Consider the following 69,532-nt stretch of genomic DNA (forward strand, 5'->3'; position numbering starts at 1 on the left):
ATTTCACTGCTCCTCTGCCAGCCCACTGTGTTGCCAGCAGGTCCATCTCAGCTGCTTCTTTGTCCTCTTCCTGCAGCTCAGTGGGAGTCTGTGTGTTCTGTGATGTTAAAAACCTTGTTTCACGTTTTCAGCAAATATTGACAGCAGGTTGGAAAGTTTAAGGTTCTGAACTTCTGGCTTAGTGTTCTTTATGTTATTAAGTGTACATTGCAGGACTGCTCCATTTTGTGATTCTAAAGGATATATATTGTCAGACTGTCTGCTCAGAGTATTTTCTCTGACTGCAATAAGGTTTGACCTGGTGCCCTAAATATATCAATTTTCTTGCAGCCAGGTGACTTACTGTACTTCCCAAGAGGCACCATCCACCAAGCTGACACTCCTCTTGGGACCTCCCATTCAACACACGTGACCATCAGTACCTACCAAAACAAGTAATTATTCTTTATCTTTTGTTTTGTGTGGCTTTCCTCTGCCAAGTGATGTGTGTGAGTAGTACAGACCTGAGATGTGGTGAAGTTCTGGGGCTTGGGGGAAGGAGGGGAGCAAGAAGACTGTTGTTGTTTGAAGCAGCCTGTTGGAGAGGGTTTCATGCAGCAAGCTTGATTGCTTTTTAATTGCTTATTTTATTATTTACCAGCTGTAGGCTTTAATGTGGAAAATGCTACAACTGCAAACTCACTTCTGTATTTAAAAAAATCTCTCATCAGTGGCTGAAGTTACTGTTCATTTCATAGCTCAGATAAAGAGTCATGAGTTACTCCTTTCATCATGTTTTCTCCTGTATTTGATAGTCACCTGCACTAATCTTCTGACAGATTTGCTGCCAATTCTTCCTTGCAAGCAAACATTTTCTGCTTATCTGTGGGTTTTTTTATCTCCTACCCCATGTATGCAAGTCAGATTTCTTATGACACACTCCCAGTCCTTGTGCCCACACTGTTATCACACAGGGAAATGTTCTTGCCAACCTAATCAGCCTCCCAGATGCTGGGTTTGGAGCCATTGGTCTGAGTTAGGAATTAGGAAGGGCAGAACAAGTTTGGGCATATTCTAGATAACTGTGAGATGAATCTCTAACCACCAGCTGTGTCATTCTGGAAGCCAGGATGGGCTGGTAACTCTTCATCTGGCCACTCCTCCAACATGGAGAGAGGGTTAAGAGGAAGCTGCTCAAAGGTGTCAGTCTTCTGAAAAGTTGGGTTCAGATTATTTCAATTTACACACGTGTTCTTTTATTCAGAAGGTAAAAAAAAAACTAACCCCAAAAAACAGGAGAGGAAAAGGAAAAGCTGCTCTTCTTCCAAGGTTAAAAAGTGGAGTCATCCCTCATTAAGGCTGTTGGTGATGAAGTGCTGACATCCTGCCTCTGCACCTCCTGTCAGCAAGTGCAGGGAAAACAAGCAGGAGTCCTGGTGCAGGCTGGTGTTCTGACTTGTAGATGGGAGTATGATCTGGAAACATTTCCTTGGCAAATTGAAGAGAAATCCTTGAAAGCAGCTGTGGAGGAAGTGCTGGTGGAGGTGGCACTTCCAGGTATTTTCAGGTTTGTCTGGGCCAGATCCCAGCAGGAGAGAAGTGTGCACATGTGGGATAAGCAGGGCAGTTTGGAAAAGCAGCCCCTTCAAAGCCCGGCTCCCCCCAGCTCCCTTTGGGGTGACCCCCCGCCCCTCGCGCTCCCTTTGGGGTCCCCCCGCTCTTTCCCCCCCGCCGCTTTCCCGCCGTGCCCGCCCCGCTCACCCGACAGGGCGGGACCGGCAGGGACGGGGCGGGGACGGGCCGAGCGCTGATTGGCTGCGGCGGGGGCTCGACAGGCGGGGCGTGCGCAGAGCGCCATGTTGTCTGCGGGGCAGCGGTAGCGGTGGAGGTGCGGCTGCGCTCGGAGAGCGCGATTCTGGGGATCCGCTCGGGGCTGCGGGGAGCGCGGGTGTGGGTGGGAAGGCTGGAGGGCTCGGGAGGGTTTAGCAGAGGGGTTCGGGGGTTCCCGAGGGTCAGAGCGCGGGGCCTGGAACCCGCGCAGGGGGAGGTGGGGCTGTCCCAGCGCCCTGGCTGCACTGCGCAGGCGCGCCGGCGTTACCCGCCGGCATTACCCGCGACCTGCCATTACCCCTCCCGTCACAGCGCCCCCTGCCGGCCCGGCGGACCGACCCCAGGGAAAGGGGATCCCAATGCCCCCCCCGAACCCCAGAGACCCCAAAGGGAGGGGGGCCCGGGGGTCCCATAAAGCCCAGCAGTGGGGTTCAGGGGATCTCCCAGCCCCAAGGGGAAGGAGTCCTGGGGGTGCCCCCCAAAGTCCGGGGGGGAGATGTACCACATCCAGGTAAGGGGCTCCCAGTGCCCCTCAGTACGGCCCAGTAACCCCCTCAGTGACCAGCCAGTGTGTCCCAGTGACCTCCCACTGCCCCCCAGTATGGCTCAGTGATGTTCCAGTGAGCGCCCAGTAACCTGCCAGTGTCTCTCCCTGTGTCCTGATAATCCCCCAGTAACTCCCCAGTCCCTCCCAGTGCCCTCCCAGGATCCCTCAGTAACCCTCTAGTCCCTCCCAGTGCCCTCTGGTTCCCCCCAGTGTGTCCCAGTATCCTCCAGTAATCACCCAGTGCCCTGCAAAGCCCTCCAGCTGTCCCCAACGTGTCCCCAGATGTCCTTGGCCTTTCTGTGAGCGTGTGGGGGGGCATTTTTGGGGTCAAAGGGTCCAGGGGGGGCTCCTGGGGTGAGATGGAGGGTTGGGGACATCAGGGATGGGCTTGGGGCCAGTGGAATTGGGGGTGTCAAGGGGGGAATAATGGCAATGGGGAGGCCCTGGGGACACTGGAGACACCAGGGTTGTCTTGGAGTGTCAAGGGGGAATTAGGAAAACCAAGAGGTTCTTGGGGAAACCGGGGAGGTCTCAGGACTCAGCTGCTCTTGGTGCAGCCCCTCATCTCCCCCCCAGACCTCTTTAACCTCCCCATATGTCCCTTAACCTTCATTTTCCCTTTAGTCCCCTCCCCCCACAGATCCCTTTGATGCCCCAATGCCCCGAAAACCTGTTTTAACTCCCCCAAATACACCCAAAGACCCCTAAACGCCCCCAAATCCCCATCCAAACCCCCAGATCCCTTCAAATCTCCCCCAGCCCCCCCCTCAAATCCATTCCAACCCCCCCCCAAAGAGGGGGGCACCCTGGCACCCTGGGACAGGAACACAGTGGGCTGTACTGGGGGCACTGGGCTGTACTGGGAGGGCACTGGGGGGGCTCAGGTGTCCCAGGACAACGTGGCCCAGCTCCTGGAGAGATGTGGGGAGCAGTGAGGAGGTACTGGTCTGTCCTGGTCTGTGCTGGTCTGTACTGATCTGTCCTGGTTTGTACCCCCAATCCCCAAAGCCCCTCCCCAGCTCCCCCAGGACCCTCCCGCACCCCAGTTCCCTCCAGGCCCCTGACTTGGTCCTGCTGCCCCTTGAGCATCTGCAGCTGCTGCAGAACCAGGCATTTCATCAGCAAATGTGCAGGTGACCCCAAGCTGGGGGTGTGTTGATGTGCTGGAAGGCAGGAGGGCTCTGCAGAGGGACCTGGCCCAGCTGGATCCATGGGCTGATTGCAAGGGGATGAGGTTCCAGCAGGCCAAGGGCCAGGTCCTGCCCTTTGGGCACAAGAAGCCCCGTCAGCCCCCCGGGCTGGGGCCAGAGTGTCTGGAGAGCAGGCAGGCAGAAAGGGAGCTGGGAGTGGGGATGGACAGGAAGCTGAAGAGGAGGCAGAGTGTGGCCAGGTGGCCAAGAGGGCCAAGGGCTGGTGTCCTGTGTGAGGAAGAGTGTGTCAGCAGGAGCAGGGAAGTGATTGTTGGGCTGGAGTGAGCACTGGTGAGGCCACCCCTGGAGTGCTGTGTCCAGCTCTGGGCCCCTGAGTTGAGGAAGGCCCTGGAGGGGCTGGAGCAGGTGCAGAGAAGAGCAGCGAGGCTGGGGAAGGGAGTGGAGCCCAAGTGGTGTGAGGAGAGGCTGAGGGAGCTGGGGGTGTTGAGGCTGGAGAAGAGGAGGCTCAGGGGAGACCTCCTGACTGTCTGCAAGTCCCTGCCAGGAGGTTGGAGCCAGGTGGGGGTGGGGCTGTTGTGCCAGGAAGCAGCAGTAGGACAAGAGGGCTGGGTCTGGAGCTGTGCCAGGGGAGGTTTAGGTTGGATATTGGGAAGCAATTTCTTCCCCAGAGAGTAATCAGGCTTTGGAAATTGCTGGGCAGGGAGGGGGTGGAGTCAGCGTCCCTGGAGGTGTTGAAGGTGAGAGTGGATGTGACCTCAGTGCCATGGTCTGGGAAGCACGGCGGGGTTGGATCCAGGGTTGGACTTGATGATCTCGGAGGTCTTTTCCAACGTGGCTGATTCTGTGATTCTGTGATTGCCATTCCTATGGCAGCACATGCTTGAGGCTCTATCCCCAGGGTGATAGAGATGTCTGTCCATATCTGTCTCCAAGGTTAGTCTGTAAATGTGTGGTGTTAGAAAAGCAGACTAAGTTCTGGGCTGGTTGTAGAAGGAGAAAGAAGCCCAGAGGCCAGTGCAAGCAGGCAGCCCTCAGCTTGCACCTGATGTCCCCTCCCTGCAGGTTCCTGTCCTTGAGCCCAGGCCCTGAGGTGAGGCTGAGAAGTGGCGCGGAGGTGAGCCCAGTGGTGGCTTGGTGGGCACCCAGGAACACAAACTGTGCCTGGCCACGGAGCCTGCAAGGAGGAGCAGAGACAGCGGTGTCAGTGTGGGGGTCCAGGTTGTCCCTGTGCCTTCCCCTGCAGGCCCTGTCTGTCCCTGCTGGGCCCCTGTCCATCCCCATCAGGTCCCTGCCCGTCCCCCCGGGCTGAGCTCCCCCCAGGAAGTGCCGTGGAGCTGAAGCTGCTGCCATCCCCCCCTGCAGCCGCTGCCCCAGCCAAGGGAGCAGCAAAGGCAGGGCCAGGAGCAGAGGCAGCAGCAGGGGAGCCCTGGGGGGGCCGGGAAGCTCTTGTGTGGGGCAGGAAAGAGGCGCTGGGCACGAGGCCGGGGCTGTGCTGAGCAGGCCCAGCCCTCACATCCCCCCAGCCAACGCCGGCTGCCCGGGGGGCTTGGGAGGGACCCCCAGCCCGTGTGCCCCACACTGAGCTGGCAGAGAGAGAGCCAAGGGACAGGGCCACGGGCAGGGCCCCGGGTGAGGGACAGGCAGGGCCATTGCAGGGCCACGGTGAGGGCACAGCCTGTGGCAGCAGAGCTGCCCAGGGCCGGGGGCAGCCGGGGGTGTTGGTACCAGGCAATGCTGGGGCTGAGCAGAGCACGAGGCCTCTTGCAGACCCCTGGAGCAGCCTCCCACTTGCCAGCCCCGCCCTGGTGGGGTGACACTGTCCCCTCCCTACAGGACACTCCCTCAGAACTCTTTGGGGGGGCCTTTTGTGTCTATTCCTGGTTGCTGATTCCTGCTGGGGACCTGAGGGAGCCTCTGCAATCCCATCCATGGGGCACAATCTCCTCTGCAGAGCTTGACTCACTGCAGACTTTGCAAGGAAATCTGTGCTGGCAGCCTGAGTATGTCCTGACCCCCCGTGCTCCCCCCAGGATATCTAGTACAAGTTTCCCATTCCCGGGCACCCATGGGATGGGGGGCAATTGTTTTCCTGCTGTTCCTGTTCTTGCTCCACCCCTGGGTGCTCTTGGTGGTGGGCAGGAGGTGTTTTTTGGGGGTGCCGGGCTGGGTTTGTGGCAGAGCTCCGGCGGTGGGTGGGGGGATGCGGGTCCCCCCCACGGTGGGGGTTGGTGTTGCTGGGTCAGGCCCCGCCGGCTCCATTGTCAGCCCGGTGCTGACGGGGGGGACACAGCGGGTTTGGGGCCCCCCCGGGAGTGCCGGGGGTGGGTGTGGATCCCGGGAGCTGCCGAGTGTGGAGGGCGGAGCGGGGCGATGCCAGAGCTGGGGGATCCCCGGCAGCCTGGAGGGGGGAGCACAGAGAGGGAGGAGCCCCAGGACCCAACGGAGCCTGAAACGGGGGGTGTGGAGAAGGGGAAACTTGGACAGTGGGGACCCCTGGGATCCCTGGGACAACAAAGTGGAAACCGTGGAAAGGGAGAATGTCTGGGAATATGGCACCCCGAAGGTGAGAGTCAGAGGAGAAGGAATTCTTGGGACCCCCAACACCCCAGAGGAGTCAGAGGGTCAGTCAGGGGAGACCCTCTGAACCCCAGAGGGAAGAGACCAGAGAGGAGGAATTTCTGGGAGAATTTTTTTGCGCTGCATGTTCATAGTTTGGAGTATTTTTTGGCTTAACTGTAACTTTTTGCAGTTTGGGGGGGCGAGGGTCTTCTTGATATTGTCTGAATCTTGGTATTTTGGAGATTTTTATGGTCACAGGATGCCTGGTGAGTTCTAGAGATGGACTTGGGCAGGAGGAACCCCCAAGCCAACGCGCTCAGCCCTTGTTTTCCCCCCATCAGGATTTGTCCTTCCCAAAGCTTGGTCGGATGGAGGAGGAGGCTGCGAGGAAGAGGAAGATGCCTTGGTCCCCCCAGGCAGGGGAGGAGGAAGTCAGTGTCCCTTTGGGCGGGTGTTGTGCTGGCTCTGTCAGCCGAGCATGGCCCCGGCTGCAGGACAACCCCGCTGGCGCCGCCGTCCTGCCAGGGCCGGAGTTGGGGGGATGTCCTTGGCCTTCCCTGTGGGCCGGAGGCAAATCCCCTGCCTGTCCTTCTTGCTTCCTGCCCCAGGCCCCGAGGTGCGGACGGAGAGCCCGGAGGACAAATCCCCCCGTGAGACCCTGGTGGGAGAGGCCGTTTTGAAGGGCTCCCCGGCGCAGGAAGGCAGCGGGGAGGAAAAGGGCCGGAGATCCCCCCGCAGGAGGGGCTCCAAAGCCATCCCAGGGTGCTCTGAGGAGGAAAGAGCCAGCCTGTGCCGGGAAGGCGGCCGGAGCTTGAGGGGGAGCTCTGACCTGGTGGTCCCTGAGCAGCCTTCCAGCAGGGATAAGCCCTTCAGGTGCTTGGAATGTGGGAAGAGCTTCAGGAAGAACTCCAACCTCCTCAGCCACCAGCACATCCACACTGGGGAACGGCGTTACAAATGTGGGGAATGTGAGAAGAGCTTCAGGGACAGCTTCAGCCTGATCCAACACCTGCACATCCACACTGGGGAACGGCCCTATTTGTGTGCAGAATGTGGGAAGAGCTTCAGGGACAGCGCCAATCTCCACAACCACCAGCGCATCCACACTGGGGAATGGCCCTACAAGTGTGGGCAATGTGGGAAGAGCTTCAGCAAGAGCTTCAGCCTCCACATCCACCAGCTCATCCACACCGGGGAACGGCCCTATATGTGCTTTGAATGTGGAAAGATGTTTCCAACCAACGGGAATCTCCTGCAGCACGAGCAAACGCACACGGATGAGAGGCCCTTCCGCTGCACCGACTGCGGGAAGGGCTTCAACCGAAAGTCCACCCTCGTCACCCACCAGCACATCCACACTGGGGAGAGGCCCTACAAGTGTGGGGAGTGTGGGAAGAGCTTCACCCAGAGCTCTAACTTGACCAGACACCAGCGGACCCACCAGTAAGGGAAGCCCTACCAGTGCCCCGACTGCGGGAAGAGCTTCAGCCGCTGCTTCCACCCTGAATGAAGCCCCTGATGCTGAGGCAACCCCTGGAGTCCAGTGACTGTCAGTCCATCCCTTTCGACCACAAAGGGCCAGTCCCCTTTCCCAGGGGCTGCTTCTTCCAACAGAACCCTTCTTGGAGGGAGGTGTGAAGTTTCCTGCCTTGGCTGGGGACCCCCAAGGTCACTGCTGGAGGTTGAGAGCAGAGATCTCCCCATGAGCGTTGGTCTGGGGGAGTTCCATCCATCTCTAATTAAGAATTACTGGTTTTGTGCCAGCTTCAGTAGAATTGCTTCAACAATTGCTTTAGTGTAGAGCCCTGTCCTGTCTTATCCTGTACTCCTGGTAGTTTTAGTGTTTGTATTGTGCAGTAAATAATTCTGAGGAAGATCTTTTGTCTGATCATTTGGAACCCTAAATAAATTCATTTCTATCAATAGATCTGATTTGCCATCATTAAAACCTGGAGGACAAAAGTGAATCTGTCACATTTCTGTAATTCCTCTAAACTAAAACTGTTGGCATGATCCAAAGCTGAGATTGGATCCAGAAGCCCCCAGCACCCCACAGTAAGCTGGGAGCTCAGGGGGGGAACCACCCACTGCCAACTCCCCTGTGCCCAAAGACCCCCATGGGACCGTCAGACCCTCCAGACAACCCTCCCTTTTCCACCCTTCTCCCTGTTCCTTCCATATTCCCATTGTCCCTTCAATCCCCCATTTCCCCCCTGAACACTTTTGGGGTCCCAACCAATACTTTTTGCCCCTTCTCCTGTGGGCACTGAAGGAGAAAATGAGGCTGCACACACAGAGTCCCATTGCGGGACTTGTCCACCCATCTTTCCGGCGTCCCCCTTTCATTGGGGTTCCTTTGGAAACAGTACCTGGTGTTTGTCTTTTAGTCCACTGGAATTCCCAGCATGGCCCCAAGGCAGGGCCCTGATCCCACACATTCCCCTCCCCTCATGTGCTGGCTGTGTTCAGCCACCAGAGAAAAACACAGGCTGCCATGCAGAGCATTCCAAGTGGTTTCCACTTTGGCAAACAGCCCTCTCTGGATGGAAAACACCAGTCAAGGCCAAAACACTCCTTGTTGATCCTGATTAACTGAGAGTTGCAGCTCCTGCCTTAACTTGTTCCCATAAAAATTCTCAGGGTTCCTTTGCTTCCAGGAGGCCCCACATGTCCCAATGGCCCCTGGATTCCATGAGCTTCCCCAGTCTCCAAAGGTTCCTTTAGTTCCATGAGGCCCTGCAGTCCCCAAATGCCCTTTGGATTCTCGGAGATTTCCCACTGTCCCAGGGTCCCTTGTGCTTCAGAAGGAGCTGCAGTGGGACAGTGGCCCCTTGGTTCCGTGAGCTCTGCAGTGTTCCAGGAATCCTTGGGTTCCAGGAGGGCCTGCAGTTTCACAAGGAGCACTTGAATGCAGGAGGTTCTGCAGGGTCCCAATGGCCCCTGGATTCTGGGAGGTTCAGAAATATCTCCGGGCTCCCTTGGTTCCAGGAGGACACGCATGTCAGCAGGAACCCTTGGTTCCAGGAGGCTCGACAATGTCCCGGAATTCCTTTGATTTCATGAGGCCCTGGATTGTCCCAATGGATTCCTGATTCCATCAGCCCCCTCAATGTCACAATGGTCCCTCGGTTCCATGAGTTTCTGCAGTGTCCCAGGGTTCCTTTTGTTTCATGGGGACCTGCAGTGTCACAATGGGCCTTGAATTCCAGGAGTTTTGCAAGGGTGACAGTGCTGCCTTGATTCCATGAGATTGCCCAGTGTCCCAGGGTTCCTTTGGCTCCAGAAGGCCTTGCAGTGTCACAATGGTCCTTGGTTCCAGGAGGTTCCACCATGTCCCTGCTGGAACATGCGTGGCTGTGATGCTGCCCCACCTGCAGAGCTGCCTCCAGCTCTGGGCTCCAGCACAGGAAGGACATGGACCTGTTGGAGCGAGTGCAGAGGGGAGCAGCAAGAGGATCAGAGGGATGGAGCAGCTCTGCTGTGAGGAAAGACTGAGAGAACTGGGATTGTTGAGGCTGGAGAAGAGCAGGCTTTGGGGTGACCTAATTGTGGCCTTCCAGTGCCTGAAGGGAGCCAACAAGAAAGATGGAGAGAGACTTTGGACAAGGGCCTGGAGTGACAGGACAAGGGGCAGTGGCTTCACATGGATAGAGGGAAGGGTTGGAGGAGATAGTAGGAAGGAAATCTTTAGTCTGAGGGTGCTGAGATGCTCCTGAAGGCCCCTCCCAAGCCAAAGCATTCCATGATTGTGGGACTGGTGGGTGAGGTGGTGGTTGGAGCCGTCTGGGGCACAGGGACCCAAAATGAGGGAGTTTTCCATTGTGGGGGAAGGAAGGAGGGGGCAGCAGAACTGACCCCTTGGACACCTGGCAGGCAGGCTTTGGCTGGAAGCTGGTGATGGGGAGCTGAGTGAAGCCCCCACAATGCAGGAGGAAATGGTCAGTGACCTGCTCTGCCAGTGAGACCCCCCAAGTGCCTGGGCCCACATGGGATGCAGCCAAGAGTCCTGAGGGAGCTGGAGAAGGAGCTGGCCAAGCCACTCTCACTCATTCCCCAGCAGTGCTGCACAACTGCACAAGTCCCAGCTGACTGGCAACAAGCACATGGGATGCCCATGCACAGGAAGGGCCAAAAGGGGGATCTGGGGAACTCCTGGCCTGTCCCATTGGCCTCAGGACCAGGGAAGTCCATGCAGCAGATCCTCCTCAGTGCCATCCCATGGCAGGGGCAGGACAACCAGGGGATCAGGCCCAGCCAGTGTGGGGTTGGGAAAGGCAGGTCCTGCCTGTCCAACCTCATCTCCTTCTCTGACAAAGGACCCGCTCAGCAGCTGAGGGAAAGGCTGGGGATGTGTCTCTGTGGAATTCCAGAAAGCCTTTGGCACCATCTCCCCCAGTATCTCCTGCACAAACTGGCTGCTCATGGCTTGCCCGGGGAACTGTTTGCTGGGTGACAAAGTGTCTGATGGGCCAGGGAGTGGTGGGGAATGGAAGGAAATCCAGGTGGGGCCGGTCACTAGTGGGGTTCCCAAGGGCTCAGGGTTGGGGCTGCTCCTGTTTCACATCGTTCTTGATGATCTGGGCCAGGGGATCGAGTGCCCCCTCAGTAAAGTCGTGGACAACACCACGTTGGGTGTGAGTGTGGATGTGCTGGAGGGCAGGAAGGCTCTGCAGAGGGATCTGGACAGGCTGGATCAATAAGGCCAAGTGTCAGGGCCTGCCCTTGGCTCCCAACAACCCCCTGGAACGCTCCAGGCTGGGGGCAGAGGGGCTGGAGAGCTGCTCAGCAGGAAGGGACTTGGGGGTGCTGCTTGACAGGGGCTGGGTATGAGGCAGAGTGTGCCCAGGGGGGCAAGAAGGCCAAGGGCATGGTGGCCTTTGTGGAGAAGAGTGTGGCCAGCAGGAGCAGAGAACTGATTGCCCCTCTGTGCTGGGCACTGGGGAGGCCCCACCTGGAGTGCTGTGTCCAGTTGTGGCCCCTCAGTGCCAAAAGGCCCTTGAGGGGCTGGAGCGTGTCCAGAGAAGGGAACGGAGCTGGGGAAGGCTCTGGAAAACATGTCTGCTGAGGGACAGCTGAGGGAACTGGGCTTGAGGGAATTGCCTTAAATTGCCTTGGGCAAGGTTCATACTAGATATTGAAGAACCCTTTTTCCACTGAGAGAGTGTTCAATCATTGGAACAAGTAGCCCAGGGAGGTGGTGGAGTCTCTGGAAGTGTTCAGGTGTGTGGTGGGTTGACCTTGGCTGGACACCAGGTGCCCTCCCAGCTGCTCTATCACTCCCCTTCCCAACAGGACATGGGAGAGAGTAAGGTGGAACAAAAAACAACTGGTGGGTTGAGATAAGGCAGTTTATTTAAAGCAAAAGACAGCAGGGTTTGTTCTCTGCTTCCCATGAGCAGCCATGGTCGGCCACTCCCGAGGAGCAGGGCTTGGGTCCGTGGGACGGTTCCTCAGCAGGCAGCCATCAGACAATGAATGCCCCCCTCCTGCTCCCTGCCTCAGCTTTTAGAGCTGAGCTGACCTCCCATGGGCTGCAATGTCCCTTGGCTCAGTTGGGCTCAGCTGGCCTACTTGGGTCCCCTGCCAGGCTCTTGCCCTCAGCTAAGGAAGGAATGTCCCAGTGTTGGTGCTGTGCTCAGCAGTGGCCAAAACACTGGGGTGTTCTCAACCCCCTTCCAGCTGCCAATGCCAAGCTCAGCCCTGGGAGGGCTGCTGTGGGGAACTGAACTGCAGCTCAGCCAGACTCAACCCAAATATCTATGGCACATATTCTATAGAATCCATCCTTAGGTGTTGTGTGATAGATCTATAAGAGATTACAAATAATAAGCAAGAATAAGGCAAGTGTCCTCCTTAGGGACAACCCCCCCCAAAACTACTCGCTGGGTTTGTTCCTTGGGGGTCTCTGCAGCAGCAAGCACAGCCCCACACTGACTGCTCTGGGCTGTGCAGGCATTTGTGCTTCTGCCTGTCTCACACACACCCCCAACCTTGGGATGGATCTGGATGTCACTGGATGTGATGTCACAGGGGAGATGTGATGTCACAGGAAGGATGTGATGTCACAGGGGAGGACATGATGTCACAAGGATGATATGATGTCACAGGAGAGATGTGATATATGATGGATGTGACGTCAGCTGTTGTGACACTTCAGGGTCTCATGGAACCAAAGGAACCCTGGGACAGTGAGGAACCTCATGGAGTCAAGGGCCTATTGAGACACTGCAAAGCTCATGGAACCAGAGGAATTCTGGGAGTGTGTGGAACTTCATGGAATCAAAGGGCCATTCTGACACTGGAGGGCCTCCTGGATCTGAAGGAAACCTGGGAGACTGCAGAATCTCATGGAATCAAGTGGCCAGTGTGACATGGGGGACCTCCCAGAAGCAAAGAAACCCTGGGACATTTTGGAACTTCATGGAATCGCTGGGCCATTGTGACACTGGGGAACCCCATGGAATTGTGTGGCCATTGTGACATTGCAGGGTCTCATGGAATAAAATGAAACTTGGGACACTGTGAAACCACATGGGATCAAGGGGTACCTGTGACCCTGCAGGACCTCATGGAACCAAGGGAAGCCTGGGACACTGAGGAAACTCGTGGAACCAAGTGGCCTTTGTGACCCTGCAGAATTGCACGGAATCAACAACCCATTGTGACACTGCAGGGCTTCATGGAACCGAAGGAATCCCTGGACACTGTGGAACCTCATAGAAACAAAGGGCCATTGTGACACTCCTGGGCCTTGTGGATCCAAAGGAATCTTGGGATGCTGTGGAACCTCCCAGAATCAAGGGGCCATTTTGACACCGTGGAACCTCATGGAATCAACAGTCCATTCTGAGTCTGCAGGGCCCAGGGAAGCAAAGGAATCCTGGGACACTGTGGAATCTCACAGAATCAAGGGACCATTGTGACCCTGCGGAGTCTCGAGGAGATGAAGAAGCCCTGGGAGACTGGAACTTCACGGAATCAAGGGACCGTTGTGACAGTGCAGGTCCTCATGGAACCAAGGGAAAATGGGGACACTGTGAAAACTCATGGCATCAAGGGGCCATTTTGACATGCAGGGCTTCCTAGAACCAAAGGAAGCCTGGGACGTTTGGGATCCTCATGGAATTGAGAGGCCATCGGGACACTGTGGAACCTTATGAAAGGAGAGGAACCCTGAGACTGTGCAGAACCTGAGGGCAGAAAGGAGCCATCGGGACACTGCAAAACCTCGTGGAATCAAGGGGCCACGGCTTCACATCTGGGTCTCATGGAACCAAAGGAAACCTGGGACACTGAGGAAACTCATGGAAGCAGGGAGACCCTGGGACACAGTGGAGCCTCACGGAATCAAGGGGCCATCGGGACACTGCAGGACCTTCTGGGGCCAAAGGAACCCTGGGCTGCTGCAGAACCTCACGGAGGTGGGAAGCTGCTGTGTGGGGCCCCCACGACGAGTGGCTGGGGCTGCTGCAGGAGAAGGTGAGTGAAGCCAATTTGCACAAGTGGAAGCTGTGGGCAACACCACTGAGCCCCCTTGCCAGGGTCAGTTACCATGGCAACCATCAGACATTCCCATTGTGTGCTGGGTTAAAAGTAAACCGGAGGGAGAAATGAACCCACCCGAGGGATTGCAAGTCAGAGTTACAATTTACTAAGAAGATTACAATAAATACAGTGATACAGAGAAAAATGGTTTTAACCCACAAAAATAGCTGTATAAGCCAGCACCCTGGGACAAGAACAGAACAGTGCTGAGCACCACGTGGCCCCCCAGAGTGCAAAGTAAAAGGAAAGGAAAACCTGTTGGTCCAGATGATGGTGGCAGTTCTGTTGAGGCAGTGATGGCAGTCCTGTCAAGAGTGGCAGTGGCAGTCCTGTTGGAGTTCTGGTCCTCCTCTCGATCCCACGAGTGGCACCAGAAGTCCCCAAACCCCAAGAGAATATGTGCTCAGGTTCAGGTGGGGATGTCCAGCACCTCCCCCAGGGTGGGGAGTTTCACAATGGGCAATTTAACTCTGTGAGTCATGGGGTATTTTTGGAGTGTTTGAAGGTCTGGGTGTTGCAGCTGCCTGTTCTGCCAGTCCAAGGAGGCCCATTAGCAGAGATGACCCCTCAGGCTGGGGGTGAAGGTGCTAATGCCTTTCTGGAGGGGAGTTCTCACAGCTGAGTCATGGGTGTGAAGACAAAGGAAAACTCCTTGCACAGTTCTTTCACACCCAGCTTGTAGCCTGAGGCGTCAGGTGGGCCCTGGGCAGCTGCTGAAAAAGGATCCATTCTTAAGAGTCCATCAGAAATGACACAGAGGGTGTAGAATACACAGTTTTGGTTGCACTCACACAGTGATAAACTGGTCCTGGCCCCTGCAACTAGGACAGATTGCTAGGGTCGGTTACCATGGCAACCATCATACATTCCCATTACTACGGCCAGTTAGCATGGCAACCATCATACCTCGCACTGCTACGGTCAGTTACCATGGCAACCATCACACATTCCCATTGCTATGGTCAGTTACCATGGCAACCATCATACATTCCCATTGCTACAATCAGTTATGATGGCTACCATCATATGTCCCACTGGTACAGTGGGTTACCATGGCAACCATCACACATTCCCATTACTATGGTCAGTTACTATGGCAACCATTACACATTTCCATTGCTACAATCAGTAACCATGGAAACCATCATACATTCCCATTTCTACAGTCAGTTACCATGGCAACCCTCATACATTCACGTTGCTACTGTCAGTTACCATGGCAACCATCATACCTCGCACTGCTACGGTCAGTTACCGTGGTAAACCTCATACATTGTATTACTACGGTTGGTTACCATGGCAACCAGAATACATTCCCATTGCTACCATCAGTTACCATGGCAACCAGCATACATTCCCACTGTTATAGTTGGTGACCATAGCAACCATCATACAGTCCCATTTCTATGGTCAGTTACCATGGCAACCACCATGCATTCTCGTTGCTATGGTTAGTTACCGTGGCAACCACCATACATTCTCTTTGCTATGGTCAGTTACCATGGCAACCACCATACTTCCAATGGTACAGTCGGTTACCATGGCAACAATCATACATTCCCATTGGTACGGTAAGTTACCATGGCAACCATAATTTATTCCCATAGCTATTGTTGGTTACCATGGCAACCATCATACATTCCCATTGGTACGGTCAGTTACCATGGTAACCACTGTACATTCTCATTGCTAAGGTCAGTTACCATGGCAACCATCATTTATTCCCATAGATATGGTCAGTTACCATGGCAACCATCATACATTCTCATTGCTACGGTAAGTTACCATGGCAACCATCATTTATTCCCATAGCTATGGTCGGTTACCATGGCAACCATCATACATTCCCGTTGCTATGATAGGTTACCATGCCAACCATCATTTATTCCCATAGCTATCGTAAGTTACCATGGCAACCACCATACATTCCCATTTCTACGGTCGGTTACCATGGCAACCATCATACATTCCCATTGTTATAGTCAGTTACCATTACAACCATCATACATTCTCATTGCTATGGTCGTTTACCACGGCAATAACCATACATTCTCGTCTCTACGGTCAGTTACCATGGCAACCATCATACATTCTCTTTGCTATGGTCAGTTACCATGGCAACCACCATACATTCTCATTGCCACTGTCAGTTACCATGGCAACCATCACATATTTCTATTGCTATGGTCGGTTTTCATGGCAACCCTCATACATTCCCATTGCTACGTTCGGTTACCATGGCAACCATCACACATTCCCATTGCTACATTCAGTTACCATGGCAACCACCATACATTTCCACTGCTACAGTCAGTTACCATGGCAACCAGCATACATTCCCGATGCTACAGTCAGTTTCTATGGGAACCTCTTGGTTCCTCTTGGAGAGAAGCAGATGCAGATGAGCCTCCCTGTTGTCCACCAACCTGCCAGCTGTGCTCTAAAGGCCTGTGTGCCAAGGGGTGTCTTGACCAAGACTCTGCACAAATCTCTGGGACCCTTTGCATCCTGTCGTGGTGCTTTTCCAGTGAATTCCAGGGTTATCAAACCCAACTTGAATGGGATCTTTGTCTCACTCCACAATGTCACCCAAACCACTCTCTCCTCTGACCCTCACCCACAAAAGTTCACCCAAGTTGTTCATCCCCTAGAGCAGCTCCACAGGTCCAAGAAGCTCCTTCCCGCTGAGGACACCTCTCTCCTGCTCTTTCTCTCCTGTGCCTCCTTGGCCTTCTCTCCCAACCCATCACAGCCCTGCAACCTGGGAACTGTCTCAGCAGGCCTGGGCTGTTATTGCCTGCAAGTGGAATGAAGAGAGACTTGGGGCTGCAGCTCCTCCTGCCTGTGCCCCACACGCAGGGCATTGGGGCCTGTCTGGCTGCAGCCCCTCAGCAGGGGCACCGGGGTAAGAACAGACTTGCAGTGGGGAAAGCTGCTCTGAAAGCCCCGAGAGCTGGGCTGTGCAGAGGCTTTGCTGACAATGGCCTTGGGGGTGGATGTGCTGGGACTCAGGTCCAGGGGGAAAATCCCAGGCCTGATCCCTGAGGAGATCAGCACATGCTGCTGAAATGCTGGGGGAGAGCAGAGCCAGCAGAGGGAGGGAACAAGTGTGGACAGCCTGGGCTGATGGGATTTGGACTCGTGCCTGGCCCGGCCTTGGCTGGGCAGAGAAGGGACAGCCTTTGTGTCCCTGCAGGGCTGGGATTCACTCCCTGCCCCAAAGGCCCCCAATGTGTCTGAGAAGCCCTGGGTGGTGCCTGTCCCACAACTGCTGGGAATGGGGATGGGCTTCCTGCACAGGCCCTGTGCTGTCCATGGCAGCTGCTGCACTTGTGCTGCAGAGCCCTGGCACCTCCCCTGGCACTACAGGCCCCTCTTTGGCTGTTCAGTCCAGGCTCAGCTGCCCTGAATTAGGTTCAGCAGTGAAGGGATGTCCAGGAGACAATTGCCATTGTACTCTGAGGACATGTAGAAAATACCCTGATAAAGAACAGGAGAGAGACCTCTCTCCCTGTGCCACCTGACTCCATTTGATCACGTGAACACCTCTAGGGGCTGCCCTGGACAGAAGGAACAGTGACACGTTCCCCTGTCCTACATGTGGGCCCCTTCTGCCACTGAAGTTGGCCAAAGCAATGTCCCAGCAGCCTCCAAGAAGATCCCACAGCTGCTGCCCTGTCCCTAGGAACTGCTCCATTGGAGCCTGCAGTTCCCAGCAGGAATTTCGGTCACCTCTGGCCCCTCAGAAGGAACCAGGGCTTTGTGTCCCAGCAGGTCACTCCTGGCTTTGGTCTTCATTCATTCCCATGGGAGCTGGGACAAGGAGTCACCTGCAGGGGCCTGTTTTGGGCCCACTGAAGTGGGGCAGGAGGAATCCCAGCCCATGGAGGTTGTGGTAGGAGCTGAGTGTCCTTCTGGCCCCAGCTCTGCAGAGTCACAAGGAGACAGCTCTGTTGACTCAGCTGAGTCCCTTCCCTCAGTGCAGGTGAAGGAGATCCCTCCTGGGCACTGTCTGGGTTTCCTGTCTAATGATGGGACATGAAAAGGGGACTCTTGAACTTAACTCTGTGCCTGTCTGGAGAAATGACCCTGCTGAAAGAAGTGTCTGTGCCCAGCTGAGAGAAGGCACATCATTATTTCCTTCACCTGTGTGCCAGCAGGTTCCCCTGGAGCCCCAGGGACAACTGGAGGGAGCCCAGAGGGGCAGAGAAAGGGCTGCCTGGGGCTTTTGCTGTGCTGCTGAGCTGGGCCGAGCTCCTGGCACACAGGGAGCTCCTGGCAACCCAGAAGAGCTTCAAAGAGACAGCTCTGCTGGTGAGCAGCTCCTCTGCACAGCCCAGCAGGGCTGAGGGCACTGCCTGCAGCACCCAGGGCACAGGAGAGAAGGCAGAGAGATGAGAGGCAGCCTGGGCTGGGAGGTGACTGAGCTCTCACTATGCCAGAAACCTTCCCAGGTATTGAACGAAGAATTCTCTGGCTGTAGGAAAGTTCAACTTCTCTTCCTGGAGGCATCTCCTAAAGCTGGCACATCCCACAGCTTCTAGGATCTTTCAGCAGGACTCTCCCAGTTGCTGCAGTGCAGAGGAAGTGGCCATATGGCAGAGCAGGGCAGGAGCTGCAGGCAGCAAGGGCAGAGAGGAGAAGGGAGCAGGAGGTTCAAGGGATCCTGGGGTGGGAGGACAGGGCAGAGCTGCTCAGGGCAGGAACCTTGCCAGCCCCTTGCCACGGTCAGGCTCTGGCTGCAGAGCAGTGCAGGTGAGTTCCTGCAAGTGCCTCTCCCAGCTGCCAAATGGCAGCAGTGGCAGGAGCTGTCAGGATGGCTCTGCTGGATTTGCTGGGGTGCAGCAGGAGAAGCTGCTGCAGAGCAGGACTTGCTGCTGCCCCCTCAGAGGCCCAGGGCCAGAAGGTTCCCTGTGCCAGGGCTGGCTGTGGGGTGGGAAGGTGGGGGTGCAGCCAGGGGTGCCCAGGGCTGTGGGGCAGAGCAGGGTCCTGCCCCCAGGGCTCTGTGTGCTGGGGCAGGGACTCTGCTGCCTGCCAGGGTCAGCTCTCAGCCCGGCCAAGGAGCTGCCACGGGGCTGGGGGAGAAGGGCTGTGGGGAAGGAACAACTCCTGGGAGGGCAGAGCAGGGCAGAGTCCTTCTGATCTCCAAAGTGGGCTGCAGGGATGAGGGCTGGTCACAACTTCGGATCAAAGCAGGAAATTTCCCAGAAGGTATTTGCAGGAGGCACAGACAGACAGGAGGTACCTTCAAGAGAATGAACCAGTTCTTTCAGTGTTATACTCTGGGTTGTCTGGGTGCTGACTGTGACAGAGAAATGAATCTGTGAGCACAGGAGGAGACACTGAAACTTGAACTCTGTTAGATTAGAGGGATTGAACCTGAGAGTGTCAGACATCAAAACTGTCTTACAGACAGCATCAGTGTCACTTTTTCAGCCTCCTCAGGGTTGCTCTGACATTGCCATCAGAGCCTGCCCAGGCAGAGATGCCCCTGGGCAGTGCCCTGTGCTGCTGGGAGGGCTCTGCAGTGCAGAGCTGAGCCCCCAGGGCTGGGATGGGCTCTGGCAGCACTGCCAGGGCTCAGCCCTGGGCCCAGGGAAGCAGCTGCTGGCAGGGACAGCTCCAGGCAGCAGAGCCCTGGGCAGGGAGTCCCCAAGGTCTGGGGGAGGGGGTGTTCAGGCAGCTCTGGGGGCCCTTCCCTGCAGCTCTGCTGGGCACTGTGTACTGGGTCATAGAAATGAGGATTCCTGCAGTGGAAAAGAACCTTCCTCAGGTGTGATGGTAAAAATAGAAAAACACAGGTACAATTATTCTAACTTCAGACTAAGCTTCTGCTCTGCAGCCCCAGCTCTTCTGAGTCATGGGTGTAGAGATGGAACTTTTTTATTCAAGGTCTTTTACATCTGATATTCCTTGTGTGTGAGAGCGTTGTACCAAAAAATTCCATGTCCCACTGCAGCAGAGCAAAACTGACTCCTTGGCAGTGCATTTGGTGACATTTGACACATTGATTTCTTTTAGAAATGGAGTTGCTTTTTCACAGAGGTCTGTCTTAACTGTTCCCTGTCCTTTCCTTTTTTGAACAGACCCTATGCTAAGAAACAGCAAATGTCCAACAGCAGCTCCCCCACCCAGTTCCTCCTCCTGGCATTCGCAGACAGGCGGGAGCTGCAGCTCCTGCACTTCTGGCTCTTCCTGGCCATCTCCCTGGCTGCCCTCCTGGCCAACGGCCTCATCCTCAGCGCCGTAGCCTGTGACCACCACCTGCACACCCCCATGGGCTTCTTCCTGCTCAACCTCTCCCTCACAGACCTGGGCTGCATCTGCACCACTGTCCCCAAAGCCATGCACAATTCCCTCTGGGACACCACAACCATCTCCTACATGGGATGTGCTGCACAGCTCTTTTTCTTTTTCCTCTTCATCTTAGCTGAGTATTATCTCCTCACCATCATGTGCTACGACCGCTACGTTGCCATCTGCAAACCCCTGCACTACGGGACCCTCCTGGGCAGCAGAGCTTGTGCCCACATGGCAGCAGCTGCCTGGGCCACTGGGTTTCTCTATTCTCTGCTGCACACAGCCAGTACATTTTCCCTGCCCCTGTGCCAGGGCAATGCCCTGGGCCAGTTCTTCTGTGAAATCCCACACATCCTCAAGCTCTCCTGCTCACACTCAGGCTACCTCAGGGAAATTGGGCTCATTGGGGTTACTGCCAGTTTATCATTTAGTTGTTTCATTTTCATTGTTTTCTCCTATGTGCGGATCTTCAGGGCTGTGCTGAGGATCCCCTCTCAGCAGGGACGGCACAAAGCCTTTTCCACGTGCCTCCCTCACCTGGCCGTGGTCTCCCTGTTCCTCAGTACTGCCACATTTGCCTACCTGAAGCCCCCCTCCATCTCCTCCCCATCCCTGGATCTGGTGGTTTCAGTTCTGTACTCAGTGGTGCCTCCAGCACTGAACCCCCTCATCTACAGCCTGAGGAACCAGGAACTCAGGGATGCCATAAGGAAAATGATGACTACATGTTTTTTGAGAAGCAATAAACTCCCATCTTTTCTTCTGTAGAACACTCATTGTATAACTAATTTTGGGTCCAGCCTGCCTTCTAAAGCTTTTAATAGTTGTGGTGGTGGGGGATTTTCCTGTTTTTTTACTTCTGTTGATGTCATTAAGACTGAAATTTTATTCGTCATCCCATATAGAATTCACTGTCTATCTCTTTTTTCTTTTTGACCCACAAAATATACAAATCAGGAATCATGCTTTGTGTGCATTTGAACAAAATAAAAGTTCGTGCAGAAAGATATTTGTCAAACATCCTCCCTGTGATAGTTTGTACATGAGGAATCACAATCTCTAAGTGTAAGAAAGGACACAAATTCTTTTTTCCAGATTCTTCCTCAAGACCTCCCCTGAAGCTGGAGGGCATTTCCATGTTTGCAGATCTGGAGGGGAAAAGAGTCCCAGCACTGCCAGGGAGCACCAGCACTGGGTCTGTTTAGAGCTGCTCTCTTTGCACTCCCACCCTCTCCTTTCCTGTCCGTGCCCAAGGCCTGAGTGCTCTGGCAGCTCAGTCACTGTCCTGCTGTGGGTCAGGCCTGTGAGCACAGGCAGGGACAGGCCCTGGGCACTGCTGGGACAGGGCTGGGCTCCACAACAGCAGTTCCAGCAGCAAAGGGGTTCCCCTCCAGGCTGAGGTCTTTTCCCAACACTGGTATCGAGAAGAAGTCCAAGAAACAGACTCTCCAAAGTCTTGTTGCTTTGCTTGTTTCTCATGGAGACAGTGCAGTGAGGTCAGGGACCCACTGGGACTGCAGGGACTGAGGGCTGGTTCAGATGTTGTGTGTTGGTGGCCGATGGCCAATGGAGGTGACAAATGGTCTCCAAGTCACCTGCCTGGGGCTCTGCAGCTTGTGAGGGCTCTGATGGCAGGTGAGGACTTGTCTGTAGGAACTCAGGAAGTGCAGGAGAGCACAGAGGATCTTCAGGGACAGCCCGTCCCATCCAGTCAGCAGGGAATGGAACCCTGGAGCAGAATCCTGCCCAGGGTGGAGTTACTAGAGATCAAGTACAAAATCTCCCTGTGAAGGGGCAAACAGAGCTCTGCAAGCCCAGGGGACACAGCAGGTACAGGGAAAACTCTTGCCAGTGACTTCTCTTGACCTCAGTGAACTTCCCCAGGTCAATCAAGATCAGCCCCCAAAGCCATGTCCCAGCTCTGGAACAAGGCAGGGCCCCTCTGAGCCCCCCCCATGGCCACACAGGAGGGTCTGTGGGAGGTGGTCAGTGGCAGGGAGCACCATCAGCTGGCTCTGCCTCCCAGCTGGAGCAGCACAGCCCAACAGAGTCCCCCATGGCCCCGGGCCCCAGAGAGCAGCCTCTCCAGCTCAGGGGCTGTGGGGAGCACAGGCAGGGGGTGCAGGAAGGGCTGCTCAGGCCAGCACAGATGTGTTCCCCTGGGGAAAGGCTCTGTGGAGAGATGGGATGTGCCAAGAGAAGAGCAGGACACCCTGTGTGAGCAGAGGGACATGGAAAGAGGCTGCCCTGTCCCTGGGGAAAAGAGGGGGCAAAGCAAAATGTGGGAAACTCTCTGGTCTGAGATCAGTTGTGCTGCCCAAGAACACGCTGACTCCAGAGGTGTCCAAGCGGGGCAGAGCCGGCGACTCCGGTCCGTGCGGCGGCGGGGGGGAGGCAGCGGCTCTGCTTGATTCCATGGAGTTCTGGGGAGGCACAGTGGCCCCTTGGTTCCAGGAGGCTCTGAAATGTCTCAGGGTTCCTTTGGTTCCATGAGGCCCTGCAGTGTCACAGTGGTCCCTTGTGTCAATAAGGTTCCTCAGGGTCACAATGGCCCCTTGGTTCCATGAGGTTACAAAAGGTCTCAGGGTTCCTTTTCTTCCAGGAGGCCCCACATGTCAAAATGGCCCCTTGGTTCCACCACATTTCAGTGTCCCTGTGTTGCTTTGTTTCCATGGGACCCTGCAGTGGCACAATGGACGTTTTGTTCCATGAGCTTCCAAAATGTCTCAGGGTTCCTTTTGTTCCATGAGGCCCCACGTGTGCCTTGGTTCCACGAGATTCCACAGTTTCCCTCTGTTCTTTTGGATCCATAAGGTCCTGTAGCATCACAACTGCCCCTTGATTCCATGAAGTCCCACAGTGTCCTTGGATTCCTTTTCTTCCATGAGGTTCCCCAGTGTCACAATGGCCTCTTGATTCCATGAAATTCCACTGTGGCCCAGGGTTTCTTTGTTTCCAAGAGGCCCTGCAGTGCCACAATGGCCTCCTGATTCCATGGGTTTCTGCAGTGTCACAGTGGCCCCTTTATTTCATCAAGTTGCCCACTGTCCCTGGGTTCCTTTGGCTCCACGGGGCCCTGCAGTGCCCCAGTGACCTCTTGATTCCATGGCTTTCCCCAGGGTCACGATGGCCCCGTAATTCCATGAGGTTCTGCAGTTTCACAGTGGCTCTTTGATTCCATGAGGTTGCACAGCATCATCACAAAGCTGAGCCCATCCTGATGGAAGTTCTGAGGAGGTTAGGAAGAATTGGGACAAAAGGAAGAAGAAGATTGGGGAAGGAATCAGGGGCTTGACCAAGAGAGAGGAAAGATTTTGACGAGGTAAAACCAGGTTCAGGGAATGCTGAGGGTGCTGAAACACTGACTGTGCAAACACTCCTGATGGACCTTTATGCACTTTGTAACCTCAAGCCTCAACACCACCCAAAAGTGCTGCTCCTCCCATGGAAAGGAATCCACTGCTCTAATTCCAAACCAGAAAAAGCCCAATCCCAGAACTCCAGCCCAAAAAGCTCTTCCCCTAATCATGAACTGCCAGCAGAACAACAAACCTCCCAAAGTTTTGCCTAATCCCAACTCTGAGCTCTAAACCCCAAGCCCTGACCATTCAGCACCCCCACAGCCCTTGGGAGCAGGGCAAGGACCTGGAGGGCCCAGAGCAGGCCCAGGGGGTTGGCAGAGGAACGGGAGGTGACCTGGATCTGCTCAGCTCTGCAGTGACCCCCAGGAGAAGGGCCTGGGCTCTGGCAGGGATGTCCTGTGGCACAGGGGCTCAGGATCCAAGTTCAGAAGGCCAAGTGCACATGGCAACAGCCAGAGCTGGTGCAGAGACATCAGGGAGGGTCTAGAAATGCTGCTGGGAGGGGGTGGGAAAGCAGGAGGGGTGTGTGCAGCCTGCAAGGCCAGAGCAGCAGCAGGGCCAGGGCAGGACAGCCTGCAGGAGAGATGGCCAAGGGCTCTGGCAGGGCTGCAAGGCCCAAAGGCACCCAGGCCTTTGTCCCCTTGCCTCTGGCAGCTGCCTCTGCCACTCAGGCCACCACAAGCCACTTTCCTGGCAGGTTCTGCCCTTGGGTTCTGCCTCGCCCCTCCCTCAGGAGCCTGGCAGGGGTTGCCCAGTTTTGGGCCTTTGTTGTTCCGCCCCCTCCCATCCCAGTGCCCCCCAAACAGCCCTGAGCCAGCCGGGAGGGACAGGATCTGCTGGGCCAGGGCCTGGGGCTCAGGCCTTGGCCTTTGTGCTACACAAAACCAAGGCAGGCTTTGCTCAGCATTGCAGGGGCCTGCCCAGAGCCTTTGTCTGCCTGCACTCCTGGCCTCCAAGGAGCTGCTCCAAGGAGTCCCTGGGGAGGCTTTGGCAGTGCCTGCCCTCAGTGGGGCCCAGCAATGCTTCAAGGCACTTGGACTTTGGCTTCTGACTTCTTCAGCAACTGCTTCAATCTTCTCTCAGTACCTCAGGATCATGGGCTGGGCTGCAAACACACCGTGGGGCTCATTAAAATGCAGAAATCCCTCAGGATCTCTTTGTCTTCCTTTAATTGTCTTCAAGGCAATTTCAAAACAAGTCTTCCAAGTTTGTACTTTTTTTGTTTTAATTCAATGTGGATATTTTTTAGTTCAGAGAAGAGGTGATAGAGGTGTTTTCCAAGTGATCTTGAGGCTGAGTGTCTCCTCAGGAGATCCACACTGACCCTGGATGATCAACCTTGCTCCTCACCCCCAACCTCACCAGTTCTGACATGGCCCATCTTGGACTGACAGCTGATGCAACTCCAAACACACTGTGGGACCCATTAAAACACTGACAAACAAATTATTTTTCTTTCTTTAATTGTCTTCAAGACTTCTACAGCTAATTGGAGTTGTTTTGTAGTTTAGCTAAGGAGGAAGATTTTAAAGTGGAAGTCATGAAAAATATATATTTTTTGATGAAAGAGAATGATTTACACAGAGCCTTGGGTTGCAAGAAGGTTAGGGTGCAAAAGAGTTTAATAGCACTTAATCATTGACCAGTTGAGCAGTTTTCAAGTGATTCAATAGGATTTGCCACAATTTTAACAGTGACTGAATTAGAGATTCCCAATAACAACATTCCCACCACAGTCAATTCACACCCACACCCAGGCAGAGATGTGTGGACACATCAAGAGCTGGCTGTGGAAAGGTCCCTCTCCCAAATTCTCCTTGTTGTCAGGGAAACACTCCCCCAAATCGCTTTGTGTTTACCAACAGACAAGGGTCACAGCTGGAGGAGTGTTTGTTGAGGGGGATCAGAATTGTCCTGGGCATCAGGGATGGTCTTTGGAGTGTTGGAAACTGGAGGGTTCCCGAGCTGGGAGAGGCTGCCAGAGGTGTCCCACTGAGAGGGAGGTGCTGGGGAGCTGCCAGGGCCTCCCTCAGCCCCGCTGGTTGTGGGCTCCCAAGGTGACTGGCTTTAGTGATCTGCTGAATTTCCATCCTGGTGTCAGGAATGACTGGAGTTTCCAAACTATTTGGGAATTGTATCCAAACTGTTCCATTAGGGCTGTGATTCAGTCAGGGAATTTTCCAAGGCTTTCATGGGATGACTGATTATCCTGTGTTCCCCAACTGTTCCACCTGGGATTGTTCCCACCTTTGTCATTCAGGAGCACCTGGTCCAGTCCAGGGACACTTCACCACATCCCTGGTCCAGTCCAGGGGGTCTTCATTGCTCAGCTGGTTTGGTCAAGGCTTGTCAGGAGCTCCTGAGATCATACCTATAAGAAGGATGGGGACAGACTTAGTTGTAATAAGACAAGTGATAATGGTTTTCAACTAAAAAGAGCAGATTGGAACTAGGTATAAAGAAGAAATTTTTTACACTGAGGGTGGTGAAACACTGACACGGATCACCCAGAGAGGTCATAGAAGCCCCACCCTTGGAAACATTCAAGGCCAGGTTAGAAAGGGCTCTGAGCAACCTGATCTAGTTGAACGTGTCCCTGTTCATTGCATGGGGGTTGGACTAGATGACCTATAAAGGTCCCATCTGACTCAAACTATTTCGAATTCTATAGTTCTTTCCTACAGAGCCAAGGCTGACAGGGATCACACAGGTTTCAGACCCAGCTGAGCATCCCCTTTGATGGCCCAGCTGGCAGCTCTGCTAAAAAGCTGCTGCAAAGAACCTTCAGACTTAAAGGAGCTTTTGTGCTGGGCTGAGCTGTGGCTCTCAGGGCTGGGGGGTTGGCTTTTGGCTGCCAGGTGCCCACCAAGGCTCTCTCACTCCTCCTTCTTCTCTACTCCCCTTGGTGCCTGCAGGGTTGTTTCTCCCCCATTTCTTTTACTCCTCTCTGGGCTACAGCACCCTGGATTTTATCCTTTCTCCAAAAGGTTATCACACAGGTGCCTCTGGAACTGCTTTTTGGCTCAGCTTTGGGCACTGGCTGGTCCATTTTGGAGCCACCTGAAACTGGCTCTCTCTGACACAGAGTCAACTCCTGATCTCCTCTTCCCTAAGGGAAACCTGCAGCCCCCTCCCTGCTACCAAACCTGATCCACAGGGTCATTCAAGTGCCCAGGAATACAGGAGGTCATAGAGCCCATTATTCCTCAGGCTGGTTAAACAAAACTTTGTCCTCTTCCTGTCCCTGACTGCAGGTTCTTTGTGTCAGAGCAGAGCTGTGCTGGACCTGAGCCGTGCTTTGCTCCAGAGCCTGCTGGGGTGGGGGCAGATGGCAATGGAAGAGTTGGGTTGGGCTGGATGATCCTTGTGGGTCCCTTCCAGCTCAGCATATTCTGTCATTTTGTGTTTGTTTGGGTTTGGTTTGGTTGGGTTTGGTCTTTTTCCCTCCTTTTGATTTTCCTTTCCTCTGACCCATGAGTTTATTCTTCATTGTCTTGGGCCTTGCTGGGCAACTGATGGCAGGACAAGTTTATCCAACTCAGTCATCTTGACCACATTTTTTGTACAAATCACCATTAACTAGACCAGGTTTCTCACAGACTCGCTGCAACTTGGCATCATCCACAAAGGAGTGGAAAGTGCATTTCATCCCATCACCCAGAGACATAATAAAGATGTTCCATAGGAATGGTCAAGGGCTGGTCCCTGATGGATGTCACCTGGGAATTGCTGCCAAGAGGAATTTGTGCCATGACTTTTGACCCTCATCAGTCATTCAACTTCCCACCCACCACATGTTTCCCCTGTCCAGTCCAGCTCTCACCAGTCTGGCTCTAAGGAGATCACAGGAGATCATGTCAAGGGCCTTGCTGAAGTCTGGGCACACAACATCCCCTTCTTTTCCCTCCCACAGGGGTTCTGCAATCCCTGCCTTGTCCTTCCCATGCCTGGCAATGGCTGCAGGAGGACTTGCCCTATCCCCTTCCCTGCTGAGCCTGAGCAGTCTGGAACTCTGCCAACCCTCCTTGCTGCCCTGTTTGCAGACTGGTTCCATGTCTGCCTTTGCCAAGGCCCCAGGAAGCTCTGGGATGGCTCTGGCCTTTGCAAGGGTTTGGGAGAGGTCTCCCAGTGACACTGCCCAGCCTTCTCAATAGCCCTGACACCAAAACCTTTTCAATATCCCACAGTTCCAGTTTAGTGCTCAGGACACAACACATATTCTCATGGTTCTTCAGGAGAAAATTAGAAGGGATTTCATTATAGAGGTCAACGGGTGGAGCAGCCCAGTCTGGTCTGGCCCCACAGCAGTGCCCAGCCCAGGGTGCTGCAGAGCTCTGGGCACTCCCCCCACAGCCCCAGCCCCTCTGAAGGGCACAGCAGCTCCTGGGGCACAGAGAGGAGTCTCAGCATCCCCATCAGGTCAGGGGCTGGACACTCAGCATGGCAGGAGGAAATGGAGGTCAGGGAAACTGCAGGAGCCCTGGTGTCACCTCCAGGAGATGCCCAGCACAGCCTGACTGTGCCCCTCAGTGCCAGCCCCTCTGCCCAGCCCAGCCCAGAGTCCTGGCCCAGGGACAGAGCAGCCTGTCCCCAGGGGGGGCTGCAGAAAGAGGTTTCCTGTGTCAGGGATTCCTCTCTGCAGGCCCAGAAATGCTGCCTTGCTCTTCTGCAGGGACATCCCTTTGCCCAGGTCAGTGTGTCCAGGCTGCCTTGGCCACTTGCAGATCCCAGCCTGGGATCCCTGCAGGGCCCTGAGCTGGAGGTGCTGCTCTGCACAGGGAGGGGCTGTGGCACCCTGGGCTGAGCCTGCCCTGGCCATGCTGGTCAGGGTGGGGAGCAGACCCAGCAGGATGGGGATCACTCTTCTCCACCCTCTGCCATAGTCCTGGAAGGCTCAGTAGCCAAGAACAAGGCTGGGCAGGACCATGGGCTGTTTCCAATGGCACAAAGGGCAGGGCAGGGCTCCACTCCATGCAGCCTGTGGGCTGGAGAGTTCTTCAGGACACCCTCCTGAAAGCCCACCCCTGGCTCTGGTACAGCCCTCCCTGAACTGGGGAGGCACAAGGGGAGTTCACTGTGGGTCAGACAAGTCACTGGCCAGAGTCCTTTCTCTGTTCCTGCTTCATCCCCTGGGGTTGCAGAACTCTCCTGTACCAGTTCACAGGCAGATTTAGGACTTGATCTCTGGTAACTCCACCCCAGCAGGATTCTGCTCCAGGGCTCCATTCCTTGCTGACTGGATGGGACGGGCTGTCCCTGCAGATCCTCTGTGCTCTCCTGCACTTCCTGAGTTCCTACAGACAAGTCCTCACCTGCCATCAGAGCCCTCACAAGCAGAGCCCCAGGCAGGTGACTTGGAGATCATTTGTCACCTCCATTGGCCATCGGCCACCAACACACAACATCTGACCCAGCCCTCAGTCCCTGAAGTCCCAGTGGGTCCCTGACCTCCCTGCACTGTCTCCATGGAGAAACAAGCAAAGCAACAAGACTTCTGAGACTCTGTTCCTTGGACTTCTTCTCCATTCCAGTGTTGGGAAAAGACCTCAGCCTTCAGGAAGTGCCTGGAGGGGAACCCCTTTGCTGCTGGAACTGCTGTTGTGGAGCCCAGCCCTGTCCCAGCAGTGCCCAGGGCCTGTCCCTGCCTGTGCTCACAGGCCTGACCCACAGCAGGACAGTGACTGAGCTGCCAGAGCACTCAGGCCTTGGGCACGGACAGGAAAGGAGAGGGTGGGAGTGCAAAGAGAGCAGCTCTGAACAGACACAGTGCTGGGGCTCCCTGGCAGTGCTGGGACTCTTTTCCGCTCCAGATCTGCAAACATGGAAATGTCCTCCAGCTTCAGGGGAGGTCTTGGAGGAAGAATCTAGAAAAAAGCATTTGTGTCCTTTCTTACACTCAGAGATTGTGATTCCTCATATACAAACTAAAACAGGGAGGATGTTTGACAAATACCTTTTTGCACAAACTTTTATTTTGTTTAAATGCACACAAAGCATGATTCCTGATTTGTATATTTTGTGGGTGAAAAAAAAGAGGTAGACAGTGAATGATATATGGGATGAAGAATAAAATTTCAGTGCTAATGACATGAACAGAGGGAAAAAAAAGAAAGCCCCCCCACCCCAAAAACTATCAATAGCTTTAGAAGGCAGGCTGGGCCCAACATGTGTTACACAATGAGTGTTCTGCAGGAGAAAAGATGCAGTTTATTGCTTCTTAAAAAAACATCCAGTCATCGTTTTCCTTATGGCTTCCCTGAGCTCCTGGTTCCTCAGGCTGTAGATGAGAGGGTTCACTGCTGGAGGCACCACCGAGTACAGAACTGCCACCATCAGGTCCAGGTATGGGGAGGAGATGGAGGGGGGCTTCAGGTGGGCAAACGTGGCAGTGCTGACAAACAGGGAGACCACGGCCAGGTGAGGGAGACACGTGGAAAAGGCTTTGTGCCGTCCCTGCTGAGAGGGGATCCTCAGCACAGCCCTGAAGATCTGCACATAGGAGAAAACAATGAAAACAAAACAGCCAAACACGAAACAGGCACCAACCACAAGAAGCCCAATTTCCCTGAGGTAGCCTGAGTGTGAGCAGGAGAGCTTGAGGATGTGTGGGATTTCACAGAAGAACTGGCCCAGGGCATTGCCCTGGCACAGGGGCAGGGAAAATGTACTGGCTGTGTGCAGCAGAGAATTTAGAAATCCAGTGGCCCAGGCAGTTGCTGCCATGTGGGCACAAGCTCTGCTGCCCAGGAGGGTCCCATAGTGCAGGGGTTTGCAGATGGCAACGTAGCGGTCGTAGCACATGATGGTGAGGAGGGAAAACTCTGCTGAGATGAAGAAATAAAAGAAAAAGAGCTGTGCAGCACATCCCATGTAGGAGATGGTTGTGGTGTTCTGGAGGGAATTGTGCATGGCTTTGGGGACAGTGGTGCAGATGCAGCCCAGGTCTGTGAGGGAGAGGTTGAGCAGGAAGAAGCCCATGGGGGTGTGCAGGTGGTGGTCCCAGGCTACGGCGCTGAGGATGAGGCCGTTGGCCAGGAGGGCAGCCAGGGAGATGGCCAGGAAGAGCCAGAAGTGCAGGAGCTGCAGCTCCCGCCTGTCTGCAAATGCCAGGAGGAGGAACTGGGGCATGGAGCTGCTGTTGGACATTTGCTGCCTCCGGTTATTGTTTTCTGTTGAGGGGAATAAAGACAGAACTGAATTAGGCCAGACTCAATCAGCAAAACATCTTGCATGTCTCATAGCAACTCAACATTCAGGGCCTCTTTTCAGGAAGATCTCTCTGCATCCCTCTCCCCGAGCTCTGGGTTTTGCTGGCTGAAGGGGGCACTGAGAGCAGGGACCCTGGAATGGGCTCCCAAGGAATCCTTCTTGCTGTGCAGTGAGAGGCAACTTGGAGCACAGGGTGACCTCCAATTAAATGCACTTGTGATGTATCAGAGTGTTTCCAGAACTGCTGGTCACAGTTTGCCCAAGCACAGAACACAGAGAGGGGATTTGGGGGACTTTATTTTGTTCGAATTCCTCTTGCATGGAAGAGTTTGGATGGTTGAAATTTCTGACATTTCTAATGTGCTCCAAGGGAAATCTTGTGAGTCCTGAGAGGCAAAGGGATGGTCTCTTGGTGCAGAGACAAGAGCTGGCCATCTTTTCTGTTCACAGCTGCCCCTGGCTGGCAGCTTAGAGCTAAAGGGGGATCACCCTTAGGAATTCCCTTAAAAGAAATAACAAGGCACTTCTAGGAGCAGAGGAATCCCGGTTCAAAGATCAGATTGACAGAATCCTTGCCTTTCCTCAGGATGCCTGATTAGGATCTCATCTCTATACTCCCAGACTGCCTCACAGAGGGACCATTGCAGCTCCCAAGTGCGGCTGCCCAGAGCATTTCCATGGATTTAGCACTGAGGAGTTTTCTCCATGGGGATCCTGTGCAGCACAGAGATCCTATGGCAGAGCTGTGCCCTTCTGGAGGGCACCTGCAGCCCTGCAGGACACCCAGGCAAACAGCTGAAGACCCTGAAGGTGCCTGGAGGGCTCCCCCAGACACATCCCCACAGCAGCACCCAAAGGGTTTGTGTCTGCACAGGAATCTGCCCCCCCAAACTCCACACTGGCTCAGAAAACCCACTGGTGAGAACAAGGAGAGCCCAGGCAGCAGGGGATGGCAGTGAAATGCCACAGTGCTGCTGCCAAGGGAGGAGGGACACAGAGAGACAGCTGGAAATCAGGGCCCTGTCCTTGCCTGGGCTCTGGCTGCTGCAGGGCAATGCACAGCCCAGCCCCCGTGGGCCTGAGGGCACAGGCTCTGCTTAGGCTGGGAAAGGAGCCCAGGCAGGAGCTGCTCAGGGAAGGGGTCTGTGCCACAGGGACAGCAGGGAGGGGCTCCCATCCCCCTGCCCAGCCCTTGTGGCAGCAGCTCCCTCTCCCTGCCTGCCTGTCTCTGGGTGAGGAGCTGTTCCTGCCAGCAGCCCCTGCCTGTGCCCAGCTCAGCTCCCTGCCAGTGCTGCCAGAGCCATCCCCAGCCCAGTGCCCAGGGGCAGCTCTGCCTGGGCAGGGGCTGCAGAGCAGGTCCCAGAGCCCCTGCGGTGGCTGGGAAGGGGGAGGTGTTCTGGGGGGATGTGCTTCCTGAGAAGGGCCCTGGAAATGGAGGAGGTGGAGCTGAAGCTGTGAGGAGCCCTGAGCCTGCAGCTGAAGGGCCCTGCCCAGCCCTGCCCAGCCCTGCCCTGCCCTGCCCTGAGGGGTCACTCCTTCCACCCACCCCTTCTCCCTGCAGGGCCGTGGCAGCTCCTTGGCCGGGCTGAGAGCTGCCCCTGGCAGGCAGCAGAGTCCCTGCCCCAGCACACAGAGCCCTGGGGGCAGGACCCTGCTCTGCCCCACAGCCCTGGGCACCCCTGGCTGCACCCCCACCTTCCCACCCCACAGCCAGCCCTGGCACAGGGAACCTTCTTGCCCTGGGCCTCTGATGGGGCAGCAGCAAGTCCTGCTCTGCAGCAGCTTCTCCTGCTGCACCCCAGCAAATCCAGCAGAGCCATCCTGACAGCTCCTGCCACTGGGGGCATTTGGCAGCTGGGAGAGGCACTTGCAGGAACTCACCTGCACTGCTCTGCAGCCACAGCCTGACCATGGCAAAGGGCTGGCAAGGTTCCTGCCCTGAGCAGCTCTGCCCTGTCCTCCCACCCCAGGATCCCTTGAACCTCCTGCTCCCTTCTCCTCTCTGCCCTTGCTGCCTGCAGCTCCTGCCCTGCTCTGCCATATGGCCACTTCCCCTGCACTGCAGCAACTGGGAGAGTCCTGCTGAAAGATCCTGGAAGCTGTGGGATGTGGCAGCTTTAGGAAATCCCTCCAGGAAGGCAAGTTGAACTTTCCTGCAGCCAGAGAATTCTTAATTCAAATGCTGTGAAGGTTTCTCACATGGTGAGAGCTCAGTCACGTCCCAGCCCAGGCTGCCTCTCATCTCTCTGCCTTCTCTCCTGTGCCCTGGGTGCTGCAGGCAGTGCCCTCAGTCCTTCTGGGCTGTGCAGAGGAGCTGCTCAGCAGCAGAGCTGTTTCTTTGAAGCTCTTCTGGGTTGCCAGGAGCTCCCTGTGTGCCAGGAGCCCAGCCCAGCTCAGCAGCACAGCAACAGCCCCAGGCATTTCATGACCCTCAGGGGGATTTGATGTTGTTTACATGAGACTCAGTCCCTGAGAGGAAGTTCAAACAACTTCTCAAGAAGTCAAAATGAGATTGAAACACTAAAGTTTCTTGTAGTACTAATGAGTCTCACTGAGGGACACAACTGAGAACGTGTCCCCAGATTCCAGTTAGAGCAGAAAACTGCACACAGTGATGACAAGGATGGACAAGCAAGGGAAAGGTGGCTCTGATGCTGAGGAAACCTGGATGTGTTTCCTTAATCCAATGGGCCAAGTCCTGACCCTCAGCCCCTGGGAAGGCAGATCCTGTCCCTGCCTCATTCCTCAGGGCTCTTCCTGGGGCACTGGGATGTGGGATGTGCAATGCCAAGGGCAGGACCATGGGGTGGCACCTGCCAGGCTGCTGAGCAGGGACAAGGAGGCCATGAGGCCCCAGGGCTGCAAGGGCCACTCCCCTCCTCCTGGCATCAGGGGCACAGACAGCAGCCCTGGCCAAAGGCCTGCAGAAGGTGGCTCTGTCAGGGCCTTTCAGCTTCTCCCCATCCCTGTCTCCTCTCCAGCCCAGGCTGTCCTACGGTGTCCATGCCCTGCCCCTTTCCCTGCAGGCTGTCGTCATCCCCCCGACTGCCCCACCTGGCTGGCACCTTCCTGCACTGACATCTCTGCGTCCTCCCTGGCTCTTCCTGCACACACAAAGCCTTGGGCTCATCCAGACTCCTTCTTTGTGACATATTGCACCACAGCACTGACCTCAGAGGGAAATTTCTGACTTCTTGTCACCAATCTAGGCCACCCCAGCTGGCCTTGGTGGCACTAGTTCTTTCTTAGGCTGTTTTCTGACAGGAAGAAAAGCTCCACCAGCTCTGACACCCCCCTTCCAGACCTCTCAGGCTACTCCTCTACTGTCCTCAATCTTCACACCACTGACCCCTGAGTCCTCAGCCTCTATATACGGGTCATGTGCTTGAGGCCCCAAATTCCTTCCTGGGACATCTCTGGGACCTCTCCAAGGTTTTGGAAGATGACAATAGAGTGCTCTTGTACAAGTTGTGTGATCTGGGAAATTCTCAGGAACCTGGAACAATGGCAGATTATCTGTTGTGGCAGGATATGTACCTGGAGATTGTTTTGATCTGAGTATAAATCTTCCCTGAAAGTACAACTGATAGGAAACAATGTAAAAAAAAAAAAAGGAAAATGGAAATAATAAGAAAATACAAAATATAAAAAAAAATAAGAAAAAAGAGAAAAAGAAAAAAAAGAGAAAAAAAAATAAAAAAAAGAAAAAATAGAAGAAAAAGAAAAAGGAGAAAAAAAAGAAAAGAGAGCAAAAAGGGGATAAAAGGAAGAAGAAAGAAAAAAAAGAAAAGAAAGAAATAAAAAAGAGAAAATAAAAGAAGACAGAAAAACTAAACCCAACAAGTCCGATCCTCCCCCGCCGCAGGGAATACAACTCCCACAATGCACCGCGCAGGTGGGGGCGTGGCGAAGGGCGGGCGGGGGCCGTGGCCGCGCGCTGATTGGCTGCGGGGCGGGTCTGTAAAGGCGGAGGGCGCGCGGAGCGAGCGCCATTTTGGCCTCGTGGTCGGGAGTGAGCAGGACTCGCCTGCGGCCGCTGCGCTTCGCTGGGTGAGTTGGCGGGGGGGCGGCGAGAGCGGGGTCTGGGGATCCCCTCGGGGGCTGCGGGGAGCGCGGGTGTGGGTGGAAAGGCTGGAGGGCTCGGGAGGGTTTAGCGGGGGGGTTCGGGGGTTCCCGGGGACGTTTTGAGGGGTCCCTAAAAGGAGTCGGGGGGGAGGTTGAAGGTCCCTGAAGAGTTTTGGGGGGCTCTGATGAGGGTTTTGTTTTCTGAGAAGATTTGGGGTGTCCCAGGTGGGCTTTGGGGGTCTCTGGGGAGATCTGGGGTTCCTGGGAGGCTTTGCAGGGACCTTTTAGGCAACTTTGGGGTCTCTAGGGGGTTTAGTGGGTCTCAGACAGTTTTGAAGGTCCCCGGGTTTACGGGGTCTTAGACGGTTTTGAGGGTCTCTGAGGGGGATTGGGGGGTCCCTGAATGGGCTTGGGGGGTCCCAGGTTGGTTTTGCGGGTAAATGAGTGGGTTTGGGGGGTGCTGGGGAGGGATGAGATCTCTGAGGGGATTTGTGGGGACCTTGAGAAGGTTTTGATGAGTCGAAGGGGGATTTCAGGGGTTTTGAGGGGATTTTAGGGTGTCCCCTAAAGCCCTGCATTGGGGTTCAAGGGGTCCCCCAGCCCCCAGGGGAGGGGTCCTAGGGATGCCCTCCAAAATCCAGGGGGGGAGATGTACCACATCTGGGTAAGGGGATCCCAGTGCCCCCAGTATATCCCAGTGACCTCCCAGTTACCCTCAGTATGGCCCAGTAACCCCCTCAGTGACCATCCAATGTGTCCCAGTGACCTCCCACTGCCCCCCAGTATGGCCCAGTGATCCTCCAGTGAGCACCCAGTAACCCCCAGTATGGCCCAGTAACCTGCCAGTGTCCCCCCATTGTCCAGGTATCCCCCAGTAACTCCCCAGTTCTCTGCCAGTGCCCTCCAGTGTGCCCCAGTTCCCCCCCAGTCCCTCCCAGTGCCATCCCAGTGTCCCTCAGTAACCCCCCAGTCCTCCCAATGCCCTCTGGTTCCCCCCAGTGTGTCCCAGTATCCCCCAGTAATCACCCAGTGCCCCACAAAGACCCCCAAAGTCCCCAGTGTGTCCCCAGATGCCCTTGGCCTTTCTGTGGGAGGGGGAGCATTTTTGTGGTCAGAGGATCCAGAGAAGAGCAGCGAGGCTGGGGAAGGGAGTGGAGCACAAGTGGTGTGAGGAGAGGCTGAGGGAGCTGGGGGTGTTGAGGCTGGAGAAGAGGAGGCTCAGGGGAGACCTCCTGACTGTCTGCAAGTCCCTGCCAGGAGGTTGGAGCCAGGTGGAGGTGGGGCTGTTGTGCCAGGAAGCAGCAGCAGGACAAGAGGGCTGGGTCTTGAGCTGTGCCAGGGGAGGTTTAGGTTGGATATTAGGAAGCAATTCTTTCCCAAGAGAGTCATCAGGCCTTGGAATGGGCTGGGCAGGGAGGGGGTGGAGTCAGCGTCCCTGGAGGTGTTGAAGGTGAGAGTGGATGTGGCCTCAGTGCCATGGTCTGGGAAGCACAGCGGGGTTGGATCCAGGGTTGGACTTGATGATCTCGGAGGTCTTTTCCAACGTGGCTGATTCTGTGATTCTCTGATTCCCATTCCTATGGCAGCACGTGCTTGAGGCTCTATCCCCAGGGTGATAGAGATGTCTGTCCATATCTATCTCCAAGGTTAGTCTGTAAATGTGTGGTGTTAGAAACGCAGGCTGAGTTGTGGGCTGGTTGTAGAAGGAGAAGGAAGCCCAGAGGCCAGTGCAAGCAGGCAGCCCTCAGCTTGCACCTGATGTCCCCTCCCTGCAGGTTCCTGTCCTTGAGCCCAGGCCCTGAGGTGAGGCTGAGAAGTGGCGCGGAGGTGAGCCCAGAGCTGTCCCTGAGGTGAGGCTGAGAATAAGTGCAAGGCAGGGGTGCTGCTGAGTAAGGGCAGCCTCGTGGTGGGAAAGACCTGAAGCTGTGAATGCCCATCCCTGAGCAGGTGCTGTGTCCATCCCCTGTGTGCCAGGTGAGCTGGGGCTTTGCTGCAGAGCTGCGGGCGCTGATTTGAGCGTCTCCAAGTGCTGAGATGGTGGGCACCCAGGAACACAAACTGTACCTGGCCACGGAGCCTGCAAGGAGGAGCAGAGACAGCAGTGTCAGTGTGGGGGTCCAGGTTGTCCCTGTGCCTTCCCCTGCAGGCCCTGGCTGTCCCTGCTGGGCCCCTGTCCATCCCCATCAGGTCCCTGCCCGTCCCCCCGGGCTGAGCTCCCCCCAGGAAGTGCCGTGGAGCTGAAGCTGCTGCCATCCCCCCCTGCAGCCGCTGCCCCAGCCAAGGGAGCAGCAAAGGCAGGGCCAGGAGCAGAGGCAGCAGCAGGGGAGCCCTGGGGGGGCCGGGAAGCTCTTGTGTGGGTCAGGAAAGAGGCGCTGGGCACGAGGCCGGGGCTGTGCTGAGCAGGCCCAGCCCTCACATCCCCCCAGCCAACGCCTGTGGAGCTGTTTGGGTGCCTTGGGCACAGCCGGCCCTTGTGCAGGGCTGTGCCCTTGGGGACTCTTGGGGGTGGGCAGGAGGTGTTTTTTGGGGGTGCCGGGCTGGGTTGGTGGCAGAGCCCCGGCGGTGGGCGGGGGGATGTGGGTCCCCCCCATGGTGGGGGTTGGTGTTGCTGGGTCAGGCCCCGCCGGCTCCATTGTCAGCCCGGTGCTGACGGGGGGGACACAGCGGGTTTGGGGCCCCCCGGGAGTGCCGGGGGTGGGTGTGGAGCCCGGGAGCTGCCAAGTGTGGGGGGCGGAGCGGGGCGATGTTGGAGCTGGGGGACCCCCGGCAGCCTGGAGGGGGGAGCACGGAGAGGGAGGAGCCCCGGGAGCCTGAAAGGGGGGATGGAGAAGGGGAAGCCTGGACAGTGGGGACCCCTGGGATCCCTGGGACAACGAAGTGCAGAACCTGGAGAGGGGGAATGTCTGGGAACGCAGCACCCCGAAGGTGAGAGTCAGAGGAGAAGGAACCCTTGGGACCCCTAACACTCTCAGCATTTCTAAGTGGGACCCCCAGCATCCCAGACAGGGGAGACCCTCCGAACCCCAGAGGGGAGAGACCAGAGAGGGGGAACTTTTGGGAGAGATTTTTTTGGCTAATCTTCATATTTTGGAGTATTTTTTAGCTGAATTTCAACTTTTTACAGTTTGAGGGGCTAAGGGTCTTCTTGCAATTTGTGAGGGATGTTTGTGTGAATCTCGGTGGTTTGGGTTTTTCTGGGCTGAATCTTGGTGTTTTGGAGGTTTTTATGGACACAGGATGCCCGGTGAGTTCTAGAGATGGACTTGGGCAGGAGGAACCCCCAAGCCAACGTGCTCAGCCCTTGTTTCCCCCCATCAGGATTTGTCCTTCCCAAAGCTTGGTCGGATGGAGGAGGAGGCTGCGAGGAAGAGGAAGATGCCTTGGTCCCCCCAGGCAGGTGAGGAGGAAGTCAGTGTCCCTTTGGGCGGGTGTTGTGCTGGCTCTGTCAGCCGAGCATGGCCCCGGCTGCAGGACAACCCCGCTGGCGCCGCCGTCCTGCCGGGGCCGGAGTTGGGGGGATGTCCTTGGCCTTCCCTGTGGGCCGGAGGCAAATCCCCTGCCTGTCCTTCTTGCTTCCTGCCCCAGGCCCCGAGGTGAGGACGGAGAGCCCGGAGGACAAATCCCCCCGTGAGCCCCTGGTGGGAGAGGCCGTTTTGAAGGGCTCCCCGGCGCAGGAAGGCAGCGGGGAGGAAAAGGGCCGGAGATCCCCCCGCAGGAGGGGCTCCAAAGCCATCCCAGGGTGCTCTGAGGAGGAAAGAGCCAGCCTGTGCCGGGAAGGCAGCCAGAGCTTGAGCCAGAGCTCCAACGTGGTGGTCCCTGAGCAGCCTCTCAACAGGGGGAAGCCCTTCAAGTGCTTGGAATGTGGGAAGAGCTTCAGGAATAGCACCCACCTGCTCCGACACCAGCACATCCACACTGGGGAACGGCCCTACACGTGTAGGGAGTGTGGGAAGAGCTTCAGGCAGAGCTCCAACCTGATCCAACACCAGCGCATCCACACTGGGGAACGACCCTACACATGTGGGGAATGTGGGAAGAGCTTCAGGAGCAGCTCCAACCTCCGCACCCACCAGCTCATCCACACCGAGGAACGGCCCTACAAGTGCTTGGAATGTGGGAAGAGGTTTCAGACCAGCTCAACTCTCCTCAGGCATGAGCGGACGCACACGGATGAGAGGCCCTTCCGCTGCACCGACTGCGGGAAGGGCTTCAAGCACAACTCCCATCTCATCACCCACCGGCGCATTCACACAGGGGAGAGGCCGTACAAGTGTGGGGAGTGTGGGAAGAGCTTCATCGACAGCTCTAAGTTGACCAGACACCAACGTACCCACCAGTAAGAGAAGCCCTACCAGTGCCCCGACTGCGGGAAGACCTTCGGCCACTGCTTCCACCCTGAATGAACCCCCTGATGGGGAGGCAACCCCTGGAGTCCAGTGACTGTCAGTCCATCCCTTTTGACCAAAAAGGGCCAGTCCCCTTTCCCAGGGGCAGCTTCTTCCAACAGAACCTTTCTTTGGGGGTGTGTAGAGATTCCTGCCTTGACTGGGGACCCCTCAACGTAATTGCTGAAGGTTGAGAGCAGAGATCTCTCGACCAGCGTTGGTCTGGGGGAGTTCCATCCATCTCTAATTAAGAATTCTTGCTTTTGTGCCAGCTTGAGTAGAATTGCTTCAACAATTGCTTTAGTGTAGAGCACTGTCCTGTCTTATCCTGTTCTCCTGGTAATTTTAGTGTTTGTATTGTGCAGTAAATAATTCTGATGAAGATCTTTTGTCTGATCATTTGTGACCCTAAATAAATTAATTTCTATCAATAGATCTGAATTACCATCATTAAAACCTGGGGGACCAAAGTGTTGCAGTCACACCTCTCTAATTCCTCTAAACTGAAACTGTTGGAATAACCCAAGGCTGAGATTGGATCCAGCAGCCCCCAGCACCCCACAGAAATTGGAAGCTCAGGGGGGCCACCCTGCTTTGCCAGCCCCCCTTTGCCCAAAGACCCCCATGAGACCGTCAGACCTGCCAGACCACCCCCCCTTTTTCACCCGTCCCCCTTTCATTGGGGTTCCTTTGGAAACAGCGCCTGGGCTTTGTCTTTTAGTCCATCAGAATTCCCAGCATGGCCCCAAAGCAGTGCCCTGATCCCACACATTCCCCTCCCCTCATGTGCTGGCTGTGTTCAGCCACCAGAGAAAAACACAGGCTGCCATGCAGAGCGTTCCAAGTGGTTTCCACTTTGGCAAACAGCCCTCTCTGGATGGAAAACACCAGTCAAGGCCAAAACACTCCTTTTGGATCCTGATTAACTGAATGCAGCTGCTGCTGCCTTAACTTGTTCCCACAGAAATTATCAGGGTTCCTTTGCTTCCAGGAGGCCCCACATGTCCCAATGGCCCCTGGATTCCATGAGCTTCCACAGTCTCCAAAGGTTCCTTTAGTTCCATGAGGCCCTGCAGTCCCAAAATGCCCTTTGGATTCTCGGAGATTTCCCATTGTCCCAGGGTCCCTTGTGCTTCAGAAGGAGCTGCAGTGGGACAGTGGCCCCTTGGTTCCGTGAGCTCTGCAGTGTTCCAGGAATCCTTGGGTTCCAGGAGAGCCTGCAGTTTCACAAGGAGCACTTGAATGCAGGAGGTTCTGCAGGGTCCCAATGGCCCCTGGATTCTGGGAGGTTCAGAAATATCTCCGGGGTCCCTTGGTTCCAGGAGGACACCCATGTCAGCAGGAACCCTTGGTTCCAGGAGGTTTGACAGTGTCCCAGAATTCCATTGATTTCATGAGGCCCTGGATTATCCCAATGGACTCCTGATTCCATCAGCCCCCTCAATGTCCCAATGGTTCCTTGGTTCCATGAGTTTCCGCAGCGTCCCAGGGTTCCTTTTGTTCCATGGGGAGCTGCAGTGTCACAATGGGCCCTGAATTCCAGGAGTTTTCCCAGGGTGACAGTGCTGCCTTGATTCCATGAGATTGCCCAGTGTCCCAGGGCTCCTTTGGCTCCAGAAGGCCCTTCAGTGTCCCAGTGGTCCTTGGTTCCATGAGGTTCCACCATGTCCTTGCTGGAACATGCGTGGCTGTAATGCTGCCCCACCTGCAGAGCTGCCTCCAGCTCTGGGCTCCAGCACAGGAAGGACATGGACCTGCTGGAGCGAGTGCAGAGGGGAGCAGCAAGAGGATCAGAGGGATGGAGCAGCTCTGCTGTGAGGAAAGACTGAGAGAATTGGGATTGTTGAGGCTGGAGAAGAGAAGGCTTTGGGGTGACCGAATTGTGGCCTTCCAGTGCCTGAAAGGAGCCAACAGGAAAGATGGAGAGAGACTTTGGACAAGGGCCTGGAGTGACAGGACAAGGGGCAGTGGCTTCACATGGATAGAGGGAAGGGTTGGAGGAGATAGTAGGAAGGAATTCTTTCCTCTGAGGGTGCTGAGATGCTCTTGAAGGCCCCTCCCAAGCCAAAGCATTCCATGACTGTGGGACTGGTGGGTGAGGTGGTGGTTGGAGCCGTCTGGGGCACAGGGACCCAAAATGAGGGAGTTTTCCATTGTGGGGGAAGGAAGGAGGGGGCAGCAGAACTGACCCCTTGGACACCTGTCAGGCAGGCTTTGGCTGGAAGCTGGTGATGGGGAGCTGAGTGAAACCCCCACAATGCAGGAGGAAATGGTCAGTGACCTGCTCTGCCAGTGAGACCCCCCAAGTGCCTGGGTCCACATGGGATGCAGCCAAGAGTCCTGAGGGAGCTGGAGAAAGAGCTGGCCAAGCCACTCTCAGTAAATCTCCAGCAGTGCTGCACAACTGCACAAGTCCCAGCTGACTGACAACAAGCACATGGGATGCCCATGCACAGGAAGGGCCAAAAGGAGCATCTGGGCAACTCCTGGCGTGTCCCATTGACCTCAGGACCAGGGAAGTCCATGCAGCAGATCCTCCTCAGTGCCATCCCATGGCAGGGGCAGGACAACCAGGGGATCAGGCCCAGCCAGCGTGGGGTTGGGAAAGGCAGGTCCTGTCTGACCAACCTCATCTCCTTCTCTGACAAAGGACCCGCTCAGCAGCTGAGGGAAAGGCTGGGGATGTGTCTCTGTGGAATTCCAGAAAGCCTTTGGCACCATCTCCCCCAGCATCTCCTGCACAAACTGGCTGCTCATGGCTTGCCCGGGGAACTGTTTGCTGGGTGACAAAGTGTCTGAAGGCCCAGGGAGTGGTGGGGAATGGAAGGAAATCCAGGTGGGGCCGGTCACTAGTGGGGTTCCCAAGGGCTCAGGGTTGGGGCTGCTCCTGTTTCACATCATTCTGGATGATCTGGGCCAGGGGATCGAGTGCCCCCTCAGGAAATTCATGGACAACACCACATTGGGTGTGAGTGCGGATGTGCTGGAGGGCAGGAAGGCTCTGCAGAGGGATCTGGACAGGCTGGATCAATAAGGCCAAGTGTCAGAACCTTCACCTGGGTCCCAACAACCCCCTGGAACGTTCCAGGCTGGGGGCAGAGGGGCTGGAGAGCTGCTCAGCAGGAAGGGACTTGGGGGTGCTGCTTGACAGGGGCTGGATATGAGGCAGAGTGTGCCCAGGGGGGCAAGAGGGCCAAGGGCATGGTGGCCTTTGTGGAGAAGAGTGTGGCCAGCAGGAGCAGAGAACTGATTGCCCCTCTGTGCTGGGCACTGGGGAGGCCCCACCTGGAGTGCTGTGTCCAGTTGTGGCCCCTCAGTGCCAAAAGGCCCTGGAGGGGCTGGAGCGTGTCCAGAGAAGGGAACGGAGCTGGGGAAGGCTCTGGAAAACATGTCTGCTGAGGGACGGCTGAGGGAACTGGGCTTGAGGGAATGGCCTTAAATTGCATTGGGCAAGGTTCATACTAGATATTGAAGAATTCTTTTTCCACTGAGAGAGTGTTCAGGCATTGGAACAAGTAGCCCAGGGAGGTGGTGGAGTCTCTGGAACTGTTCAGGTGTGTGGTGGGTTGACCTTGGCTGGACACCAGGTGCCCTCCCAGCCGCTCTATCACTCCACTTTCCAGCAGGACAGGGGAGAGAGTAAGGTCGAACAAAAAACAACTGGTGGGTTGAGATAAGGCAGTTTATTTAAAGCAAAAGACAGCAGGGTTTGTTCTCTGCTTGCCATGAGCAGCCATGGTCGGCCACTCCCGAGGAGCAGGGCTTGGGTCCGCGGGACGGTTCCTCAGCAGGCAGCCATCAGACAATGAATGCCCCCCTCCTGCTCCCTGCCTCAGCTTTTAGAGCTGAGCTGACCTCCCATCGCTGCAATGTCCCTTGGCTCAGTTGGGCTCAGCTGGCCTACTTGGGTCCCCTGCCAGGCTCTTGCCCTCAGCTAAGGAAGGAATGTCCCAGTGTTGGTGCTGTGCTCAGCAGGGGCCAAAACACTGGGGTGTTCTCAACCCCCTTCCAGCTGCCAATGCCAAGCCCAGCCCTGGGAGGGCTGCTGTGGGGAACTGAACTGCAGCTCAGCCAGACCCAACCCAAATATCTATGGCACATATTCTATAGAATCCATCCTTAGGTGTTGTATGAGAGATCTATAAGATATTACAAATAATAAGCAATAATAAGGTAAGTGTCCTGCCTGGGGACACACACAGAGTCCCCCAAAGTACTCCCTGGGTTTGTTCCCTGGGGGTCTCTGCAGCAGCAAGCACAGCCCCACACTGACTGCTCTGGGCTGTGCAGGCATTTGTGGTTCTGCCTGTCTCACACACCCCCAACCTTGGGATGGATCTGGATGTCACTGGATGTGATGTCACAGGGGAGATGTGATGTGATATGATGGATGTGACGTCATAGAGGAGCCCTGATGTCACAACAAGGATGTGATATCACAAGGGAGATGTGATGTCACAAGCAAGCGCGTGATGTCAAAGGGATGATATGATATCACAGGAGACGTGATTTCACAGGAAGGATGTGATGTCACAGGCAGGTGTGATGTCATAGGGGAGGTGTGATTTCAGAGGGACGATATGATGTTACAGGGGAGGACGTGACATCACAGAGATGATATGATATCACAGGAGAAAAGTGATGTCATATGATGGATGTGATGTCATAGAGGAGATGTGAAGTCACAGGAAGGATGTGATGTCATCGGTAAGATGTTATGTCACAGGAAGGATGTGATGTCATGGGGGGGATGTGATGTCTCAGGGATGATATGATGTCACAGGAGAGGTGTGGTGTCATATGATGGATGTGATGTCATAGGGGAGATGTGATGTCACAGGAAGGATGTGATGTCATGGGGAGTATGTGATGTCACAGGGGAGGATGTGACATCACAGGGATGATATGATATGACAGGGATGATATAGTTGTGATGTCATAGGGGAGATGTGATGTCACAGTGGAGGTGTGATGTCAGAGGGGAGTTGTGATGTCACGGGGAGGACATGATGTCACACAATTGATATGAGATCACAGGAGAGATGTGATGTCATATGATGGATGTGATGTGATAGGGGAGATGTGATGTCACAGGGAGGTTTGATGTCACAGGAAGGATGTGGTGTCATAGGGGAGTTGTGATGTCATAGGTGATGTGTGATGTCATATTATGGTTGTGACATCACAGGGGAGATGTGATGCCACAGGGAGGATGTGATGTCATGGGGAGGTGTGATGTGATAGGGGAGATGTGATGTCACGGGGAGGAAGTGATGTCACAGGGATGATATGATATCACTGGAGAGATGTGATGTGATATGATGGATGTGATGTCATAGAGGAACCGTGATACCACAACAGGGATGTGATGTCATGGGGGAGATGTGATGTCATATGATTGATGTGATGTCACAGGGGAGGACACGATGTAACAGGGATGATATGATATCACAGGAGAGATGGGATGTTGTATGATGGATGTGACATCATCTGTGATGTCATAAAGAAGATGTGATATCACAGGGAGGATGTTATGTCATATGATGGTTTTGGTGTCATAGGGGAGGATGTGATGTCACAGGGGAGCTGTGATGTCATAGGGGAACTGTGATTTCACGGGGAGGATGTGATGTCACAAGGGTGGTATGGCATCACAGGAGAGATGTGATGTCATATGATGAATGTGACATCCTAGGAAAGATGTGATGTCATAGGGGAGGTGTGATGTCATGGGTAGCATGTGATGTCAGAGAGGAGTGACACATCACTCCCCAGCCTTGCTCCAGCTAAAGCCGTGGAATTTGTCTTTGTTTATCTTGGGTCCAAGGTCAGGCTGTTTTATTTCCAGGGATGTCTAGAGATGAGTTAAGGGGAGCTCAGACCTTTTGGTGAGGAAGGAGTTGTTTACTCTGGAGCATTAGAACTCAGCCTTTGTTCCTGGTTTCTTCCCACTCTTTCAGAGCAGTTCATTTCCCAGGGTGAAAGCTCTGATTCCCCAGCACAGTCAGGTTCTCCTGAGCTCAGGATGTTTCACTGGTCTCATTTTTCTCCAGTATTAATTCTGTGCCAAATTCTGAGCGTGACCGTGCCAAGTGTGCGGGGTCGGCCACGGGAACTTTGCTTTTCCACGCGGAGCGCACGGAGGATGGTTGCCGGGCACACATGGTGTGTTAGGGAGGGTTTGAGATATACTGAAACTTGAAACCATGACACTGCTAAAAGCTTAACAAAACCCAATATTTATTACCAAGAGGTGGCCAACAAAACAAACAAACCTAAAAGAGAGGAAGGAGGAGAGAAAGAAGCCCCCAGCACGATCTCCCCAGTTACCCAGCTGTTGCCCATAAATTTATCTTACCGACCTAGCATACCTGTAATTACCCATAGCAGAAGCTGCATCCTTGGAGAGTCAGTAAGTTCACAAACTGGCAGGCGTCCCCGCCAAAAGGTAACGTTGTCCTTGGTGTGAAGTTAGCTCCCTTCCAAGAAAGCACTATCTGTTTTTATACAATTAATTGAGTGGCCACAACCTCCCAGGTGTGGCCAGCACCGCCCAGCCCGAGGCCCTCAGTCCCACCTCCTGGGTGGATGTCAGTGCATCTCTTCTGTGCACGTGTGAGAACTTTGGAAATCGCCTCACGCACGCGCAGAGTGTTTTGGGGGTCTTTTCTAATTGAGTTGGGGGTGGAGCCTTCCTCCTCTCCTCATCACTTTCTCCTTCAAGCGACCTTGGAGGACAATTGGCCAATCACAGAACACCAATTAAAACAGTTTATACAGAAGTTCTCCCTCCAAGGAGAAATTCACTGTTTTGTCAGTGAACTTGGCAGGGAGAATATAAACTACTGTGGGTGGCTGGGGCCAAACACAGACCAAAAATATCAGCATAAATTCACCCTGGTACACTCAGTTACCACAGCAACCGTCAATGGACCCCTTCCTAACTGTGTTGCCATGGCAACCAAGGCTAAGACTAGTTGTGATGCTCAGTTGCCATAGAAACCTCCACTAGGGCCTGCTGCTATGGGCTTATGCCATGGAATTCTGGATCCATGCTGTTGCCATGGCAACCATTAGTCACTCCTGGTGCCCAATGCCATGGTACCCGGACACAGAGATGCTTTGCCAGGGACTGTTTCCATGGCAACCAGCACTTGACTGGGCTGTCATGGCAATCGTCATGGAAACCCATTGTCAGGGACTGTTGCCATGGACATTTCCACTTGTTGGCATGGTCAGCTGTCATGGAAACCATTTCAAGTCCCATTGCTAAGGCAGGTTGCCATGCCAACCGTCAGAAGGCCCCATTCCTCTGATGGTTGCCATGACAACTCGCATGAAGACCCAATGCTGCTGTAATTTTCCATGGCAACCATCAAGAAACCTGTTGCCAGGGACCTTCTCATGGACACTTCCATGAGTCATTTTTCATGGCAACCATTCCACAATCATATTGAAAGGTTGGTTGCCATAAAAATCATCATAAGGAACCGTTGTTACAATCGGGGTCCATGGCAACCATCCCGATGTCCCAACCCTGTGGGCCCCCCATGCTGGGGGATGGACTTGGGGGGCTGGTTTGGGCTGGGAGAGGAGTGAATTTTCCTCCCAGGGGTTTCTCGGGGGTTGGGTTTGGATTTGGACTGGGAACAGGGGGGAGAATTCCAGGAAGGTTTGGTTCCTGCCCAGAGCCAAGGCCTTTCCTGCTCCTCATCCTGCCCCACCAGTGAGGGGACTGAGGGGGCACCAGGAGCAGGGAGGGGACACAGCCTGGACAGGTGACCCTGACTGACCCCAGGGGTGTCCCAGACCGTGTGGCCTCACAGTCAGTGTGGGAAGGGGGGGAAGGAGGAAGGGGGGGATCCTGGCAGGAGTCAGCGGTGCCTCAGGATGCCGAGGGGGCCCAGGGCTGGCAAGGGGCTGCCAGGTCACCTCTGTTCCAGCCCTGCCAGGCAGCAGCAGCCTCGGGCACCAAGAGTCAGGGGAGCTGTCTGTGCACAGCCCTGAGAGCTGCCCCAGCTGAGTGTCACTCTCAGGGGCCCCGAGAGGAGGACCCTGGGCAAGTTGGTGCAGTCAAGGCACCATTCTGACCCTGAGCAACCCCAGGGACTCCAGGGACCACTCTGACACTGCCGGGCATTCTGGAGCTGAAGGGATCCACAGACACTCTGCAGCCTCCTGGAATCAAAGGGCTGCTGGGACACGGGGACCAAAAGAACCTGTGACTCAGTGGAGCCTCAGGAAATCCAGGGACCATTGTGACACTGGAGAACCACATGGAAACAAGGGGCCATCCTGATGCTCTGGAACCTCCTGGAACCAAGGGACCATTGTGTCACTACAAGGATTTATGGATCCAAAGGAACACAAGGACACTGTGGAATCTCCTGGAACCAGGGGGCCACTGTGGCATCTGGGGCCTCATGGAACAGAAGGAACCCTGAGACATTTTGGAAGCTCATGGGATGAAAAGGGCCATTGTGACAGTAGAGGGCCTCAGGAATGCTGAATGCTGAATCATTTTGGAACCTCATGGAACCAAGGGGCCATGGTGACACTGCAGGGTCTCATGGAAACAAAGAAACCCTGGGAAACTGCAGAACCTCTGGAATTTAATGGGCCATTGTGACTCAGGACAATCTCCTTGAGTCAAGGAGCCACTAAGACACTGCTGGGCCTCATGGAATCCAAGGGACCCTGGGACAGAGTGGAACCTCCTGAAATCAAGGGCCCCTTGGGATTCTGTGTAACCTGGTGCAATCAAGTGGCACTGGGACACTGCAGGACCCCATGGAACCAAAGGAATGTGGGGACAGTGTGGAATCTCACGGAGCCAAGGGGCCATGGTGACATTGTGGAGTGTCATGGAACCAAAGGGCCACTGTGACTCCCCAGAACTCCATGGAATCAAGCAGACCCGCTGCCTCCCCCCTGCCCCTGTCGGCTCTGCTGCTGCTTGGGCACCCCTGGAGTCAGCGTTTCCTTTGGCAGCACAACTTATCTCAGACAAGAGAGTTTTCCAGTTGGCTTTTCCCCCTCTTTCCCAAGGTTTTCTTTTTTGTTTTTTGTTCCCTGAGGGAAAAGGGGGAAGGGAAGCAGGTGTTGATCCCTGGTTTTATCTGTATACAAAAGGGAGTTGGGGCGGGGGAAACAAAGCGATTTCTCTCTCTATTCTCTCCCTTTTATCCCATTCCCGCCTCCCTCGCCACACCCCGGGCGACTGTTTCACCGCCGCCCCTCCTCGCCCGTCCCGCGGGGCAGCTCTTTGAGCTCCGGGGCGGCGGAGCCTCCCCCGGCGCGGCCCTTTGGTTTTCCTTGGTTTATTCTCCGGAGCTGATTCCGTTCCGAGCTCGCCCCCCCTCTCTGGCGACCCCCGCCAGGGCCCGTCCCGGGGCGGCTCCTTCAGTGCCACGGGCGGCGGGGACCCCTCGGGGCGGCTCCCCCAGGGCCCCGCCCGCCGCCGCCGCTCCCCGGGGCCCTCCCCGCTTCCTGCCGGGATCGGACACCGCCGGCGGCCCCGGCCCTGCCGGGCTCCATCAGCCTCAGCAATTGCTGCCAAGGAGGGGCCGGGGGCTTCCTCTTGGCCTTCGTCTCCCTGGCGCTGGGGCTCGGCTTCTACCTGCGCCAGAAGGTGAGGGGGGTCCCAGGGGGTCGTGTGTCCCCCCCTCCCCTGCTGCCACTCCTGATCCCAGGAAAGCTTCCCAGTTCTCCCCAGTCTCCGTTATTGGGGGGCAGTGGGGAAGGGGTGGTGGCACCCCAAACTGAGTGGGAGGGGAGTGGGACCCAACAAAAGTGGAGGGGGAGGGGCACTGAGGTTTGGGGGATAATGGGAAATGGGTGGGAGAGGTCAGAAGAGTGGGGAAAAGGGAGGGTGGGACCCCCAAACTGAGCATGAGGGGGCTGGGGATTGGGAGATGATGTGGAAGGGGTGGGAGAGGGGGGAAAAAAGTGGGGGTTGGGACCCTCACAGTGATCCTGGGGGGGGTTAGGGATTGAGGGGACCATGGAAAAGTGGGAGGAACAGGGAGAAGGGTGGAAAAGAGAGGGTGGTCTGGAGGGTCCAACAGTCCCATGGGGGTCTTTGGGCACCAGATTTTGGGGAAGGGGGATGGCCTCCCTGAGCTCCCAACTTCCTGTGGGGTGCTGGTGCCTGCTGGATCCAGTCTCAGCCTCGGATTGTGCCAAAACTTTCAGTTTAGAGGAATTACAGAGGTGTGACTGAACTTTTGTCCCTGAAATTTTAATGATGGTAAAACAGACCCATGGATAGAAATGAATTTATTTAGAGTTACAAATGATCAGACAAAAGATCTTCATCGGAATTATTTACTGCACAATAGAACACTAAGAAGGGGGGCCCCTGGTGGTCTCGTGGTTAGGATGCAGTGCTCTCATCACCACGGCCCAGGTTCAATTCCCCATCGGGGAACCCCTCCGGGCAGATGGAGCTCGTCAGCCCTGTAAGGCCATCCATCTAAGAGAAGGTCACTCTAAACAAACCTACGTCCTGAGGACCTTGCTGCCACCATCTGAGCTTCGCTCGGCCCCAGCAGATGAACCTTAGGATTAAAGGGTGGACTCAATTCAGCGCACACTGTGTCTCACCTAAAAAATCCACTGCACAAGCTCAAAGGGTAATGACCTTTCCCAAATCTTTGTTCACGAAGACTGGCCATACATACAGAACACTAAAACTACCAGGAGTACCAGTTCGGGGTGGAAGCAGCGGCCAAAGCTCTTCCCGCAGTCGGGGCACTTGTAAGGCTTTCCTTACCGGTGGGTCCGTTGGTGTCTGGTCAAGTTACAGCTCCAGGTGAAGCTCTTCCCACACTCCCCACACTTGTAGGGCCTCTCACCGGTGTGGATGCGCCGGTGGGTGACGAGGGTGGAGTTGTACTTCAAGCCCTTCCCACAGTCGATGCAGCAGAAGGGCCTCTCATCCGTGTGTGTCATCTCATGTCTGAGGAGACTTGAGCTGGTCCGAAACCTCTTCCCACATTCCAAGCATTTGTACCGCCGTTCCCCAGTGTGGATGAGCTGGTGGGTACGGAGGGTGGAGCTGCAGTTGAAGCTTTTCCCACATTCCCCACATGTGTAGGGGCGTTCCCCGCTGTGGATGAGCTGGTGTCGGATCAGGTTGGAGCTGTCAGTGAAGCTCTTCCCACAACCATTACACACGTAGGGCCGTTTCCCACTGTGGATGCGCTGGTGTCTGAACAGGTGGGAGCTCTGGTTGAAGCTTTTCCCACATTCCCCACATGTGTAGGGCCGTTCCCCAGTGTGGATGTGCTGGTGGTGGATGAAGATGGAGCTCTTCCGGAAGCTCTTCCCACATTCCAAGCACCTGAAGGGCTTCTCCCTGCTGGGAGGCTGCTCAGGGACCACCAGCTCAGAGCTCCTCCTCAAGCTCTGGTCGCCTTCCCGGCACAGGCTGGCTCTTTCCTCCTCAGAGCACCCTGGGATGGCTTTGGAGCCCCTCCTGCGGGGGGATCTCTGGCCCTTTTCCTCCCCGCTGCCTTCCTGCGCCGGGGAGCCCTTCAAAACGGCCTCTCCCACCAGGGTCTCACGGGGGGATTTGTCCTCCGGGCTCTCCGTCCTCACCTCGGGGCCTGGGGCAGGAAGCAAGAAGGACAGGCAGGGGATTTGCCTCCGGCCCACAGGGAAGGCCAAGGACATCCCCCCAACTCCGGCCCCGGCAGGACGGCGGCGCCAGCGGGGTTGTCCTGCAGCCGGGGCCATGCTCGGCTGACAGAGCCAGCACAACACCCACCCAAAGGGACACTGACTTCCTCCTCACCTGCCTGGGGGGACCAAGGCATCTTCCTCTTCCTCGCAGCCTCCTCCTCCATCCGCCCAAGCTTTGGGAAGGACAAATCCTGATGGGGGGGAAAACAAGGGCTGAGCGCGTTGGCTTGGGGGTTCCTCCTGCCCAAGTCCATCTCTAGAAGTCACCGGGCATCCTGTGACCATAAAAACCTCCAAAACACCAAGATTCAGCCCAGAAATCCCAAACCAACATGATTCAGGTAAAAAACCTCTTAGAAATAGCGAGCTGAACCTCCTCACAAACTACAAAAAGTTAAATTTAAGCAAAAAAATACACAAAATATGAAGATTCAACCCAAAAAAAGGTGTTTAATTGGCAGGATGAGGAGAGTGAGGTCACTTCATGAGCACTTGATTGAGTTGCAATATATTAATCAAAAGCTGTATTAATGTAGTATCACTTAAAACTCGCCAGGGCTGTTCCTCGAGGTTCTCTGGCCCCCTGCCAGCCCAGGGCTGTTTCTCCAAACCACCAAACCACGTGTGCCAAAAGTCCTGGTTGGTCAGTGTCAGCTGGGGGAGCGGGCACTCAGTGAGGGGATGAGAAAACTGCACCCAGGGCTGGGCTGAAAGAGGCTTCAGCACCACTTCTGATGGCCCAGGGGCAGCATCTGGCTTCTCCCAAACAGAGAGAGGGCACTTGTTCCTCTGCAGGGAGTCAAGGGCAGGAGGGTGACTCCTGCTGCATGGATGGAATGGCAGAGGATCCCTTGGGTCCCCAGGATGGATCAGCACTCGGGGATACAAACAGCCCTCGGGCTCAGGATGCAGCTGCCAGCACAGATTTCCCTGCAAAGTCTGTAGCGAGTCAAGCTCTGGAGAGCAGGTGTGCAGGGACCTAAGGGGATTATGGACAGGGGCCCAGCAGGGACAGCCAGGGCCTGCAGGGGAAGGCACAGGGACAACCTGGCCCCCCACACTGCCAGGGCTGTCTCTGCTCCTCCTTGCAGGCTCCGTGGCCAGGCACAGTTTGTGTTCCTGGGTGCCCACCATCTCAGCACTTGGAGACGCTCAAATCAGCGCCCGCAGCTCTGCAGCAAAGCCCCAGCTCACCTGGCACACAGGGGATGGACACAGCACCTGCTCGGGGATGGGCAGTCACAGCTTCTTGTCTTCCCCACCACAGGGCTCTCCTTCCTCAGCAGCACCTCTGCCTTGCACTTATTCTCAGCCTCACCTCAGGGACAGCTCTGGGCTCACCTCCCGCCACTTCTCAGCCTCACCTCAGGGCCTGGGCTCAAGGACAGGAACCTGCAGGGAGGGGACATCAGGTGCAAGCTGAGGGCTGCCTGCTTGCACTGCCCTCTGGGCTTCTTTCTCCTTCTACAACCAGCCCAGAACTCAGCCTGCTTTGCTAACACCACACATTTACAGACTAACCTTGGAGATAGATATGGACAGACATCTCGATCACCCTGGGGATGGAGCCTCAAGCATGTGCTGCCATAGGAATGGCAATCACAGAATCACAGAATCAGCCACGTTGGAAAAGATCTCCAAGATCATCAAGTCCAACCCTGGATCCAACCCCGCCGTGCTTCCCAGACCATGGCACTGAGGCCACATCCACTCTCACCTTCAACACCTCCAGGGACGCTGACTCCACCCCCTCCCTGCCCACCCCATTCCAAGGCCTGATTACTCTCTCTGTACAAAATTGCTTCCCAATATCCAACCTAAACCTCCCCTGGCACAGCTCAAGACCCAGCCCTCTTGTCCTACTGCTGCTTCCTGCCAGAACAGCCCCACCCCCACCTGGCTCCAACCTCCTGGCAGGGACTTGCAGACAGTCAGGAGGTCTCCCCTGAGCCTCCTCTTCTCCAGCCTCAACACCCCCAGCTCCCTCAGCCTCTCCTCACACCATCTGTGCTCCAGAGCCCTCCTGCCTTCCAGCACATCAACACACCCCCAGCTTGGGGTCACCTGCACATTTGCTGATGAAATGCCTGGTTCTGCAGGAGCTGCAGATGCTCAAGGGGCAGCAGGACCAAGTCAGGGGCCTGGGGGGCTTTGGGGTGCGGGAGGGTCCTGGGGGAGCTGGGGAGGGGCTTTGGGGATTGGAGGCACAGACCAGGACAGACCAGGACAGACCAGGACAGACCAGTACCTTCTCACTGCTCTCCAGATCTCTCCTGGAGCTGGGCCACGTTGTCCTGGGACACCTGAGCCCCCCCAGTGCCCTCCCAGTACAGCCCAGTGCCTCCAGTACAGCCCACTGTGTTCCTGTCCCAGGGTGCCGGGTGATCCCTCTTTGGGGGGTTGGAAGGGATTTGAGGGGGGGGCTGGAAGAGATTTAGGGGGATCTGGGAGGGGGGAGTTGGATAGGAATTTGGGGGGTTTTGGGGTGCTTTGGGTGTATTTAGGGGAGTTAAAAGGGGGCTTGGGAGGTCAAAGGGATCTGTAGGGGGAGGGGATTAAAAGGAAAATGGGGGTTGGGAGACATTTGGGGTGGTTAATGATGTCTAGGGGGAAAGAGGAGGAGCAGCACCAAGAGCAGGTGAGTCCTGAGACCCTCCTGGGGTTCCCAAGACCTTCTTGGTGTCCCTAATTCCCCCCTTAACACCCTGAGACCCCCCTGGTGTCTCCAATGTCCCCAGGGCCTCTCCATGGCCATAATTCCCCCAATTCCACTGTCCCCATACCCCACCCCACTGTCCCCAAACCCCAACCCTGATGTCCCCAACCTTCCATCTCACCCCAGGAGCCCCCCCTGGACCCTCTGACACCAAAAACATTGCTCCCAACCATGCTCACAGAAAGGCCAAGGGCATCTGGGGACATGTTGGGGATAACTGGGGGGCTTTGGGGGGCACTGGGTGATTCCTGGGGGATACTGGGATACACGGGGAGGAACCAGGGGGCACTGGGGGGGAACTGGGGCACACTGGGGGTCACTGGCAGAGAACTGGGAAGTTACTGGGGGATACCAGGACACACGGGGGGGGACACTGGGAGGTTACTGAGCCATACTGGGAGTTACTGGGTGCTCACTGGGATACATTGAGTGGTCACTGGGGGGTTACTGGGCTATACTGAGGATCACTGGGAGGTTATTGGGATATACTGGGGGCACTGGGATCCCCTTACCCGGATGTAGTATATCTACACCCACCGATTTTGGGGAGCATCCCTAGGACCCCTCCCCTGGGGGCTGGGGGACCCCCCGAACCCACTGCTGGGCTTTAGGGGACTCCAAAAAATCCCCTCAAAACTCCTGAAATCCTCTCAGAAATCCACCCCAGGACCCATCGAAACCTCCTCAAGGACCCCCCAACTCCACTAAGAGACCTCATCCCCCTCCCCCCGGACTTTCTAAAGCCTCTCTGTGACCCGCAAAACACACCTGGGACCCCCCCAAGCCCATTCAGGGATCCCCCCAGTCCCTCTAAGGGAGCCTCAAAGCCATCTGGAACCACCTAGAGACCACAAAAACTGCTGCAAACCCACCCAGGATCCCCAAACCCCCTCAGAGATCCCTCAAGCCCACCTGTGACCCCCCAGTCTCCTCAGAAACCCAAACTCCCTCAGGGACTCCCAAACCCCTTCAGGGACCGTCAACCTCCCCCCCCCCGAGTCCCCTCAGGACACCGAACCCCCTCAGGGACCCCTCAAAATCTCCTCGGGAACCCCTGAACTCCTCTGCTAAGCCCTCCCGAGCCCTCCAGCCTTTCCACCCCCAGCCGCGCTCCCCGCAGCCCCCGAGGGGATCCCCAGACCCCGCTCCCCCCGCAGACCCCCCCAGCTCACACACCCAAGCGCAGCTTTTCCCGGGGCCGCCGCCCCCGAATCCTCCAGAGAGGGGGGGCGAGCTCGGAACGGAATCAGCTCCGGAGAATAAACCAAGGAAAACCAAAGGGCCGCGCCGGGGGAGTCTCCGCCGCCCCGGAGCTCAAAGAGCTGCCCCGCGGGACGGGCGAGGAGGGGCGGCGGTGAAACAGTCGCCCGGGGTGTGGCGAGGGAGGCGGGAATGGGATAAAAGAGAGAGAATAGAGAGAGAAATCGCTTTCTTTCCCCCCTCCCTCCCCACCCCACCTCCCTTTTGTATACAGATAAAAGCAGGGATCCACATGTGCTTCTATTCCCCCTTTTCCCCTCAGGGGAACAAAAAACAAAAAAGAAAACCTTGGGAAAGAGGGGGAAAAGCCAACTCTGCAAAACTATCTCGTCTTAGATAAGGTGTGCTGCCAAAGGAAATGCTGACTCCAGAGGTGCCCCAGCCCTGCAGAGCCCCCACCCTGCCCACTCACACCCTTCAGCTCAACACTGGGGTTTTCCCCTCCCTGGCACTGCCCAGTCCAGCCCCTCCCTGGTCCCCCCATCTCCCTGCCCCTGCCCCAGCCCAGCAGAGCAGCACACTCAGGGCTGGCCCTGCAGCAGGACATGGAGGCCATGGAGCTCAGGGACAGGCCCTCTGGGTCTGCAATGCTCAGCACATCATCAGCTCAGGCAGCTCCTGCAGCCCCAGGGCCAGCCCCGCTCCCCAGCCCAGCAGCAGAGAATCGGCCCCGGGCTCCTCAGGCCCCATTTGCCATCTCCAGGGGCACTGGCCACCACCAGCACCAGCTGGAGCAGCCTCAGCCCCTCAGCCCCCACAGTGGCACCCTGAGGACAGCACACGGACTCCAGGGAGAAACCAGCAAGGCAAGGACCCTCTGGAGAGTCTGCTCCTTGGCCTTCTTCTTGAGAGCCCTGGAGAAGAAGAGCTGAGGCTTCAGGCTGTGCCCGGAGCAAATGGAGCCCCTTGTGTGGTGGAAAGAGTGCAGTGGAGCCCAGCTCATGCCAGCAGGGCCATGGCCACAGGACTGACCCAGCCCAGGGACCAAGGCCCAGAGCACTGAGGCCTCAGCCCAGGCCCAGAAGGGGAGGGGGGCAGGAGAAAAAGAGCAGCTCTCAACAGGCCAAATGCTGCTGCTCCCTGGCACTGCTGCTGTGCTGGGACTCTCTTTCCCTGCCCCTCTGCACACAGGCACTGCCCTGCCAGACTCATCAGAGGTCTCAGAAGATTGAACTCACAGAAACAAGTCACTGAAGGATCCTTGACTTTGTTTCAATGCATTCCTCATTTACACAGACTCTGAGTTAAATTCAAGATGTAGACAGTGAACCAGACAGATGAATAATCAATATTCACTGTACACAACTTTATCCCAGGAGAAAAACCACATGAAACCCCTAACCCAGCACCACAAAACCCTGAGCAGGCAGGTTGGACCAAGGAGTCCCATTGTGAATGCTCTGGAAGAGAAAACAGGCCCTTTGTGCCTTCAGAAAAGCATCCAGTCATCATTTCCCTCAGGGCATCCTTGAAGTAAAAGACTTTTTAAGACAGATGCCAGAGCTTGGCAGCAGGCTGTCCTTCTCAGCTTGGAAAATCTCTGCTAACTTACCTAACAATGGTACAAACCCCCCACTTTAATGTTGTCAAACAGCTGCATCTGCAGGATTCATGTTCCAACCTTACCTAAGGCACAATTATCACACCTCTTTTTAAAATTAAAGGGGAGGAATAAAAAAGCAGAGGGTGGGGAGAGACTCCCCACCCCAGTCATCCATCAAGTGTACATCCTGGCCACTGCTCCCAAGAAATTGAATATATACTAAAGAGATATAAAAAGACATCAAAAGCTTTCACAAATGAAAGTGCTTCAGAAGCTAGATTTTAATCTTTCCAAGTGGGTTTTTGCCAGATTATAAAGTTGACTGAAATGCCAGGATACTGCATTTTGGAAGCAGCAGCAGCAGCTCACATATTGCCTTGTATTAGTGGCTGAAGTGTGTTGCTGATTCCAAAGCTGGACTATCATCATCTGTGCGGGAGTGTAGATAAATAAATGAATAAAAATTGGCATTCCCTACCAACCCTGCTGCCTTGAAGCACTCTTTTCAAGTGCGGCCTCCACAGGAAAAAAAAGTTAATACCACTTTAATTTGATTATAGTGAATTCCCCAGGCAGGAATTTTTATTTCAGTCAGAATCTTTGAACCATTACATTTTCAGTGAGGCATTTTTATATTTACAGTTGACATCTTCAGAGAAAAATGAAACCTTTGAGCAACTGCTTTAAAGCATGAAGGTTGCCTGCTCTAAAGCATGAAGGTTGCCTGCAGTAAATACTTAAATTATTTTACATCCCAATGGAGCCTGTTGTTTTTAGCTAAAATTTAATAAACCTTAAATCAATGACCTTTCTTTTACTGAAAGCCTGCCCTTTGGAAAACTAACTTTCCCAAGAAACATATTTGGGTGAATAAATGCCAAACAAAGGGCTATTGAAATCTAAACATTTTCTCCATTTATACCTTGTGAACATTTAGTTCCTAAATTCCCCACTGCTACCTAATGTACAGAACAGTGGTGCCTTGGTTGAGTCACATATCATTGATTTCAGAGTGTCACAGGGATCTCATTGACAGGAATCAATTAGAATCCAAAATCAATCAAATATGTTCTTGCACTATCATTCATCAAATTTGAATATCCCCAAATTAATTGTAAGCATGTGAAAGAACCTAGAAATAAATTTTGAAAAGGTACAAAAATAAAAATCAGTAAACTTTGAGAAGATAATAGTGCATCTGAGCATGTTTCCTGCCTGCTGGGGTAAGTTAATGGTGAATCACACCTTCCCTTCCCAGCACAGGCTGAGATATATTCTTTTTGGAACATGAAAATACCCAGGGACTGAAGGCAGAGGACACACCAGTCAGTGATCCAGCATTATTTTATGAACAGCCTGTTACACGCCCAATATCAAACATGCTGCCAGGATATTACAAAATGCACAAGGTGTGTTACACTCTGAAAAACTGCACATTGTAAGTGAGCCACTGCACTTCAGGGAGAAAGAAAGGAGAGAATTCCTGAATCTCTACCAAAAGCAGGAATAGATGTGGCCACTTATCCAAAGAGCTGTTCTTGTTGCTGAGGACTCCTCTCTGAACACATTCACCTGTAATTCTGTCAAGGTAATAAATCCTTCCACTCCTTACAGCACACTCAAAAGCACCCTGCTATTTAATGTCAATGGAAAAATGGCCCAAAGTGTCTAAAACATTTCCTTTTGCTCATGTAAAAGTGCTGGCATTTTACTTCCTGATAAGCCAGTGCCAATGGACCTGATTATTCTTTTCTTATTCAAAGCACATCAGTAGTTCCAAAGCACTCTCCATCTTATCAGGTGTCTGAACAGCACAGTTACTGAAAACAGTTTGTCCTGCTCCTCTCTCCTTCTGCCAGGCTATCAGATAAACCCAACTAACTCTCTGTATTTACACACCATCAAACATAAGCTGTGTCTTCAACCCACTGTAGCCTGTTTCTGGCATGTTACAGGTTTGCTGCTTGACATTAGTTGTACCCAAAACAGCAGCAGTGAATTAGCTTAGAACAAAAATATAGTCACTCCATAGCACGGAACACAAAAGGGACACAGGATAGGAAAAGAAAAGAGAAACATTTTGTGAAGGAAGAATGATCACTCTCATCTCAGTAGTTCAATAGGTATTTATCTGGTGCTACTTGAAAAAGAGCATGGAAGCAGTAGGGTTCAAATGCATTCAAAACAGACCTGACACAGGCCTCAGGAGAAGAAAAATAATTTCTTGTTTTGTTTATTTTATTCTCCTGTCCTCTAGGAACTGTCTCTGATTTGCAAGGGGTGAGAAAGTGAAAGAAGGAAATGGTCACAGTGACTGAAAGCATTTAAATGCCTTTACAGTTTTTGTCTGTAACAAGACTGATTTTCATGGTCCAACCTTCATTTGGCACTTAAAGACCCCCACAAAAACAAACCAAAAAAACACTCTCCCCCAGACAAGCCTCTCAGCAACTCTCCTTTTCATTCAGTGTCTCAGATACAGAATTTTCAGTGCTGACTACTGAGGAATAACACAAGATCAACTCCTTCAGAAGGGCCACGGCTTTGAAGGTTTTGCTTCCTGCACAGCCACAGGGAATAGGCACAGCATCTCCCTTCCTCCTTCTCAGGATGACAGGATATCCTCGGGATGAGCCCAGTGTTGGAAGAGTTAAACATTAACCTGGCTGTGCCCTGGGCACTCTCAGCTGGCTAAATGAAAAGTTCTGGAACTCCAGGAGAAATCCTGAGTTGCAGCTCTGTGATTAAGTACAGCCTTCTTTAGAAGCTGAAGCTCCAGCCCCTGAGTGGAGGATCCTTCCCACCACTTCTCCCACTGACAGTCCCCCTAAGGAATAAAATATCAAACATAAAAAGACAGTGGCATTCATCCTCCACAAAGACAGGACCAAATCCTGCAGCCAATTTGATGACAGAAAAAAAATTTAAAAGGAAATAAAGAACACAAAAAATTTCTTGATCCTTTGTTACATTTCCAGTATATGGAGAACTACACAAACTGCCAGTAGCAGAGTGCTCAGAGTACATAAAGGAGTGTGATTTCACCATTTTGTTAAATATTGGTTTTACTAGATTTTTATGTCTTGTATATCTTCAAAAATATTCACGTGTGAGTTTGAAAAAAGTGTTTCTTTCAAAAACAGCTCTAGAAACCAACCCAGAAATAGGGGGAGAGGGGTGAAAGAGCAGCAATCACACGTACAAGAATGGTCTGAATAAAGCAAGTCACCTCCTGCCCACCCATCCTGGCACCTGCTGGGAAGGAATTTTGGAAATGCTGAAGAACAAGCTAGCACTACATTTGAGATATGACTTTTTCATCTCTACCTCTACAGGACTTTAAACTGTTTCATGTCTGTAAGGGGGGTACTTTTGGATTAGATGATCAATGGAGCATAGAGGCGTGAGAAAGGAATCATATTAGGATGTGAAACCAGCCAGAGTATGGTACAATGTAACTTCATGGCACAGGTTAATTGTAAGGTCCATTGTGCTTTTTAGCAAGTCAGCTTGATATCCCCTATTATCAGAGCTGAGTTCTTCCTTGGTTTTGCTACATATTGCAAGATAGATACATCTACCCTTGAAACACAGTGGTAGAGGTCATACATAGAGGTGAGAAAGATGATGATGGGAGGAAGATTTTGTGGGCAGGGGTCACTGGCCCCTTGCCCTACAGCAGGGCATGCACAGACTGTTGCTATCAGGTGATGAACAGGCGGGGTTTGGCTGCCACTCAGGCATCACCTTATACTGGGTACTGGCCCTACGTGGTGTAATGTGGAGCTGATAAAATGGGGTGTCAGGACTGCTGGGGTGAGCGATCCTCATCCTGCCATGGAGACTGTGTTGTTCTGCCAGGACACCCGCTAAGCACGGGCACCGACCAGCTGCTGCAGATCCTGGCAGCCCTGGCCTGTCTGTGTGGGTAAGCACAGGTTATTGACAGGAAGCAACTGAGAAAGCAAATGTTTTATATCCTTTTTTAATATCCTTGTAATTCCCTTTTTACTAGTTAATACTGTATTAAAAGCCACTCGTAGTATTGTTTTAATATCCTTTAAATGTTCCTTTAATTCCCTTATTACTAGTTAATACTATAATAAAAGCCGTTCATAGTATTGTATGAATGACAACTGATAAAGCAGTTATTTTGTATTCTTTTTTAGCTTTTGATTCTCTTTGCTAGTTTTTTATTCTTACTGCAATAAAAGATTTTTTGTACTGTTTGAATGTCTGTTGTACTTGTCTTTATTCCGGGCATGTATTCAAATGAACTAATACACAGGGGCACAGCTCTTTGGGGCAGGAGACGGGCAGCAGCCTTGCCAGGACTTGGGGCAGTGGCAGGTCTCCTCTGGCCAGGACTTGCCACAACTGCTGATTTGGGTGCAGCCCTGGCCAAAGGGCTGCCAGCAGCATTGGTGCCCTTGCCCACACCTTCCTTCTCGGTGTCAGCCCCCCATGTTTAGGATGGCCACCAGCCAGCACTTCTCCCAAGGAGGCCGTGCCAGCTTGTGTGGAAGGCCCCGTGCCCTTCCTGCTGCGACTGAGTCGGCGGCCGAGGGGGCTCCTTGTGCTGCCGTGAGCAGGCACAGGAGGGGAGTGTTTGCTCATTTCTTGAGCCGTTCCTACAGTTCAGGTCCAGCCAGATTAGATACTTCAGAGAGTGGATTCCCTCCAAGGTGGGGCAGGTTGGCAGGGCTGGGGGAGGCCCCAGGCCACGTGGCACTGTGTCCCAGGGCCCTTTGTGACACGCTGGGCACGGCCGGTGGGATGGAAGGGGGCAGGGTGTCCAAGGGCCCTTTATGACCCACGGTGACAGAGGTGCTGCTGGTGACACGGCCACAGTGTCAACAGTGCTCCTCAGAGCAGGCGACGGGACAGGACGGGACAGAGCGGTGCTGTGCGGAGCCCCCGCGCAGCCAACTCGTGCCTTGCTGACCCGGAGCGTTTTGGAGGATTTTCTCATTTCCAGGTGACCTCGAGGCATTTCCACAGGATTTGGAGACCCGGAGTTTCTCCGAGGTGTCTCTAATCCCTGTGGCAGGTGCCCTTGAGACCCTTTTGCAGGACTTGGAGACCCGGAGTTTCTCCGAGGTGTCTCTAATCCCTGTGGCAGGTGCTCTTAAGACCCTTTTGCAGGACTTGGAGACCCGGAGCTTCTCCGAGGTGTCTCCAATCCCTGCGGCAGGTGGCCTCCAGGCCATTCTGCAGGACTTAGGGCCCGGAGTTTCTCCGAGGTTCTCTTTCTCTCTTGCAGGTGCCCTGGACACCAGACTGTGGCATGGCAGGGAGACGCTTCAGCCTGCTCAGGCTGTTCCGGAGGAAGAAGGAGGAGGAAAGCCCTGGGGCTGCTCCAGCACAGCAGCCTGAAGAGGTGCAGCAGGTGCAGCCCCCGCAGGAGGGTGAGTGCTGGAGCTGGGCCACAGGGCTGGTGGCTGCAGTCCCCTTGGCCTCATCCTGTCCCATCCCCTCTGGACATGCCCAGGGAAAGGGAGGGGGGCAGAGGGGCTGATCTCCTGGCAGCCGTGCTCCATCCACTGGGCATCCCGGGGCTGGCCCTGCCTGCTCCTGGAGCCCAGGCCTGGGCTGTGTTCTCCGGCCTCTCCCGCACACCCTCAGCTCTGAGCACGCTCGCTCTTTGCCAGATGCAGGCCAGGAGCGGACAGAAGAGCAGCTCCGTGCCCGTGGCCGCTTCCGCAGGGCAGCACAGGTACCTGCAGCCATCCCCGCCTGGGCTGGGCCTGCTCTCACTGCTCAGCCCAGCACCGCTGTCGCGGCCCTCCAGGGGAAATCCCTCTCTTCCCTGCCCTTCTTTCTCCTGCAGACATTTATGAAATTCATGGGCAGTCGGCGTAGAAAGGCCAGGATCACACCAGCTGATGTCCAGGCCCAGCCTGACACCATCCTGACCCAGCTGACAAAGCCTGATGTCAGCACTGCGTCGACTGCTGTCCCAGCAAAGTGTGACACCACAACCAGTGATCTCACAACCCACTGGGACACCACGTCCACCGATGATGTGTCACACTGTGACTCTGTGCTGCCTGGTCTCACGGAGGAGGCCGACGCCACAACGACGGAGGGCGTGGCGAGCACTGACGCCGCGCCTGTTCAGCGCCTGGCCGATACCCCCAGCCTGGAGTTTCTTGAGGAGAGAGCTGTCTCTGCTGAAGTAAGCAGCCTGTGGTCCCCCAAGCTGGGTGCGCTGGGCCCCCTCAGCCTTTGAGGCTGGCACAGTGTGCTGGGAAGGGAAGCATTTCTCAGGGGAAGCTGGGCAAGTTGCTCACTCTGGCAGCTCTCCACCTCTCCCCTGTGCATCCTCCAGGCCAGACTGTGGGACCTGGGGACCTGGGGCTGCTCAAGGCATCTCCAGTCCCTGGGGCAGGTGCTTTTGAGGCCAGACAGTGGGACTGGATGAGGCGAGGCATTTCCCAGGCTTCTCTCTTGCAGCTGCCTTGAAGGCACGACTGCAGGACTTGAGGAGCCAAAGGTTTTCCATGGCATCTCTGCTGCAGGTAGCCATAACGCCAGACGGAGACGTGCAGCAGAGACCCCCCACGGTGCCCAAGCTGGCCTGGGTGAAGGAGGAGGAGAAGGAGGAAAGCCCTAGGGCTGCTCCAGCACAGCAGCCTGAAGAGGTGCAGCAGGTGCAGCCCCCACAGGAGGGTGAGTGCTGGAGCTGGGCCACAGGGCTGGTGGCTGCAGTCCCCTTGGCCTCATCCTGTCCCATCCCCTCTGGACATGCTCAGGGAAAGGAAGGGGGCAGAGGGGCTGATCTCCTGGCAGCCGTGCTCCATCCACTGGGCATCCCGGGGCTGGCCCTGCCTGCTCCTGGAGCCCAGGCCTGGGCTGTGTTCTCCGGCCTCTCCCGCACACCCTCAGCTCTGAGCGCGCTCGCTCTTTGCCAGATGCAGGCCAGGAGCGGACAGAAGAGCAGCTCCGTGCCCGTGGCCGCTTCCGCAGGGCAGCACAGGTACCTGCAGCCATCCCCGCCTGGGCTGGGCCTGCTCTCACTGCTCAGCCCAGCACCACTGTCGCGGCCCTCCAGGGGACATCCCTCTCTCTTCCTTGCCTTTCTCCTGTAGCTGGTTTGCAGATTCATCAGGTGCATTTGGCATGAAGAGGCCACTTTCATGGCCACTGGGGGCACGGCAAACTCGGACCTCTTCAATGCCCAGACCAGCGCTGCCCTGCTGGATATGCTTGTGGAGAACGGTGCCTACAAAGCAAAGCAAGTAAGCAGCCTGTGGCCAGGGCTCCAGTCCCCCAGGGATGCTGTGGCCCCTCACGCCGGCTGCGCTGGGCCCCCTCAGCCTTTGAGACCAGCAGAGTGTGGTGGCAAGGGGAGCACTTCTTGGGGGAAGCTGGGCAAGTTACTGGCTCTGGCAGCTCTCCAACTGTCCCCCGTGTCCCCTCCAGGTGCCGGCCATAGTCAGGTGCATCCACCAGTGGCTCACGTCCAATGTGTCTGCTGAGCACAGGCTGGACAAGACTCTTGTCCTGCTGACCGAGGAACACCCCACGGACGTTGCAGTGACCCTGCTGCGCTCTGCCCCAGCCTGTGACAGGTATGGGGCCCACCTGCCTTGAAGGCTCACCTGCCTTTAGACTCCATCCCCCTGGACAGCCTGTCCCAAATGGTGTGCCAGAGACATGGAGACTTCCAGGACACTCCAGCTCCTCTCTTTGCCAGCTTTGGCATGTCAGCCTCCAATCCTGAGACCAGCCTGCCTCCCTGCCCCACAAGGCACCGTGGCTCTGTCACCTGGGCCCCGCAGCTGCCCAGGCCACAGAGTTGTGTCCCAGACCCCCCTGAGGCAGAGTTGTGACTCCACAGAGCTGCTCGCACCATGTGGAAGACACTCATCTCCTCCAGATGGACTAAGGAGCCGGTGCTGCAGATCCTCTTCCGTGTGCTGGAATACTGGCCAGCGCACAGGAGACGCACCTCTGATGGGGATGAGAGGGATGTCTTTGCCCTGGCTGTGAGTTTCTTGAGCTGGCCTCTGCTCGCCCCCAGGTTGCCTCTGGGACACCTTTCCATCCTCTCTCACCACTGCTTCTCCCTGCCCCAGGCACTGGGCTGCAAGCCTGGCTTAGGGGCAGGTTCAGGGACACCAGGCTGGGGGATCCCCCTGTGTCTCCCCTGGTCTGTCCCTGCCATGCTTGGGCCCTGCCACATGGACATCTGGGCCCTGAGAGCTGTCTCTGGGTGCTTTGTCTTTGGCAGGCAACTGTGGCACTCTGGGAGATCCTCCAGCTGTCCCACTCCTGGTGCCCAGGGGGAGTGAAGGACAATTTCCCACGCCTCCTTCTGACTCTGCTCTTCCAAGTTTTCATCAGCACAGAGGAGATGTCAGAGGAGGTCGAGACCTTCTGGAGGCGATGCCGGGAGCAGCGCAGCCTTCCCCCCAACCCCAACAGGTGCTCCATCCCAGTCCCCTCCCCCTGCCACGCCCTCGGGGCTGGGGCCAGGGCTCTGTGCCTGACCTGGGCTGTGCTCTGCACACAGGTTTGCAGTGCAGACTGTTAAAGCCCTGCTGCGCCAGCTGCTGGATGAGGACGTGTTGATGGCGATCGGTCGCAAGTGTGGCTGGGACATGCTCCTCAAGGCTGACACCCACCACTATGCAGTGGGTCTGCTGGCCAGGTGAGAGCCCTTTCTCCCCACTGCCCCACACCCCCACAGGTCATTTCTGCCCTGTGCACAGGCCACCCCTCACAGTGCCCGTGTGCTGGGCCAGAGGGCCTTGGCAGCCAGGGATGGCTGAGCAAAGTGGAAAAGGCGGAGAGGGGCGGCTGCACAGGAGGAGCCACCTCCCAAAGTGCCCACGTCCTCTCCTGGGCTGGTGGCCAAAGACCAGGCCTGTGTGAGTCAGTCCCAGGAGAGCTTTGCCCACCTGGCTCAGGGTCTCTGGCACCTTTATTCCCCCTTGTAGGGAGCTGTGCCGTGTCTCCCGCTCCTTCGGTCGCAGCATCGCCATCAGCCTGCTCCCGCGGCTCAGCAGGGGAGAGCCCCTGTGGGAACTGCCTGCCCTGGCGTTCCTGGTGGAGGTGAGCCTGATGGCGAGCGCTGCCTGGCCCAGCTGCCTCCCCCTCTCTGCCCTCTCACAGCCGCAGCCGCCCGGGACGGTGCCTGCACCCTGTGCTGCTGCCTGGGCCCAGCCCCGGGCGGGTCCGGGCTCCTGCCGGCCGGGCACCCCGTCACTGCTCCCTGCCTTTCAGGTCCTGCACTGCCTGAACCCCAGACAATATGGGCCCAGCGTCCTGCAGATTATTTCCAGGCACCTGCGCAGTCAGTGCCCGGAGAGGCGTCGCCTGGCGCTCCGAGGCCTGGTGGTGCTCAGCAGGGATCCCGCAATGGTGAGCAGGGGGCAGGGGCTGAAGCCGGGCCGGCAGCGTGCGGCTGTGCAAGGCAGTAGCTTGGCCTTGGCTGGCCTTTGGCAGCTGTGGCAGCTGCTCCCAGCTCTCCCCCTCCCCGTTCAGCTGCCCGACTCCTTTGGGACGCACCTTTGGCCTCTGGGCCCCGCGGCAGCAGCGTGGGGCTGCACCACAGCATTGTGTTCCACACAGGCTAAGAGCATGCGGAGCCTGAGTGAAAGCCTCCTGGAGCTACTGCAGGATGCAGACACAGACGCAGTTCAGATGACCCTCTCCGCGTTCATCAACGTGCTGCACTTCCAAATCGTCATAATATCCACCCCTACTGCCCTGAAGTTGCTTGAGGCGCTGCGGCCACTCTTTGACAACGTAAGGCTCTGTGCCCCTCATCGTGGGCACTGAGTGCTGCCAGGAAACTTTGGGCCCAGTGTCTTTTCAGGCCTGTGCCCCGGTGGGCCTGGAGAAGCCAGTGCTGAGGTCTTTTCCTCTTCCTTTGCACCAGGAGCACAGCCAGCTGCAGCAGCTCTCCATGCTCCTCTTCTGGGAGCTGCTGGAGGTGACAGAGAGGAGCAAGAGCCTAAAGCCACACGTGTACCTGAGTCTGGTGCCATTCTACTTCAACTGGCACAATGAGAACCAGCGTGTGGCAGAGGTGAGGACTCGTGGGCTCTGTTGTCCCCATGGCAGGAGGCTGCTGTGCCTCCTGCCCTGGCCCATGGTCGCCTGCAGCCTCCTCCTGGCCTTGGCGCGGGGATGCGGGTGGTGTGCCCTGGGCTGCGGTGCCATGACCCGCTCTCTGTTGCTGTGCAGGCCTCTTGGAGAGCACTGTTTGGTGCAGCCAGGTTCCTGAAGTGGAGAGATCTTGAGGACTTGGTGACCATGGAGCAGCCGTGGAGGTTTCCCGAGTGCCTGGTAAGGACGGCCCCAAAGCCCCAGCCCCTGATGCCCAATGTGTGGGGCTGGCAGGGTGCCTGTGTCCACTGCTGCACCCACAGACACCAGCCTGTGCCCCACACACTGCTCCCTTCCCTGGGGCGTGCGGGCTCTTTTCCAGGCTCCCCTGCCCCGCAACCAGGCTGCCATAGAGCCCCAGCCCAGCTGGGCTGTGGGGCAGGGCCACCCCACGGCTCCCCAGGAGCACCCAGCCCTCTGCTCCCCCCAAAACCCGACCCCAGCAGCTGCTGGCCAGGCCTCAGGGCTCTGTGGGCAGGGGAGCCCCATGCTGGGGGCAGGGAGCGCCCGGCCAAGGGGCAGAGCCTGAGCCGAGCCTTCCCTCTGTGCCCTGGCGCTCTTTGCAGCTGGAAAAGGACAGGAGCCGAGTGGGCCAGTACGTGCGCCAGGCCCTGCCGTTCCTGGAGAGCCCAGAGAAGCCCCTGCGAAAGCTGGCCATCAAGTTTCTGGGTGAGCCACAAGGCCGGGGTCCCTCCCCGCCCCGCTGCAGCTCGGCCCCAGCCCCGGCTGCTGCAGTGGCAGCAGGATGCGGCCCAGGGCATGTGGAGCCCCGAGTGGCCCCGAGCGCCTGCTGCCGCCCTGTGCCAGCCCAGCCCTGGGGCGTCCCCATGCGGGAAGGCCCCGGGCTCAGCCCTGCCAGGGCAGGAGGCCGTGTGGCCGGGCTGGCAGCACCGCTGCGGGGAACCTGTGCCTCTGGGGCCTGACAGGCTCTGTGTTCCCAGGGATCGCCGCCAGGTCCATGAAGCAGGAGCAGCCAGAGCTGCAGCTCATCTGCCAGGGTGAGCGAGAGCACCTTCCAGCTGATCCCCTTGGGCCCTGCTCCCTCCTGGCCATGGCAAGAGCTGGCTGGGATGGCCCTGGCAGGAGGGGCTCCTCACGTCCCCACACCCCTGGCCTCTCACCTTGGCTCTCTTCCTTTCTCTTCCAGCCCTTCAAGACATGACTGATGACAGCCCTGCCGTCCCAAACCTGGCCCAGGAAACGCTCCACATCATCAGAGCTGTACGGAGAACTTCATTCTTCCCATTCTGGTAGTCTCCGTTGCTGCCTCTTCCAGCCCGTAGAAGTGTGACAGAAGACATCAGACTCGCCATGGCAGGCCTGGCAATTCAACACTGCTACGTGCCAAGAGCTGTACAGATGGCTCCCTACTGCAGATTCCAGCAGCTCCAAGACTGGCTGTGCAGGGCGTGGCAGGCCCGGCCTTTTCCGCAGGGCAGTGTCTGCCTGTGCTGCTGCAGCTCTGTGGAGAACTGATGCAGGAAGCTCCATCTCCTGGGGCCACCTGAGCCTGTGGGGAAGATGCCTCTTCCCTGCAAGCACCCCCTTTGAGCTCAGCATGGGAACATTACATCCATGTTATCACATACAGAAGCCCAGGAGGTTTTTTTGGTGCCCAGTGTGCACAGGGCCTTGGGGAAGAGGGGAAAAGGGCTCCTTGTGCTCAGCAACACTTGCCCCACTGTGCAGTGGGCCAGCAAAAGCAAGCAGAAGCCCCTTGGCCTTTGGTGGCTCTTCTGGAGCCTCAACGTTTCCAGAAATGGAGGGCCAAAGGCTGGAGTTGTGGGGAACCCTGAGGACCTTGTCCTTGGAGATGGCCACAAGCCCTCCCCCAGCCAGGAAGCAGCGTCTGTGTCCTGCCTGTGTGTTACTGGCTGGATTGCTCCGGGCTCCCAAGTGCCTCTGGAGCGGCTCCTCTGGAGCTCCTTCAGGGCTGCACCACTGCTGGGCAGGTTGGCGGGGCTGGGGGAGACCCACAGGGGAGGGGGCGCTGGGAGGCCAGGAAGGGGTGAGGTGCTGTGGAGGCCCTGATGGGACAAGGGAGAGGGAAGCCTTGAAGGGAATCTGTGAGGGGATGGGTGGCAGAAGGCTGTGAGGGGACAGACTGGGCGCAGGCCCCAAGGGGCAGGGTGGAGGGAAAGGCCCCCAGGACTTGGGGGGGCAGAGGCCACAAGCAGCCCCCAGGCAGCCACCTCCTTCCCTGCCAGCCGGCTGCTCTGGTGCTTTCCCGAGGCCTCTCCCAGCCCTGTGGCAGAAGCCCTGGAGGCCAGGCCTCAGCAGCAGGGTGGGCACACCCCAAGGTGGCCAGGCTGGCCTGGCTGGGGACAAGGAGGGCAAGGGGGCCCTGCCGGGGCACGTCCGCCGGGTGCTGCCGGCCAGGGGCAGTGGCACAGGCAGGGCTGGCGGCCAGCCCGGGCCCCCACGGCTGCCCAGGCCATGGGGCTGTGGCCAACACCCCCCTGAGCCAGAGCTCTGGGCCCACAGAGCTGCTGCCACCACGGGCAGGGTGCTGGGCTCCTCGGGCAGGGCTGCGCACTCGCTGCTGCCCAAGCAGCTCCTCATCCCACAGACAACAGCACCAGAGGCTGCCCAGGAGCAGCAGCACCCACAACGCCTGGGCCTCCTCACCCAGGCACCCACACCCGCCAGGACACCAAAAGTGGGCAGACTGTGGGCACAGTTGCACCCGCTTTGGCAAAAGGCTTCAGGGCAAGTGGCCACCACAGCTTTCCAGTGACTCCCCAGCCTCACAGCAACCCTTGGCAGCTTCAGCTGCAGCCTGTCATCCTGACTGACTTCAATGGCCCTGCTTGAGGCTGGACACGCCTTCCACACTCAGGTGTCCTTAGAGACTCTGCTGGGACACCAGCCTCGGGTTGCAGCTGCTCAACCTCTCCTCCACATAGGCACCTTCAAAACACGGGCATGGGCTTCTAAACTCTACGTCCAACACTTGAGGGCAACAAAGGAAGAAGCAGCAGAAGCTGAAGCAAAGCAGGACCTCGTGTGGCGGAGCTTCAGGGATGGAGGGAAGTAAGCACTGTGGTGTCTGCTGAAGAGATGGCCCAGTTCACCAGCTCACACTTTGCTGCTGGACATTCCTCCCTTGGTCCTGCTGGAGCCCATTCCCTACCAGTGCATGGCCCTGCCTTGTTCCTGGATCCAATCTCCAGGACCCCTGGCAACAAGTGGGCCCTGTGTCCACCTGAGAGCAGAAACTGGCAGAACGTCTCTGCTTCCAGCACTTCTCTTGGCTGCTCCTGCAGGCGGGTGGCAC

At 55.8% G+C, this 69,532-nt stretch overlaps 3 protein-coding genes across 3 annotated transcripts; 2 read left to right on the forward strand and 1 right to left on the reverse strand.

Annotated features, from left to right (window-relative positions):
- The first annotated feature begins 2,305 nt into the window (after positions 1-2,305).
- LOC120325119 (zinc finger protein 135-like) lies at positions 2,306-39,355 on the forward strand. Its single transcript, XM_039390515.1, has 3 exons — positions 2,306-2,320; positions 6,914-7,509; positions 38,383-39,355. Exons 1-3 carry the CDS (start codon positions 2,306-2,308, stop codon positions 38,885-38,887), a joined length of 1,116 nt encoding a protein of 371 aa, XP_039246449.1. The 3' UTR covers positions 38,888-39,355.
- Positions 39,356-49,616: 10,261 nt separating this feature from the next.
- Positions 49,617-50,299, reverse strand: LOC120325120 (zinc finger protein 485-like; the record flags this gene model as incomplete). The annotated part of the gene is made up of 1 exon (XM_039390517.1): positions 49,617-50,299. A coding segment is annotated over one exon (597 nt), but the record flags the coding sequence as incomplete, so codon positions are not given.
- Positions 50,300-61,014: 10,715 nt separating this feature from the next.
- LOC113983581 (maestro heat-like repeat-containing protein family member 6) lies at positions 61,015-67,476 on the forward strand (the record flags this gene model as incomplete). The annotated part of the gene is made up of 18 exons (XM_039390516.1): positions 61,015-61,544; positions 61,788-61,852; positions 61,967-62,314; positions 62,658-62,808; positions 63,051-63,115; positions 63,228-63,377; positions 63,562-63,710; positions 63,980-64,127; positions 64,373-64,566; positions 64,655-64,792; positions 65,082-65,196; positions 65,368-65,505; positions 65,716-65,892; positions 66,026-66,175; positions 66,334-66,435; positions 66,822-66,924; positions 67,197-67,253; positions 67,403-67,476. Coding segments are annotated over exons 1-18 (2,445 nt in total), but the record flags the coding sequence as incomplete, so codon positions are not given.
- Between the last annotated feature and the right edge of the window lie 2,056 nt (positions 67,477-69,532).

Source organism: Pipra filicauda, unplaced genomic scaffold (genome assembly GCF_003945595.2).
Source record: "Pipra filicauda isolate LSUMZ 115617 unplaced genomic scaffold, ASM394559v2 scaffold833_size69534_pilon, whole genome shotgun sequence".
NCBI classification, from domain to species: domain Eukaryota; kingdom Metazoa; phylum Chordata; class Aves; order Passeriformes; family Pipridae; genus Pipra; species Pipra filicauda.

Coding starts and splice junctions, on each gene's coding strand:
- LOC120325119 (XM_039390515.1), top strand. Junction 7,510..38,382: donor AGACACCAGCGGACCCACCA/GTAAGGGAAGCC, acceptor GCCTCTCAACAG/GGGGAAGCCCTTCAAGTGCT.